Source organism: Salmo salar, chromosome 06 (genome assembly GCF_965601325.2).
Source record: "Salmo salar chromosome 06, fSalSal1, whole genome shotgun sequence".
NCBI classification, from domain to species: Eukaryota; Metazoa; Chordata; class Actinopteri; order Salmoniformes; family Salmonidae; genus Salmo; species Salmo salar.
This window is the reverse complement of record NC_138296.1, coordinates 6800103-6872191: the sequence shown is the minus strand read 5'-3', so window position 1 is coordinate 6872191 and position 72089 is coordinate 6800103. Positions and strand designations below refer to the sequence as shown.

General features: G+C 50.4%; 1 protein-coding gene across 1 annotated transcript; it reads right to left on the bottom strand.

Annotated features, from left to right (window-relative positions):
* Positions 1 to 11970: 11970 nt before the first annotated feature.
* LOC106596073 (germ cell-specific gene 1-like protein) lies at positions 11971 to 61672 on the bottom strand. The gene is made up of 3 exons (XM_045719668.2): positions 61524 to 61672; positions 16081 to 16192; positions 11971 to 15196 (listed from the first exon to the last, which is right to left on the bottom strand). The coding sequence occupies exons 1-3, from the start codon at positions 61633 to 61635 to the stop codon at positions 14839 to 14841; spliced, it is 582 nt and encodes a 193-aa protein (XP_045575624.1). The 5' UTR covers positions 61636 to 61672; the 3' UTR covers positions 11971 to 14838.
* Between the last annotated feature and the right edge of the window lie 10417 nt (positions 61673 to 72089).

Here is a 72089-nt window from a genome sequence, read left to right as displayed (position 1 = left end):
TAGGATAGTGTTATAAGCTGTGAGGATAGTGTTATAAGCTGTGAGGATAGTATTATAAGCTGTGAGGATAGTATTATAAGTTGTGAGTATAGTGTTATAAGCTGTGAGGATAGTATTATAAGCTGTGAGGATAGTGTTATAATCTGTGAGGATAGTATTATAAGCTGTGAGGATAGTGTTATAAGCTGTGAGGACAGTATTATAAGCTGTAGGGATAGTATTTAAAGCTGTGAGGATAGTATTTAAAGCTGTGAGGATAGTATTGTAAACTGTGAGGGTAGTGTTATAAGCTGTGGGGATAGTATTATAAGCTGTGAGGATAGTATTTAAAGCTGTAGGGATAGTATTATAAGCTGTGAGGATAGTATTACAAGCTGTGAGGGTAGTGTTATAAGCTGTAGGGATAGTATTATAAGCTGTGAGGATAGTATTTAAAGCTGTGAGGATAGTATTAAACTCTGTTAGGATAGTGTTATAAGCTGTGAGGATAGTGTTATAAGCTGTGAGGATAGTATTATAAGCTGTGAGGATAGTATTATAAGCTGTGAGGATAGTATTAAACGCTGTGAGGATAGTATTATAAGCTGTAGGGATAGTATTATAAGCAGTAGAGATTGTGTTATAAGCTGTGAGGATAGTATTATAAGCTGTGAGGATAGTATTAAACTCTGTGAGGATAGTATTATAAACTGTGAGGATAGTATTATAAGCTGTGAGGATAGTATTATAAGCTGTTGGGATAGTATTATAAGCTGTGAGGATAGTATTTAAAGCTGTAGGGATAGTATTATAAGCTGTGAGGATAGTATTATAAGCTGTGAGGATAGTATTATAAGCTGTGGGGATAGTATTATAAGCTGTGAGGATAGTATTATAAGCTGTAGGGATAGTATTACAAGCTGTGAGGATAGTATTATAAGCTGAAGGGATAGTATTATAAGCTGTGAGGATAGTATAAGCTGTGAGGATAGTATTTAAAGCTGTGAGGATAGTATTATAAGCTGTAGGGATAGTATTATAAGCTGTGAGGATAGTATTAAACTCTGTTAGGATAGTGTTATAAGCTGTGAGGATAGTGTTATAAGCTGTGAGGATAGTATTATAAGCTGTGAGGATAGTATTATAAGCTGTGAGGATAGTATTAAACGCTGTGAGGATAGTATTATAAGCTGTAGGGATAGTATTATAAGCAGTAGAGATTGTGTTATAAGCTGTGAGGATAGTATTATAAGCTGTGAGGATAGTATTAAACTCTGTGAGGATAGTATAAGCTGTGAGGATAGTATTTAAAGCTGTGAGGATAGTATTATAAGCTGTACGGATAGTATTATAAGCTGTGAGGATAGTATTAAACTCTGTTAGGATAGTGTTATAAGCTGTGAGGATAGTGTTATAAGCTGTGAGGATAGTATTATAAGCTGTGAGGATAGTATTATAAGTTGTGAGTATAGTGTTATAAGCTGTGAGGATAGTATTATAAGCTGTGAGGATAGTGTTATAATCTGTGGGGATAGTATTTAAAGCTGTGAGGATAGTATTATAAGCTGTGAGGGTAGTGTTATAAGCTGTAGGGATAGTATTATAAGCTGTGAGGATAGTATTTAAAGCTGTGAGGATAGTATTATAAGCTGTGAGGATAGTGTTATAAGCTGTGAGGACAGTATTATAAGCTGTAGGGATAGTATTTAAAGCTGTGAGGATAGTATTTAAAGCTGTGAGGATAGTATTGTAAACTGTGAGGGTAGTGTTATAAGCTGTGGGGATAGTATTATAAGCTGTGAGGATAGTATTTAAAGCTGTAGGGATAGTATTATAAGCTGTGAGGATAGTATTACAAGCTGTGAGGGTAGTGTTATAAGCTGTAGGGATAGTATTATAAGCTGTGAGGATAGTATTTAAAGCTGTGAGGATAGTATTATAAGCTGTGAGGATAGTGTTATAAACTGTGAGGATAGTATTATAAGCTGTGAGGATAGTATTATAAGCTGTGAGGATAGTATTATAAGCTGTGAGGATAGTATTATAAGCTGTTGGGATAGTATTATAAGCTGTGAGGTTAGTATTTAAAGCTGTAGGGATAGTATTATAAGCTGTGAGGATAGTATTATAAGCTGTGAGGATAGTATTATAAGCTGTGGGGATAGTATTATAAGCTGTGAGGATAGTATTATAAGCTGTAGGGATAGTATTACAAGCTGTGAGGATAGTATTATAAGCTGTAGGGATAGTATTATAAGCTGTGAGGATAGTATAAGCTGTGAGGATAGTATTTAAAGCTGTGAGGATAGTATTATAAGCTGTAGGGATAGTATTATAAGCTGTGAGGATAGTATTAAACTCTGTTAGGATAGTGTTATAAGCTGTGAGGATAGTGTTATAAGCTGTGAGGATAGTATTATAAGCTGTGAGGATAGTATTATAAGCTGTGAGGATAGTATTAAACGCTGTGAGGATAGTATTATAAGCTGTAGGGATAGTATTATAAGCAGTAGAGATTGTGTTATAAGCTGTGAGGATAGTATTATAAGCTGTGAGGATAGTATTAAACTCTGTGAGGATAGTATTATAAACTGTGAGGATAGTATTATAAGCTGTGAGGATAGTATTATAAGCTGTGAGGATAGTATTATAAGCTGTGGGGATAGTATTATAAGCTGTGAGGATAGTATTATAAGCTGTAGGGATAGTATTACAAGCTGTGAGGATAGTATTATAAGCTGTAGGGATAGTATTATAAGCTGTGAGGATAGTATAAGCTGTGAGGATAGTATTTAAAGCTGTGAGGATAGTATTATAAGCTGTAGGGATAGTATTATAAGCTGTGAGGATAGTATTAAACTCTGTTAGGATAGTGTTATAAGCTGTGAGGATAGTGTTATAAGCTGTGAGGATAGTATTATAAGCTGTGAGGATAGTATTATAAGCTGTGAGGATAGTATTAAACGCTGTGAGGATAGTATTATAAGCTGTAGGGATAGTATTATAAGCAGTAGAGATTGTGTTATAAGCTGTGAGGATAGTATTATAAGCTGTGAGGATAGTATTAAACTCTGTGAGGATAGTATTATAAACTGTGAGGATAGTATTATAAGCTGTGAGGATAGTATTATAAGCTGTTGGGATAGTATTATAAGCTGTGAGGATAGTATTTAAAGCTGTAGGGATAGTATTATAAGCTGTGAGGATAGTATTATAAGCTGTGAGGATAGTATTATAAGCTGTGGGGATAGTATTATAAGCTGTGAGGATAGTATTATAAGCTGTAGGGATAGTATTACAAGCTGTGAGGATAGTATTATAAGCTGAAGGGATAGTATTATAAGCTGTGAGGATAGTATAAGCTGTGAGGATAGTATTTAAAGCTGTGAGGATAGTATTATAAGCTGTAGGGATAGTATTATAAGCTGTGAGGATAGTATTAAACTCTGTTAGGATAGTGTTATAAGCTGTGAGGATAGTGTTATAAGCTGTGAGGATAGTATTATAAGCTGTGAGGATAGTATTATAAGCTGTGAGGATAGTATTAAACGCTGTGAGGATAGTATTATAAGCTGTAGGGATAGTATTATAAGCAGTAGAGATTGTGTTATAAGCTGTGAGGATAGTATTATAAGCTGTGAGGATAGTATTAAACTCTGTGAGGATAGTATTATAAACTGTGAGGATAGTATTTAAAGCTGTGAGGATAGTATTATAAGCTGTGAGGATAGTATTTAAAGCTGTAGGGATAGTATTATAAGCTGTGAGGATAGTATTAAACGCTGTGAGGGTAGTGTTATAAGCTGTGAGGATAGTATTATAAGCTGTGAGGATAGTATTTAAAGCTGTGAGGATAGTGTTATAAGCTGTGAGGATAGTGTTATAAGCTGTGAGGATAGTATTTAAAGCTGTGAGGATAGTGTTATAAGCTGTGAGGACAGTATTATAAGCTGTGAGGATAGTTTTTAAAGCTGGGAGTATAGTATTTAAAGCTGTGAGGATAGTGTTATAAGTTGTGAGTATAGTGTTATAAGCTGTAGGGATAGTATTATAAGCTGTGAGGATAGTATTTAAAGCTGTGAGGATAGTATTATAAGCTGTGAGGATAGTGTTATAAGCTGTGAGGACAGTATTATAAGCTGTAGGGATAGTATTTAAAGCTGTGAGGATAGTATTTAAAGCTGTGAGGATAGTATTGTAAGCTGTGAGGGTAGTGTTATAAGCTGTGGGGATAGTATTATAAGCTGTGAGGATAGTATTTAAAGCTGTAGGGATATTATTATAAGCTGTGAGGATAGTATTACAAGCTGTGAGGGTAGTGTTATAAGCTGTAGGGATAGTATTATAAGCTGTGAGGATAGTATTTAAAGCTGTGAGGATAGTATTATAAGCTGTGAGGATAGTGTTATAAACTGTGAGGATAGTATTATAAGCTGTGGGGATAGTATTTAAAGCTGTAGGGATAGTATTATAAACTGTGAGGATAGTATTATAAGCTGTGAGGATAGTGTTATAAGCTGTGAGGATAGTATTATAAGCTGTGAGGATAGTATTTAAAGCTGTAGGGATAGTATTATAAGCTGTAGGGATAGTATTATAAGCTGTAGGGATAGTATTATAAACTGTAGGGATAGTATTATAAGCTGTGAGGATAGTATTATAAGCTGTGGGGAAAGTATTTAAAGCTGTAGGGATAGTATTATAAGCTGTGAGGATAGTATTATAAGCTGTAGGGATAGTATAATAAGCAGTGAGGATAGTATTATAAGCTGGAGGGATAGTATTATAAGCTGTGAGGATAGTATAAGCTGTAAGGATAGTATTAATTGCTGTGAGGATAGTATTAAATGCTGTGAGGATAGTGTTATAAGCTGTGAGGATAGTATTATAAGCTGTGGGGATAGTATTTAAAGCTGTAGGGATAGTATTATAAGCTGTGAGGATAGTATTATAAGCTGTGAGGATAGTATTATAAGCTGTGAGGATAGTATTATAGCTGTGAGGATAGTATTATAAGCTGTTGGGATAGTATTATAAGCTGTGAGGATAGTATTTAAAGCTGTAGGGATAGTATTATAAGCTGTGAGGATAGTATTATAAGCTGTGAGGATAGTATTATAAGCTGTGGGGATAGTATTATAAGCTGTGAGGATAGTATTATAAGCTGTAGGGATAGTATTACAAGCTGTGAGGATAGTATTATAAGCTGTGAGGATAGTATTATAAGCTGTGGGGATAGTATTTAAAGCTGTAGGGATAGTATTATAAACTGTGAGGATAGTATTATAAGCTGTGAGGATAGTGTTATAAGCTGTGAGGATAGTATTATAAGCTGTGAGGATAGTATTTAAAGCTGTAGGGATAGTATTATAAGCTGTAGGGATAGTATTATAAGCTGTAGGGATAGTATTATAAACTGTAGGGATAGTATTATAAGCTGTGAGGATAGTATTATAAGCTGTGGGGATAGTATTTAAAGCTGTAGGGATAGTATTATAAGCTGTGCGGATAGTATTATAAGCTGTAGGGATAGTATTATAAGCTGTGAGGATAGTATTTACAGCTGTAGGGATAGTATTATAAGCTGTGAGGATAGTATTATAAGCTGTGGGGATAGTATTTAAAGCTGTAGGGATAGTATTATAAGCTGTGAGGATAGTATAAGCTGTAAGGATAGTATTAATTGCTGTGAGGATAGTATTAAATGCTGTGAGGATAGTGTTATAAGCTGTGAGGATAGTATTATAAGCTGTGGGGATAGTATTTAAAGCTGTAGAGATAGTATTATAAGCTGTGAGGATAGTATTATAAGCTGTAGGGATAGTATTATAAGCTGTGAGGATAGTATAAGCTGTGAGGATAGTATTTAAAGCTGTGAGGATAGTATTATAAGCTGTAGGGATAGTATTATAAGCTGTGAGGATAGTATTAAACTCTGTGAGGATAGTGTTATAAGCTGTGAGGATAGTGTTATAAGCTGTGAGGATAGTATTATAAGCTGTGAGGATAGTATTATAAGCTGTGAGGATAGTATTAAACGCTGTGAGGATAGTATTATAAGCTGTAGGGATAGTATTATAAGCAGTAGAGATTGTGTTATAAGCTGTGAGGATAGTATTATAAGCTATGAGGATAGTATTAAACTCTGTGAGGATAGTATTATAAACTGTGAGGATAGTATTTAAAGCTGTGAGTATAGTATTATAAGCTGTGAGGATAGTATTTAAAGCTGTGAGGATAGTATTATAAGCTGCACGGATAACGTGAGCAGTGGTGTAAAGTAGTTAAGTGAAAATACTGTAATGTACTACTTAAGGAGTGTTTGGGGGTATCTGTACTAACTATTAATACTTTTATGTTTACTTCACTACATTCCTAAAGAAAAGTATTGTGCTTTTCCTCTATATATTTTCCATGACACCCAAAAATACTCGTTACATTTTGAATGCTTAGCAGGACAGCAAAATTGTCTAATTCACGCACTTATCAAGAGAACATCCCTGGTCATCCCTACTGCCTCTGATCTGGTGGACTCACTAAACACACATGCTTCATTTGTAAATTATGTCTGAGAGTTGGAGTGTGCCCCTGGCTATTCGTAAATAAATAAAAACTAGAAAATGTGGCCGTCTGCTTTGCTTAATATAAAGAATTTGAAATGATTTATACTTGTAGTTTTTCACTGTGTGACTTTCACTTTTACTAGTCATTTTCTATTAAGGTTTCTTTACTTTTACTCAAGTATGACAATTGGGTACTTTTTCCACCACTGAACGTGAGCCAGACTGAATCCATTTCTATGGTAAAAACGGTGAGGCTAGCGTTAGCCTGTTAGCCTTCGGATCAATCAGCTGTAATTGAAATGGCAGTATACTCCGAGGGGGATTCAGTGGTCTGTGCGTTCCGTAACCCCGACACATCGGTTTATGACAGTAAACACTCACGGAATTAAGTGGCTTGGAACCACATAAATTCTCTGTTTCTATAATATAATGTAAATTAAAATCCCTAAGAGAGAAAGTAGTGTGTGTGTGTGTGTGTGTGTGTGTGTGTGTGTGTGTGTGTGTGTGTGTGTGTGTGTGTGTGTGTGTGTGTGTGTGTGTGTGTGTGTGTGTGTGTGTTTTAAACTGTTACACACACACATAGCGTGTACTGCAGGGTTAGCTAAAGACAGGAAAGGAAATGTAGTCAAGGAGTTAGTAATGAGCATCAGGTAAAGGAGACAGAGAGGAGAATTAGTCAAGGAGTTGGTAATAACTGAATACTATAACAGGTTTAATATAACAGGTTTAGTATAACAGGTTTAATATAACAGGTTTAATATATAACAGGTTTAATATAACAGGTTTAATATAACAGGTTTAGTATAACAGGTTTAATATAACAGGTTTAGTATAACAGGTTTTACCTGTTGGGGCTAGGGGGCAGTATTTGCACGGCCGGATAAAAAACGTACCCGATTTAATCTGGTTACTACTCTTGCCCAGTAACTATAATATGCATATAATTGTTTGATTTGGATAGAAAACACCCTAAAGTTTCTAAAACTGTTTGAATGGTGTCTGTGAGTATAACAGAACTCATTTGGCAGGCCAAAACCTGAGAAGATTCCAAACAGGAAGCGCTCTCTCTGACCATTTCATGGCCTTATTGATCATCTCTAACAAAAACAGGGGATCTCTGGCATGACGTGACATTTTGTAATGCTCCCATAGGCTCTCAGAAGGCGCCAGAAAGCTGAATCGTGGCTTTGTAGCCCATGGCTGAAAAACATTAGCACATTTTGATAGTGGTCGATCTGAGGACAATGGGACGGGGCGCGCGTGCCCGAGTCGACTCCATGTTTACTTTCTCTCTCTTTGAACGAAAACCACCACTCCCGGTCGGAATATTATCGCTTTTTTACGAGAAAAATGGCATAAAAATTGATTTTAAACAGCGGTTGACATGCTTCGAAGTACGGTAATGTAATATTTAGAAATGTTTTGTCACGAAATGCGTCGTGCACGTGACCCTTATTTACACTTCGGATAGTGTCTTGAACGCACGAACAAAACGCCGCTATTTGGATATAACTATGGATTATTTGGGACCAAACCAACATTTGTTATTGAAGTAGAAGTCCTGGGAGTGCATTCTGACGAAGAACACCAAAGGTAATCAAACTTTTCTAATAGTAAATCGGAGTTTGGTGAGTACCACACTTGGTTGGTGTCAAAATAGCTAGCCTGTGATGGCTGGGCTATCTACTTAGAATATTGCAAAATGTGCTTTCACCGAAAAGCTATTTTAAAATAGGACATAGCGAGTGCATAAAGGAGTTCTGTATCTATAATTCTTAAAATAATTGTTATGTTTTTTGTGAACGTTTATCGTGAGTAATTTAGTAAATTCACCGGAAGTGTTCGGTGGGAATGCTAGTCACATGCTAGTCACATGCTAATGTAAAAAGCTGTTTTTTGATATAAATATGAACTTGATTGAACAAAACATGCATGTATTGTATAACATAATGTCCTAAGATTGTCATCTGATGAAGATCATCAAAGGTTAGTGCTGCATTTAGCTGTGGTTTGGGTTTATGTGACATTATATGCTAGCTTGAAAAATGGGTGTCTGATTATTTCTGGCTGGGTACTCTGCTGACATAATCTAATGTTTTGCTTTCGTTGTAAAGCCTTTTTGAAATCGGACAGTGTGGTTAGATTAACGAGAGTCTTGTCTTTAAAATGCTGTAAAATAGTCATATGTTTGAGAAATTGAAGTAATAGCATTTCTAAGGTATTTGAATAATGCGCCACGGGATTCCACTAGCCCATAGAGGTTTTAATATAACAGGTTTAATATAACAGGTTTAGTATAACAGGTTTAATATAACAGGTTTAATATAACAGGTTTAATATAACAGGTTTAGTATAACAGGTTTAATATAACAGGTTTAATATAACAGGTTTAATATAACAGGTTTAATATAACAGGTTTAATATAACAGGTTTAGTATAACAGGTTTAATATAACAGGTTTAGTATAACAGGTTTAATATAACAGGTTTAATATAACAGGTTCAGTATAACAGGTTTAATATAACAGGTTCAGTATAACAGGTTTAATATAACAGGTTCAGTATAACAGGTTTAATATAACAGGTGTAGTATAACAGGTTTAATATAACAGGTTTAGTATAACAGGTTTAATATAACAGGTTCAGTATAACAGGTTTAATATAACAGGTTTAATATAACAGGTTCAGTATAACAGGTTTAATATAACAGGTTCAGTATAACAGGTTTAATATAACAGGTTCAGTATAACAGGTTTAATATAACAGGTTCAGTATAACAGGTTTAATATAACAGGTGTAGTTTAACAGACCTGTTGTCTAAAGGTTTACTGTAACAGACAGTACCAGTCAAAAGTTTTGATGCACCTACTCATTCAACGGTTTTTCTTTATTTTTACTATTTTCTACATTGTAGAATAATAGTGAAGATGTCAAATCTATAAAATAACAAATATGCAATCATGCAAGAACCTAAAAAGACCAGCCTATTCCACCCCTAGTTTACAGACCAGACCAGCCAATTCCACCCCCCTAGTTTACAGACCAGACCAGCCAATTCCACCCCCCTAGTTTACAGACCAGACAAGCCAATTCCACCCCCCTAGTTTACAGACCAGACAAGCCAATTCCACCCCCTAGTTTACAGACCAGACAGTTTGACGAAACAGCTTTAAATAAATGTTAAGATCCAGGTCATGTGACATGATTGTGTGTGTCACACAAGGCCCAGATGAGACTTTAACGGTAGACTCAGCTGGATTGAAGTTGCAACGAGCAGCGCCGTCCGCAGATGTTGAGATGCCTGCGATGCAAGACTTTGCTTTCACACCGTCACACAGAGTATCTACCATGAGCACGGGGTGCACTTCAGGCTGCTACAACAGGCTAGCTACAGGACCAAAACACTGGAGAAGTTTCAACGGTCTTTGTTGTTGTGGAAATGTATCCGATATTGTGTTTACTTTGTTTGTGCAACGTCATCTGGCTGAGTCTACCTTTTATTGTCACGTCTGCTCCCGCTCCCGCTCTCTGGCGCTCGAGGTCGCCGGGCTCCTCATCATTACTCACACCTGTCACCATCGTTACGCACACTAAGCGAGGCTCCATCGGACTCACCTGGACTCCATCACGTCATTGATTGCCTCCCCTATATCTGTCACTTCCTCAGTTTCATTCCCGTGTCTGCATTGATGTTGTTTTGTTTTTCTTGTCCAGACGCTGTTCTTGTTTAGTTTCATGTCTATTTATAATTAAATCTTCACCCTGTACTTGCTTCCCGTCTCCCAGCGACTGCCCTTACGGAACCGTTACATTTATAGGCAGAGAAGACTGTGCTGTACTGTAGTGGTTCTCAAACCTCTCCTCGGAGACCCCCAGACCTTACGTCATGTCGTAAGTAGCTCTGAACTACCTCACCTGCTTCACCTAGTCAAGGGCTTGATGATTAGTTGATGATTAGTTGATGATTAGTTGATGATTAATTGATGATTAGTTGATGATTAGTTGATGATTAGTTGAAGTGAAAGTAAAGGAGAGCATTATTACTGTTTTCACCAGGATATTTCTTTATGAATATATCAATACAATAAATGAACGTATGAAATTCAACAAGCTGCATATGAAGGCATATTCAAGTGAGACAGAACATATTAAACACATCCTCTTTAAGTCCTCAACACCAAAACATTAGTATTTAATAAGCATACATGTTGTTACTGTGCTAGAGCAGTTGTATTGCACATTATATTGTCTAATATTGTACAGTGTATTGTATTGTACTGTATTGTCAAGTATTGTATTGTATTCAATGTACTGTATTGTATTGTACTGTATTATACTGTATGTATTGTATAGTACTGTATGGTTTAGTACTGTATTGTACTGTGTTGTATTGTACTGTATAGTATTGTACTGTACTGTATAGTAGTGTATTGTACTGTATTGTATTGTACTGTATTGTATAGTATTGTATAGTACTGTATTGCACTGTATAGTATTATATTGTACTGTATTGTACTGTACTGTACTGTACTGTACTGTATTGTATAGTATTGTACTGTACTGTATAATATTGTACTGTATAGTATTGTACAGTGCTGTGTTGTATTGTATAGTACTGTATTGTACCGCATTGTATAGTACTGTATTGTATTGTACTGTATTTTATAGTACTGTATTGTATATTACTGTATTGTATTGTACTGTAATGTGTACTACTGTAATGTGTAGTATTGTAACACATATATTATGGTCATGAAGCAGTGTTAAAGTGTTCAGACAATCAAACATCTGATCAAAACAATGAACCTTACTGTATTATACTGTATTGTATTGTACTGTAATGTGTAGTATTGTAACACATATATTATGACCATGAGACAGTGTTAAAGTGTTCTTATCAAACAATCAAACATCTGATCAAAACAATCAACCTTACTCTGTATTATAAATATATTACATCTTATATCTCCAATTATAAACTGGGTGGTTTGAGCACTGAATGCTGATTGGCTGACAGCCGTGGTATACCACGGGTATGACAAAACATGTATTTTTACTGCTCTAATTACGTTGGTAACCAGTTTATAATAGCAATAAGACACCTCAGGGGTTTGTGGTATATGGCCAAGGGTTGTATATAAGAACAGCCCTTAGCCGTGGTCTATTGGCCATATACCACACCTCCTCGTGCCTTTTAATGCTTAAATATCCTTTTCTTTTTGTTGCACATTCAACATCACAATGTAAGAGTATGTTTCAATAATATCCATAATAACTTAATGAATACAGAGCTATAATATCCCTGCACCCAACTGACTGAAAATATTACAACTCTTATACGGAAATATATATTTCATATATTTAGTAATAGTATTTAATATATACTTTCATAAATATATAATTTAATCTCCTATACCTTCCCTCCCCCAAAAAACACTCCTTTCTGTCACAGTTCACAAGGTCAAATATATTCATATAATCTTTTAAAAAAAAAATTTTTTTACTAAACCTTTGAATATATATTTTGTTGTGTGGCTGGTATGTCTATAATGTTCTGATCATCTGGTCAGGTTTCTTACGACTCTTCATTAATTATTTTTACCTCAGTCCTTCCATATACTTCTTCAAGGGTCCTAAAATGCAATGAGGCCTTTTTTGAAGTCTTTACAGTGCTTCGGGTGAGGTTTGGGTTACGTCCCAAATCGCACCCTATTCCCTTTATAGTGCACTATGGCACATAGAGCTCTGGTTAAAATGAGTACACTACATATGGGATATATTGCCATGTGGAACGCATCCTCTGTGATGAGGAGGAGCTGTCTGGTTTCCTCTTAGCACCCTCTCCATCGCCACATTGCTCCTTCTTTCCACATCAACATTGGATTGAATCTCTAATGTAGGGCACTACTTTTGAAGGGTGCTACTTTTGACCAGAGCCTGAACTACATTAGGAATAGACTGTCATTTGAGACTTAAATCACTGTTCCCCCTGCCACCCTGTCTACATAACTCTATCTACCTCATCACCCTGTCTACATAACTCTATCTACCTCATCACTGTTCCCCCTGGCACCCTGCCTACATAACTCTATCTACCTCATCACCCTGTCTACATAACTCTATCTACCTCATCACCCTGTCTACATAACTCTATCTACCTCATCACTGTTCCCCCTGCCACCCTGTCTACATAACTCTATCTACCTCATCACTGTTCCCCCTGCCACCCTGTCTACATAACTCGATCTACCTCATCACTGTTCCCCCTGGCACCCTGTCTACATAACTCTATCTACCTCATCACCCTGTCTACATAACTCTATCTACCTCATCACTGTCTGTGTCACATGACACCCTATTCCACATATACAGTGGCTTGCAAAAGTATTCACCCCCTTTGGCATTTTTCCTATTTTGTTGCCTTACAACCTGGAATCAAAATAGATTTTTGGGGGTTTGTATCATTTGATTTACACAACATGCCTACCACTTTAAAGATGCAAAATATTTTTTGTTGTGAAACAAACAAGACAGAAGACAAAAAAACTGAAAACTTTAGCGTGCATAATTATTCACCCCCCCCCAAAAAAAATCAATACTTTGTAGAGCCACCTTTCTCAGCAATTACAGCTGCAAATATCTTGGGGGTATGTCTCTATAAGCTTGGCACATCTAGCCACTGGGATTTTTGCCCATTCTTCAAGGCAAAACTGCTCCAGCTCCTTCAAGTTGGTTGGGTTCCGCTGGTGTACAGCAATCTTTAGGTCATACCACAGATTCTCAATTGGAATGAGGTATGGGCTTTGACTAGGCCCATAAACCACTTAAGTGTTGCTTTAGCAGTATGCTTAGGGTCATTGTCCTGCTGGAAGGTGAACCTCCGTCCCAGTCTCAAATCTCTGGAAGACTGAAACAGGTTTCCCTCAAGGATTTCCCTGTATTTAGCGCCATCCATCATTTCCTAAATTCTGACCAGTTTCCCAAGCTCTGCCAATGAAAAACATTCCCCACAGCATAATGCTGCCACCACCATGCTTCACTGTGGGGATGATATTCTAGGGGTGATGAGAGGTGTTGGGTTTGCGCCAGACAGTGTTTTCCTTGATGGCCAAAAAGCTACATTTTAGTCTCATCTGACCAGAGTACCTTCTTCCATATGTTTGGGGAGTCTCTCACATGTCTTTTGGCGAACACCAAATGTATTTGCTTATTTTTTTCTTTAAGCAATGGCTTTTTTCTGACCACTCTTCCATAAAGCCCATCTCTGTGGAGTGTGCGGCTTAAAGTGGTCCTATGGACAGATATTCCAATCTCCGCTGTGGAGCTTTGCAGGTCCTTCAGGGTTATCTTTGGCCTCTTTGTTGCCTCTCTGATTAATGCCCTCCTTGCCAGGTCCGTGAGTTTTGGTGGGCGGCCCTCTCTTGACAGGTTTGTTGTGGTGCCATATTCTTTCCATTTTTTAAATAATGGATTTAATGGTGCTCCGTGGGATGTTTAAAGTTTCAGATATCCATAAGTTTCGGATATTTTTATAACCCAACCCTGATCTGTACTTCTCCACAACTTTGTCCATGACCTGTTTGGAGAGCTCCTTGGTCTTCATGGTGCTGCTTGCTTGGTGGTGCCCCTTGCTTAATGGTGTTGCAGACTCTGGGGCCTTTCAGAAGAGGTATATATATATATATACTGAGATCATGTAACACTTAGATTGCACACAGATGGACTTTATTTAACTAATTATGTGACTTCTGAAGGTAATTGGTTGCACCAGATCTTATTTAGGGGCTTCATAGCAAAGGGGTGAATACATATGCACATACCACTTTTCCGTTTTTTCGTTTTTAGGAAAGTAATTGCTTTTCATTTCACTTCACTTCACCAATTTGGACTATCTTGTGTATGTCCATTACATGAAATCCAAATAAAAATCCATTTAAATTACAGGTTGTAATTCAACAAAATAGGAAAAACACCAAGGGGGATGAATACTTTTGCAAGGCACTGTGTACAGTATAGTGCACTACTTGTTCAGACCAAAGCATGACACTATATACACCTCTCCTAACCTGAACCATTGGTGCCGAAAATACAAAACTGATCCGAGATCAGCATCGTCTTCATCAACTTCTCAACACTAGGGTTGTAAATCCCCAGGTTTTCCTCCTGGTTGTAAATCCCCAGGTTTTCCTCCTGGTTCTAGGATTCCCAATTTTCTGCTTATTATTCCCACCTGAGTCCCAGAAAGTTACTAGAATTTTGCAACCCTCCACTCCCCAACCCTCTCCCCCCTCTCTCTCTCAGCACTGTTCCTCCCCCAGGGACTCTGAGTTCTCTCCCAGGTCGATGGAACCTGAGGACCCCCCCATCTTCCCTCTCCCTGGTACTCCAACCAGCCCAGACCCCACCAGGCCTCCAGGCCCCCCAGGCAGCCTTCCTCCCCCGTGCCCAGGGTAGACCTCCATGGAGCTGGATATGGACTGGAGGGAGCGGTCTCTGAAGTAATGGAAGGCCTCCTGGTCGAGGTAGTTCTGCTCCTCCCTGAGACCCTGCTCGAACAGTTTGCGCTTGTGCCGGAACTCGATGACCGTCTTGGTGTAGGAGTTGAGGGTGGTGACGGAAGCTGCCATGCAGCAGGTGAAGGAGCCCCATGCCAGGCTGAGGGAGAGAGAGGGAGGGAGAGAGGGAGAGGGAGAGAGAGAGAGAGAGAGATAGAGAGAGAGAGACTGATTCAGCCAATGGACATACCTCTTCTTCCTCTTGAGTGTGTGTTTGAGAGCGTGAGTGTGTGTCTGCGTGTGCGTGTCCCAGACAACAGCTGTTTTCTCTAGCTCCCACAAAAGATGTAGAAGATAGAAAGTCAAGGACAATCTAAGGTACACCCAAATGGCACCCTATGCGCATAAGGCAGAGTCTGGCCAAAAGTAGTGCACTATGTGCCATTTGGGAAATAGGGTGCCATTTGGGATGAAGCGCCTAGAGAAAACAGCCATATGTGTTGGTGTTTGTAAATACGACTGGGTTGATATGGACACAACGGTCGGTCGTCAGCTGGTTTCTAGATGGAGATGTTGCTTGTGTTCCGAGATGGAGATGGACAGTATAGAATGACATGGAATGAATAGAACATCTAGAATGTTCAGTGCATTCTGGAATCACTGGTTTATATACTACACCATTTCTGCTGCTTTTTGACTGTGAGACCAGTGCTTCACTGGAGAAATGTACAGTAAGTAACCAACCATATTCAGACAACGATATTGCTTCAGAATGAGTACTGACCAGAGGGACAGTCATTACTCATACCAAACAGACAGACAGACAGACAGACAGACAGACAGACAGACAGACAGACAGACAGACAGACAGACAGACAGACAGACAGACAGACAGACAGACAGACAGACAGACAGACAGACAGACAGACAGACAGACAGACAGACAGACAGACAGACAGACAGACAGACAGACAGTATGAGTACTGACCAGAGGAACAGTCATCACTCATACCAAACACACAGACAGACAGTATGAGTACTGACCAGAAGGACCATCCATAGTCCCAGGAGTGGGGTCTCCAGTCTTCAGGACCCAGACTAACTGTGATCTGGAAAACCTGGGTGTACATCATATGGGCCACCATGCCTAGCAGACCTGAGGAGACGCAGATACAGAGAAACACACACACACACACACACACACACACACACACACACACACACACACACACACACACACACACACACACACACACACACACACACACACACACACACACACACACACACACACACACGTTTAACCTCTACAGGATCGGTGGTTCCCCCTTGCGGGCCGGTTGAGCTAACGTGATTAACAGGAGGTTGTAAGTAACGAGAACATTTCCCAGGACATAGACATATCTGATATTGGCAGAAAGCTTAAATTCTTGTTCATCTAACTGCGCTGTCCAATTGACAGTAGCTATTACAGTGAAAGGATACCATGCTATTGTTTGAGGAGATTGTTCAGTTATGAACTTCAAAATGTATCAATAAACCAATTAGGCACGTATGAGCATATATTACATTAGATATGGTAATGACTCATAAACACACTGTCATCTCTATGAGCATATATTACATTAGATATGGTAATTACTGATAAACACATTGTCATCTCTATGAGCATATATTACATTAGATATGGTAATGACTCATAAACACATTGTCATCTCTATGAGCATATATTACATTAGATATGGTAATGACTCATAAACACACTGTCACCTCTATGAGCATATATTACATTAGATATGGTAATGACTCATAAACACATTGTCATCTCTATGAGCATATATTACATTAGATATGGTAATGACTCATAAACACATTGTCATCTCTATGAGCATATATGACATTAGATATGGTAATGACTCATAAACACACTGTACACATGAAATAACATTTATATGGATATAAAGTGTATGTGTAAATGGATTACAACACCGACATGCAGCTGTTGTTTTTACGCGTATAATCCTATTCCCTTTGTAGTCTCTATGGGTTCTGGTCAAAAGTAGTGCACTATGTAGGGAATAGGGTGCCATTTGCCTGCGAGAGCAACACTGTCCTCCGGCTACAGCAGCTGGGCTGAAACAGCTACGACCCGCTCTGGGCGGAACACACAAACACACACACACACACACACACACACACACCTTCAGACACACAGTCAAACACACACACACACACCTTCAGACACACACACACACACACACACACACACACACACACAGTCACACACACACACACACACACACACACACACACACACACACACACACACACACACACACACACACACACACACACACACACACACACACACACACACACACACACACACACACACACACACCATTCATGTGGTATGAATGTCAGCCAGTGGGGGCAGTCATTACTCACTGGTGTCTATGGTGCTGACCTGCTCTAACCTGCTCTGAAGAGAGGAGGAGGACGGGAGAGAGATACAGAAAGAGAGAGAGAGAGAAAGAAAGAGGAGAGAGAGATATACCACCAGAGAGAGAGAAGACAGAGGACAGAGAGGTCAGGCGCAGATGAGCTCCTGCATTTTTCAGCATGTTCTAGGAAAAATATAGATTTGGAGTTAGATAAACTTTGATTTTTTGGCAGGGACATGTACAGGATTCTACCCTCCACAGCCTAACCTTCGCTCCAGATCAAAACTCCAAACCTACACCCTGATGTTGGACGGAATTACGGAATCACCTGGAATGCCCAAGCCATACACCAAATGCTCTGGCAAACAAACTGAAAACACCATCCAACCTGGAATTGAGTGAGTAATGTTTAGTCTGAAGCCATATTTTATGTTCAAAAGCCAAGAAGAAAAATACATTACAATGATATATTTTACTTTTTGAGGACTGAATGCTGAGTTGGACTACTAAGCCTGCTAGGACAAGGAGATACAACTTTAATTAGCACTGACGTGTCAAGTCAGAGGTGTCAGAGCCCTTTAGACCAACAATGGCAGGAGAATCAAACAGGCTAACCAAACGCAGAGGGCTTTGAAGTTTACATTTACATTTACATTTACGTCATTTAGCAGACGCTCTTATCCAGAGCGACTTACAGTAGTGAATGCATACATTTCATACAATTTCATACATTTCATACATTTTTTATCTGTGCTGGCCCCCCGTGGGAATCGAACCCACAACCCTGGTGTTGCAAACACCATGCTCTACCAACTGAGCTACAGGGAAGTTGCCTCCTGCTGTTCAGAGGTAATTAAAATACTGTACCCTCTGTATATATGTTAAGGCTTGGTAATTGTGGAGGAGGAATGAGGCGCAGGAACCAGCGAACACAGGGTAGTGGTGTTTTTAATATACACTCACCAAAAAAAAACAAATGTTCCCACACACAGGGGAGAAAATACATGCGGCGTACAACAACGTCGACATGAACACAAGCCGTCACACAAGAAACAATCATTAATCCCGCACGAACAGGAGCGGGCCAGCTAAACTAAATAGCCCCTCTAATGGCTAATTGACCACAGGTGTCACAAAATAAAAAAAGGGAAAAGCAAAAGGGAATCGGTGGCAGCTAATAGGCCGGTGACGACGACCGCCGAGCGCCACCCGAGCAGGAGGGGGCGCCACCGTCGGTGGGAATCGTGACAGTACCCCCCTCCTGACGCGCGGCTCCCGCAGCGCGCCGACACCGGCCTCGAGGTCGACCCGGAGGGCGAGGGGCAGGGCGATCCGGACGGAGGTGGTGGAACTCCCTCAACATAGATGGGTCCAGGACGTCCGCCGCCGGCACCCAGCACCTCTCCTCCGGGCCGTACCCCTCCCAGTCCACGAGGTACTGTAGGCCCCTCGCCCGGCGTCTCGAGTCCAGAATGGCCCTTACGCTGTACGCCGGGGACCCCCCGATGTCCAGAGGGGGCGGAGGGACCTCCGGCACCTCATCTTCGTGAAGGGGACCAGCTACCACCGGCCTGAGGAGAGACACATGAAACGAGGGGTTAATACGGTAATAGGAAGGGAGTTGCAACCGATAACACACCTCGTTTATCCTCCTCAGGACTTTGAAGGGCCCCACACACTGCGGCCCCAGCTTCCGGCAGGGCACGCGGAGGGGCAGGTTCCGGGTCGAGAGCCAGACCCTGTCTCCCGGTGCGAACACGGGCGCCTCACTGCGGTGGCGGTCAGCACTCCTCTTCTGCCGCGCACTGGCCTCCTTTAGTGAGTCCTGGACGGCTCTCCAGGTCTCCTTGGAGTGCTGGACCCAGTCCTCCACCGCAGGAGCCTCGGTCTGACTCCGGTGCCATGGTGCCAGGACCGGCTGGTAACCTAACACACACTGAAAGGGTGATATGTTAGTAGAGGAGTGGCGAAGTGAGTTCTGGGCTAACTCAGCCCAGGGAATATACCTCGCCCACTCCCCTGGCCGGTCCTGGCAATACGACCTCAGGAACCTGCCCACCTCCTGGTTCACCCTCTCCGCCTGCCCATTGCTCTCGGGGTGATAACCGGAGGTCAAACTGACCGAGACCCCCAGCCGCTCCATAAACGCTCTCCAGACCCTGGATGTGAACTGGGAACCTCGATCAGAGACAATGTCCTCCGGCACCCCGTAGTGCCGGAAGACGTGGGTAAATAGGGCCTCCGCAGTCTGCAGGGCCGTAGGGAGACCGGGCAATGGGAGGAGACGGCAGGACTTAGAGAACCGATCCACAACCACCAGAATCGCCGTGTTCCCCTGAGAGGGGGGAAGATCTGTCAGGAAGTCAATGGACAGGTGCGACCATGGTCGTTGTGGAACGGGGAGGGGCTGTAACTTCCCTCTTGGTAGATGCCTAGGAGCCTTACTCTGGGCACACACCGAACAGGAAGAGACATAGGCCCTCACGTCCTTAGCTAAGGTGGGCCACCAGTACTTCCCCCTTAGACTCCCCACTGTCCTCGCCTCACCAGGATGACCCGCAGTAGGTAGCGTGTGCGCCCACCGAATCAAACGATCACGAACACCGAGCGGCACATACATGCGCCCCACGGGCACCTGCGCAGGCGCAGGTTCCAACACCAATGCCCGCTCGATGTCCGCGTCCACCTCCCACACCACTGGTGCCACCAGCCTAGACGCTGGAATGATGGGAGTTGGATCGATGGGCCGGTCCTCCGTGTCATAGAGACGGGACAGCGCGTCGGCCTTAGTATTTAGGGAACCCGGTCTATAGGAGATGGTAAACCTAAACCGGGCGAAGAACATGGCCCACCTCGCCTGACGTGGATTCAGTCTCCTCGCTGCCCGGATGTACTCCAGGTTTCGGTGGTCGGTCCAGATGAGAAAGGGGTGTTTAGCCCCCTCAAGCCAGTGCCGCCACACCCTCAAAGCTTTAACCACTGCTAGCAACTCCCTGTCCCCCACATCGTAGTTACGCTCCGCCGAACTGAGCTTCTTCGAAAAGAAAGCGCAGGGGCGGAGTTTCAATGGCGCACCCGAGCGCTGTGATAGCACGGCACCCACCCCAGCCTCGGATGCGTCCACCTCCACTACGAACGCTAAAGACGGGTCCGGGTGCGCCAACACGGGTGCGTCGGTGAACAGCGTCTTCAATTTCTTGAAGGCTCCGTCCGCCTCCGTCGACCATCGCAAACGCACCGGCCCCCCCTTCAGCAGTGAGGTAATGGGAGCCGCTACCTGGCCAAAACCCCGGATAAACCTCCGGTAGTAATTGGCAAAGCCTAAAAACCGCTGCACCTCCTTCACCGTGGTTGGAGTCGGCCAATTACGCACGGCCTTAACGCGGTCACACTCCATCACCACCCCCGTGGTGGAAATGCGATAACCCAGAAAGGAGACGGCTCGTTTGGAAAACTCACACTTCTCAGCCTTAACGTATAGGTCATGCTTCAGCAGTCTACCAAGCACCTTGCGCACCAGGGACACATGCGCGGAGCGGGTGGCGGAATATATCAGAATGTCATCGATATATACAATCACGCCCTGCCCGTGCAGGTCCCTGAGAATCTCGTCAACAAAGGATTGAAAGACGGCTGGAGCATTTTTCAACCCATACGGCATGACGAGGTACTCATAATGGCCCGATGTGGTACTAAAGGCGGTTTTCCACTCGTCTCCCTTCTTGATACGCACCAGGTTATACGCGCTCCTGAGATCCAGTTTTGTGAAGAACTGCGCTCCGTGAAATGATTCCACCGCCGTAGCGATGAGAGGTAGTGGGTAACTAAACCCCACCGTAATAGCGTTTAGACCTCGGTAATCAATGCACGGACGCAGACCTCCCTCCTTTTTCTTCACAAAAAAGAAACTCGAGGAAGCGGGTGAGATGGAGGGCCGAATGTACCCCTGTCCCAGGGATTCCGTGACATATGTCTCCATAGCCGCCGTCTCCTCCTGTGACAAGGGGTACACGTGACTCCTGGGAAGCGCAGCGTTAACCTGGAGATCTATCGCACAATCCCCCTGTCGATGAGGTGGTAATTTAGTCGCCCTCTTTTTACGAAAAGCGATCGCCAAATCGGCGTATTCGGGGGGAATGCGCACGGTGGACACCTGGTCTGGACTCTCCACCGACGTGGCACCTATGGAAACTCCTAGGCACCTACCTGAACACTCCTCTGACCACCCCTGGAGAACCCCCTGTTTCCACGAAATACGGGGATTGTGACCAGCCAGCCAGGGGACCCCCAGCACCACCGGAAACGCAGGCGAGTCAATAAGGAAAAAACGAATGCGTTCCTTATGATTCCCCAGCGTTACCATGTCCAGTGGCACCGTAGACTCCCTGACTAGCCCTGACCCTAATGGTCGGCTATCTAGGGAGTGCACGGGGAAAGGAGAATCTATCGGCACCCGCGGAATGCCCAGCTTAATGGCAAGTCCACGGTCCATAAAATTCCCAGCTGCGCCTGAATCGACTAGCGCCCTATGCTGGGAAGAGGGAAAAAATTTAGTAAACAAAACAGGTAAAAACACATGACCAACAGGGGGTTCTGGGTGAATCTGGTGCTGACTCACCTGAGGTAACCGAGAAGTGTTCTGCCTACCATCTCGACTCCCAGACTGGCTCCTCCGGCACCGGTCGGCCGTGTGTCCTCTCCGACCACAGCTGGTGCAGGAGGAGCCACCTCCTCCGGTGCCCCTTGGCACGGCCCCCCCTACCTCCATAGGGGTAGGGGCGGGGGTGCACGGGGGTGGAACGGGCAGGACCCTCTCCGAACGCCCGCGGGCAGCCAGCAAGTTGTCCAGTCGTATGGACATATCTATCAGTTCGTCCAGGGACAGAGCTGTGTCCCGACAGGCCAGCTCCCTGCGGACGTCCGCCCGGAGACTGCAGCGGTAGTGGTCTATGAGGGCCCTGTCGTTCCACCCCGCCCCAGCAGCCAAGGTCCTGAAGTCCAGCGCGAAGTCCTGGGCACTCCTCGTCTCCTGCCTGAGGTGGAACAGCCGTTCACCCGCCGCTCTTCCTTCCGGAGGGTGGTCGAACACGGCCCGAAAGCGGCGGGTGAACTCCGGGTAGTGGTCCCTCGCCGAGTCTGGACCGTTCCAGACCGCATTAGCCCACTCCAGAGCTCTGCCCGTCAGGCAGGAAATGAGGGCACTCACGCTCTCCTCCCCCGTGGGAGCAGGTCTAACGGTGGCCAGGTACAGCTCAAGCTGGAGCAAAAACCCCTGGCACCCAGCCGCCGCCCCATCGTACTCCCTCGGGAGCGCCAGACGAAGCGCGCCAGAGCCAGACGTCATGGGAGGCGAAGATGGCTGTATCGGGGCAGGTGGAGGTGGAGAGAGGATACCACTTCTCTCCCATCTGTCCATCCTCTCCATCATCTGGTCCATTGCCGATCCGATGCAATGGAGGACTGTCGTGTGGTGGAGTACGCGTTCCTCCATCGAGGGCAGAGGAGTGGCCGCTGCTCCCGCTGATTCCATGCCTTCTATCGAGGTGCGGGATTCTGTTAAGGCTTGGTAATTGTGGAGGAGGAATGAGGCGCAGGAACCAGCGAACACAGGGTAGTGGTGTTTTTAATATACACTCACCAAAAAAAAACAAATGTTCCCACACACAGGGGAGAAAATACATGCGGCGTACAACAACGTCGACATGAACACAAGCCGTCACACAAGAAACAATCATTAATCCCGCACGAACAGGAGCGGGCCAGCTAAACTAAATAGCCCCTCTAATGGCTAATTGACCACAGGTGTCACAAAATAAAAAAAGGGAAAAGCAAAAGGGAATCGGTGGCAGCTAATAGGCCGGTGACGACGACCGCCGAGCGCCACCCGAGCAGGAGGGGGCGCCACCGTCGGTGGGAATCGTGACAATATAAAAAATGATAAGGCAAGAAAAGAGTACAAAATGAAGCTCCTTATGGAAAATCAAGAGACACTTCTTGTTGACTGTTATAAAAATGGGAACATAAGCAACTTTATCTTCCACACAGACCATCCCCTGGCACAGTGCTATATTAACCAGACCCTCCCCTGGCATGGCACAGTGTTATATTAACCAGACCATCCCCTGGCACAGTGCTATATTAACCAGACCATCCCCTGGCATGACACAGTGTTATATTAACCAGACCATCCCCTGGCACAGTGCTATATTAACCAGACCATCCCCTGGCATGGCACAGTGCTATATTAACCAGACCATCCCCTGGCATGACACAGTGTTATATTAACCAGACCATCCCCTGGCACAGTGCTATATTAACCAGACCATCCCCTGGCATGGCACAGTGCTATATTAACCAGACCATCCCCTGGCATGGCACAGTGTTATATTAACCAGACCATCCCCTGGCATGGTACAGTGCTATATTAACCAGACCATCCCCTGGCATGACACAGTGCTATATTAACCAGACCATCCCCTGGCATGGCACAGTGCTATATTAACCAGACCATCCCCTGGCATGGTACAGTGCTATATTAACCAGACCATCCCCTGGCATGGCACAGTGCTATATTAACCAGACCATCCCCTGGCATGGCACAGTGCTATATTAACCAGACCATCCCCTGGCATGGCACAGTGTTATATTAACCAGACCATCCCCTGGCATGGCACAGTGCTATATTAACCAGACCATCCCCTGGCATGGCACAGTGCTATATTAACCAGACCATCCCCTGGCATGGCACAGTGCTATATTAACCAGACCATCCCCTGGCATGACACAGTGCTATATTAACCAGACCATCCCCTGGTATGACACAGTGCTATATTAACCAGACCATCCCCTGGCATGGCACAGTGCTATATTAACCAGACCACTCCCTGGCACAGTGCTATATTAACCAGACCATCCCCTGGCATGGCACAGTGCTATATTAACCAGACCATCCCCTGGCATGGCACAGTGTTATATTAACCAGACCATCCCCTGGCATGGCACAGTGTTATATTAACCAGACCATCCCCTGGCATGGCACAGTGCTATATTAACCAGACCACTCCCTGGCACAGTGCTATATTAACCAGACCATCCCCTGGCATGGTACAGTGCTATATTAACCAGACCATCCCCTGGCATGGCACAGTGCTATATTAACCAGACCATCCCCTGGCATGGCACAGTGTTATATTAACCAGACCATCTCCTGGCATGGCACAGTGCTATATTAACCAGACCATCCCCTGACACAGTGTTATATTAACCAGACCATCCCCTGGCAAAGCACAGTGCTATATTAACCAGACCATCCCCTGGCATGGCACAGTGCTATATTAACCAGACCATCCCCTGGCACAGTGCTATATTAACCAGACCATCCCCTGGCATGGCACAGTGCTATATTAACCAGACCATCCCCTGGCATGGTACAGTGCTATATTAACCAGACCATCCCCTGGCATGGCACAGTGTTATAGTAACACACTACCCCTCTGTCAAGAGGGGGGGTGTTAATGAGGGCTGGAAACTCAGGATATTAGACATGAGGACTCTGAGTCAGCTAATATCAATCTCTATAAGTCTGGAACAGTATTGGTACAGGGCAACCCCAAACACTTTCAGCTGGACTTTCACCTAATCAAAGAATTAGCTCTGCAGGAGAAGCTCTCCCTTGAGAAAGATACCCCGAGCAGGTCAGACCAGACCTCTTCATTATATAACCCCACAGACGAGCAACTCCAAGCGGAAAGTCAACCTCCCAGCACAAAGTACTACTCCCTCATTGAAATGAAGGATACATTTACCCAGCTGGAGGTAAGGCAGGTGGAGCTGGAACAGCAGGTGATTACACTCCAGTCAGCACAGACCCAGACAACAGTCCAGCACAACAACACCCCTTTAACCAGACCTGGAGAGCTGGAGGTGGAGAGAGACATATCTGCACTCTGGACTGTAGTGAGACAACTTCAACAATATAAAAAGCAAGAGCAGGAGAAGAACAGAGCACTAGAGGAGAGGATCAGACTACTGGAGGAGAGGATCAGACTACTGGAGGAGAGGATCAGACTACTGGAGGAGAGGATCAGACTGCTGGAGGAGAGGGTGAGGGGGATGGAGGAGAGGATCAGACTACTGGAGGAGAATCAGACTACTGGAGGACAGGTTGAGGGGGATGGAGGAGAGGATCAGACTGCTGGAGGAGAGGGTGAGGGGGATGGAAGAGAGGATCAGACTGCTGGAAGAGAGGTTGAGGGGGATGGAGGCGAGGATCAGAATGCTGGAGGAGAGGGTGAGGGGGATGGAGGAGAGGATCAGACTGCTGTAGGAGAGGGTGAGGGGGATGGAGGGAGAGGATCAGACTGCTGGAGGAGAGGGTGAGGGGGATGGAGGGGGAGGATCAGACTGCTGGAGGAGAGGGTGAGGGGGATGGAGGAGAGGATCAGACTGCTGGAGGAGAGGGTGAGGGGGGTGGAGGGAGAGGATCAGACTACTGGAGGAGAGGGTGAGGGGGATGGAGGAGAGGATCAGACTGCTGGAGGAGAGGGTGAGGGGGATGGAGGGAGAGGATATGACTGCTGGAGGAGAGGGTGAGGGGGATGGAGGGAGAGGGTCAGACTACTGGAGGAGAGGGTGAGGGGGATGGAGGAGAGGATCAGACTGCTGGAGGAGAGGGTGAGGGGGATGGAGGAGAGGATTAGACTACTGGAGGAGAGGTTGAGGGGGATGGAGGGAGAGGATCAGACTGCTGGAGGAGAGGGTGAGGGGGATGGAGGGAGAGGGTCAGACTACTGGAGGAGAGGGTGAGGGGATGGAGGAGAGGATCAGACTGCTGGAGGAGAGGGTGAGGGGGATGGAGGGAGAGGGTCAGACTACTGGAGGAGAGGGTGAGGGGGATGGAGGGGGAGGATCAGACTGCTGGAGGAGAGGGTGAGGGGGATGGAGGGGAGGATCAGACTGCTGGAGGAGAGGGTGAGGGGGATGGAGGAGAGGATCAGACTGCTGGAGGAGAGGGTGAGGGGGATGGAGGGAGAGGATATGACTGCTGGAGGAGAGGGTGAGGGGGATGGAGGGAGAGGGTCAGACTACTGGAGGAGAGGGTGAGGGGGATGGAGGAGAGGATCAGACTGCTGGAGGAGAGGGTGAGGGGGATGGAGGAGAGGATTAGACTACTGGAGGAGAGGTTGAGGGGGATGGAGGGAGAGGATCAGACTGCTGGAGGAGAGGGTGAGGGGGATGGAGGGAGAGGGTCAGACTACTGGAGGAGAGGGTGAGGGGATGGAGGAGAGGATCAGACTGCTGGAGGAGAGGGTGAGGGGGATGAAGGGAGAGGTTCAGACTGCTGGAGGAGAGGGTGAGGGGGATGGAGGAGAGGATCAGACTGCTGGAGGAGAGGGTGAGGGGGATGGAGGGAGAGGATCAGACTGCTGGAGGAGAGGGTGAGGGGGATGGAGGAGAGGATCAGACTACTGGAGGAGATGGTGAGGGGGATGGAGGAGAGGATCAGACTGCTGGAGGAGAGGTTGAGGGGGATGGTGGAGAGGATCAGACTGCTAAAGGAGAGGGTGAGGGGGATGGAGGAGAGGATCAGACTGCTGGAGGAGAGGGTGAGGGGGGTGGAGGGAGAGGATCAGACTGCTGGAGGAGAGGGTGAGGGGGATGGAGGGGGAGGATCAGACTGCTGGAGGAGAGGGTGAGGGGGATGGAGGAGAGGATCAGACTGCTGGAGGAGAGGGTGAGGGGGGTGGAGGGAGAGGATCAGACTACTGGAGGAGAGGGTGAGGGGGATGGAGGAGAGGATCAGACTGCTGGAGGAGAGGGTGAGGGGGATGGAGGGAGAGGATATGACTGCTGGAGGAGAGGGTGAGGGGGATGGAGGGAGAGGGTCAGACTACTGGAGGAGAGGGTGAGGGGGATGGAGGAGAGGATCAGACTGCTGGAGGAGAGGGTGAGGGGGATGGAGGAGAGGATTAGACTACTGGAGGAGAGGTTGAGGGGGATGGAGGGAGAGGATCAGACTGCTGGAGGAGAGGGTGAGGGGGATGGAGGGAGAGGGTCAGACTACTGGAGGAGAGGGTGAGGGGATGGAGGAGAGGATCAGACTGCTGGAGGAGAGGTTGAGGGGATGGAGGAGAGGGTCAGACTACTGGAGGAGAGGGTGAGGGGGATGGAGGGGGAGGATCAGACTGCTGGAGGAGAGGGTGAGGGGGATGGAGGGGAGGATCAGACTGCTGGAGGAGAGGGTGAGGGGGATGGAGGAGAGGATCAGACTGCTGGAGGAGAGGGTGAGGGGGATGGAGGGAGAGGATATGACTGCTGGAGGAGAGGGTGAGGGGGATGGAGGGAGAGGGTCAGACTACTGGAGGAGAGGGTGAGGGGGATGGAGGAGAGGATCAGACTGCTGGAGGAGAGGGTGAGGGGGATGGAGGAGAGGATTAGACTACTGGAGGAGAGGTTGAGGGGGATGGAGGGAGAGGATCAGACTGCTGGAGGAGAGGGTGAGGGGGATGGAGGGAGAGGGTCAGACTACTGGAGGAGAGGGTGAGGGGATGGAGGAGAGGATCAGACTGCTGGAGGAGAGGGTGAGGGGGATGGAGGGAGAGGTTCAGACTGCTGGAGGAGAGGGTGAGGGGGATGGAGGAGAGGATCAGACTGCTGGAGGAGAGGGTGAGGGGGATGGAGGGAGAGGATCAGACTGCTGGAGGAGAGGGTGAGGGGGATGGAGGAGAGGATCAGACTACTGGAGGAGATGGTGAGGGGGATGGAGGAGAGGATCAGACTGCTGGAGGAGAGGTTGAGGGGGATGGTGGAGAGGATCAGACTGCTAAAGGAGAGGGTGAGGGGGATGGAGGAGAGGATCAGACTGCTGGAGGAGAGGGTGAGGGGGGTGGAGGGAGAGGATCAGACTGCTGGAGGAGAGGGTGAGGGGGATGGAGGAGAGGATCAGACTACTGGAGGAGAGGGTGAGGGGGATTGAGGAGAGGATTAGACTGCTGGAGGAGCGGGTGAGGGGGATGGAGGAGAGGATCAGACTGCTGGAGGAGAGGGTGAGGGGGATGGAGGAGAGGATCAGACTGCTGGAGGAGAGGGTGAGGGGGATGGAGGGAGAGGATGAGACTGCTGGAGGAGAGGGTGAGGGGGATGGAGGGAGAGGGTCAGACTACTGGAGGAGAGGGTGAGGGGGATGGAGGAGAGGATCAGACTGCTGGAGGAGAGGGTGAGGGGGATGGAGGAGAGGATTAGACTACTGGAGGAGAGGTTGAGGGGGATGGAGGGAGAGGATCAGACTGCTGGAGGAGGGGTGAGGGGGATGGAGGGAGAGGGTCAGACTACTGGAGGAGAGGGTGAGGGGATGGAGGAGAGGATCAGACTGCTGGAGGAGAGGGTGAGGGGGATGGAGGGAGAGGTTCAGACTGCTGGAGGAGAGGGTGAGGGGGATGGAGGAGAGGATCAGAATGCTGGAGGAGAGGGTGAGGGGGATGGAGGGAGAGGATCAGACTGCTGGAGGAGAGGGTGAGGGGGATGGAGGAGAGGATCAGACTACTGGAGGAGATGGTGAGGGGGATGGAGGAGAGGATCAGACTGCTGGAGGAGAGGTTGAGGGGGATGGTGGAGAGGATCAGACTGCTGGAGGAGAGGGTGAGGGGGATGGAGGAGAGGATCAGACTGCTGGAGGAGAGGGTGAGGGGGATGGAGGGAGAGGATCAGACTGCTGGAGGAGAGGGTGAGGGGGATGGAGGGAGGGAGAGGGTCAGACTACTGGAGGAGAGGGTGAGGGGGATGGAGGAGAGGATCAGACTACTGGAGGAGAGGGTGAGGAGGATGGAGGGAGCGGATCAGACTGCTAGACGAGAGGGTGAGGGGGATGGTGGAGAGGCTCAGACTGCTGGAGGAGAGGGTGAGGGGGATGGAGGAGAGGGTCAGAGTGCTGGAGGAGAGGTTGAGGGGGATGGAGGAGAGGATCAGACTACTGGAGGAGAGGGTGAGGGGGATGGAGGGAGAGGATCAGACTGCTGGAGGAGAGGATCAGACTGCTGGAGGAGAGGGTGAGGGGGATGGAGGAGAGAATCAGACTGCTGGAGGAGAGGGTGAGGGGGATGGTGGAGAGGCTCAGACTGCTGGAGGAGAGGGTGAGGGGGATGGAGGAGAGGATCAGACTGCTGGAGGAGAGGTTGAGGGGGATGGAGGGAGAGGATCAGACTGCTGGAGGAGAGGGTGAGGGGGATGGAGGAGAGGATCAGACTGCTGGAGGAGAGGATCAGACTGCTGGAGGAGAGGGTGAGGGGGAGGGAGGAGAGGATCAGACTGCTGGAGGAGAGGATCAGATTGCTGGAGGAGAGGGTGAGGGGGATGGAGGGAGAGGATCAGACTACTGGAGGAGAGGGTGAGGGGGATGGAGGGAGAGGATCAGACTGCTGGAGGAGAGGGTGAGGGGGATGGAGGGAGAGGATCAGACTACTGGAGGAGAGGGTGAGGGGGATGGAGGGAGAGGATCAGACTGCTGGAGGAGAGGGTGAGGGGGATGGAGGAGAGGATCAGACTGCTGGAGGAGAGGGTGAGGGGGATGGAGGGAGAGGATCAGACTGCTGGAGGAGAGTGTGAGGGGGCTGGAGGGAGAGGGTCAGACTGCTGGAGGAGAGGTTGAGGGGGATGGAGGGAGAGGATCAGACTGCTGGAGGAGCGGGTGAGGGGGATGGAGGAGAGGATCAGACTGCTGGAGGAGAGGATCAGACTGCTGGATGAGGGGGTGAGGGGGATGGAGGAGAGGATCAGACTGCTGGAGGAGAGGATAAGACTGCTGGAGGAGAGGGTGAGGGGGATGGAGGGAGAGGATCAGACTACTGGAGGAGAGGGTGAGGGGATGGAGGGAGAGGATCAGACTGCAGGAGGAGAGGGTGAGGGGGATGGAGGAGAGGATCAGACTGCTGGAGGAGAGGGTGAGGGGGATGGAGGGAGAGGATCAGACTACTGGAGGAGAGGGTGAGGGGGATTGAGGAGAGGATCAGACTGCTGGAGGAGTGGGTGAGGGGGATGGAGGAGAGGATCAGACTGCTGGAGGAGAGGGTGAGGGGGATGGAGGGAGAGGATCAGACTGCAGGAGGAGAGGGTGAGGGGGATGGAGGGAGAGGGTCAGACTACTGGAGGAGAGGGTGAGGGGGATGGAGGAGAGGATCAGACTACTGGAGGAGAGGGTGAGGGGGATGGAGGGAGAGGATCAGACTGCTAGAGGAGAGGGTGAGGGGGATGGTGGAGAGAATCAGACTGCTGGAGGAGAGTGTGAGGGGGCTGGAGGGAGAGGGTCAGACTGCTGGAGGAGAGGTTGAGGGGGATGGAGGGAGAGGATCAGACTGCTGGAGGAGCGGGTGAGGGGGATGGAGGAGAGGATCAGACTGCTGGAGGAGAGGATCAGACTGCTGGAGGAGAGGGTGAGGGGGATGGAGGAGAGGATCAGACTGCTGGAGGAGAGGATAAGACTGCTGGAGGAGAGGGTGAGGGGGATGGAGGGAGAGGATCAGACTACTGGAGGAGAGGGTGAGGGGATGGAGGGAGAGGATCAGACTGCGGGAGGAGAGGGTGAGGGGGATGGAGGAGAGGATCAGACTGCTGGAGGAGACGGTGAGGGGGATGGAGGGAGAGGATCAGACTGCTGGAGGAGAGGGTGAGGGGGATGGAGGGAGAGGGTCAGACTACTGGATGAGAGGGTGAGGGGGATGGAGGAGAGGATCAGACTACTGGAGGAGAGGGTGAGGGGGATTGAGGAGAGGATCAGACTGCTGGAGGAGCGGGTGAGGGGGATGGAGGAGAGGATCAGACTGCTGGAGGAGAGGGTGAGGGGGATGGAGGGAGAGGATCAGACTGCAGGAGGAGAGGGTGAGGGGGATGGAGGGAGAGGGTCAGACTACTGGAGGAGAGGGTGAGGGGGATGGAGGAGAGGATCAGACTACTGGAGGAGAGGGTGAGGGGGATGGAGGGAGAGGATATGACTGCTAGAGGAGAGGGTGAGGGGGATGGTGGAGAGAATCAGACTGCTGGAGGAGAGGGTGAGGGGGATGGAGGAGAGGATCAGAGTGCTGGAGGAGAGGTTGAGGGGGATGGAGGAGAGGATCAGACTACTGGCGGAGAGGGTGAGGGGGATGGAGGGAGAGGATCAGACTGCTGGAGGAGAGGGTGAGGGGGATGGTGGAGAGGCTCAGACTGCTGGAGGAGAGGGTGAGGGGGATGGAGGAGAGGATCAGACTGCTGGAGGAGAGGATCAGACTGCTGGAGGAGAGGGTGAGGGGGATGGAGGAGAGGATCAGACTGCTGGAGGAGAGGATCAGACTGCTGGAGGAGAGGGTGAGGGGGATGGAGGGAGAGGATCAGACTGCTGGAGGAGAGGGTGAGGGGGATGGAGGGAGAGGATCAGACTGCTGGAGGAGAGGTTGAGGGGGATGGAGGGAGAGGATCAGACTGCTGGAGGAGAGGGTGAGGGGGATGGAGGAGAGGATCAGACTGCTGGAGGAGAGGGTCAGACTGCTGGAGGAGAGGGTGAGGGGGATGGAGGGAGAGGATCAGACTACTGGAGGAGAGGGTGAGGGGGATGGAGGGAGAGGATCAGACTGCTGGAGGAGAGGGTGAGGGGGATGGACGAGTGGATCAGACTGCTGAAGGAGAGGGTGAGGGGGATGGAGGAGAGGATCAGACTGCTGGAGGAGAGGGTGAGGGGGATGGAGGGAGAGGATCAGACTGCAGGAGGAGAGGGTGAGGGGGATGGAGGGAGAGGGTCAGACTGCTGGAGGAGAGGGTGAGGGGGATTGAGGAGAGGATCAGACTGCTGGAGGAGCGGGTGAGGGGGATGGAGGAGAGGATCAGACTGCTGGAGGAGAGGGTGAGGGGGATGGAGGGAGAGGATCAGACTGCAGGAGGAGAGGGTGAGGGGGATGGAGGGAGAGGGTCAGACTACTGGAGGAGCGGGTGAGGGGGATGGAGGGAGATGATCAGACTGCTGGAGGAGAGGGTGAGGGGGATGGAGGAGAGGATCAGACTGCTGGAGTAGAGGATCAGACTGCTGGAGGAGAGGGTGAGGGGGATGGAGGAGAGAATCAGACTGCTGGAGGAGAGGGTGAGGGGGATGGTGGAGAGGCTCAGACTGCTGGAGGAGAGGGTGAGGGGGATGGAGGAGAGGATCAGACTGCTGGAGGAGAGGTTGAAGGGGATGGAGGGAGAGGATCAGACTGCTGGAGGAGAGGGTGAGGGGGATGGAGGAGAGGATCAGACTGCTGGAGGAGAGGATCAGACTGCTGGAGGAGAGGGTGAGGGGGAGGGAGGAGAGGATCAGACTGCTGGAGGAGAGGATCAGATTGCTGGAGGAGAGGGTGAGGGGGATGGAGGGAGAGGATCAGACTACTGGAGGAGAGGGTGAGGGGGATGGAGGGAGAGGATCAGACTGCTGGAGGAGAGGGTGAGGGGGATGGAGGGAGAGGATCAGACTACTGGAGGAGAGGGTGAGGGGGCTGGAGGGAGAGGATCAGACTGCTGGAGGAGAGGGTGAGGGGGATGGAGGAGAGGATCAGACTGCTGGATGAGAGGGTGAGGGGGATGGAGGGAGAGGATCAGACTGCTGGAGGAGAGTGTGAGGGGGCTGGAGGGAGAGGGTCAGACTGCTGGAGGAGAGGTTGAGGGGGATGGAGGGAGAGGATCAGACTGCTGGAGGAGCGGGTGAGGGGGATGGAGGAGAGGATCAGACTGCTGGAGGAGAGGATCAGACTGCTGGAGGAGGGGGTGAGGGGGATGGAGGAGAGGATCAGACTGCTGGAGGAGAGGATAAGACTGCTGGAGGAGAGGGTGAGGGGGATGGAGGGAGAGGATCAGACTACTGGAGGAGAGGGTGAGGGGATGGAGGGAGAGGATCAGACTGCGGGAGGAGAGGGTGAGGGGGATGGAGGAGAGGATCAGACTGCTGGAGGAGAGGGTGAGGGGGATGGAGGGAGAGGATCAGACTGCTGGAGGAGAGGGTGAGGGGGATGGAGGGAGAGGGTCAGACTACTGGAGGAGAGGGTGAGGGGGATGGAGGAGAGGATCAGACTACTGGAGGAGAGGGTGAGGGGGATTGAGGAGAGGATCAGACTGCTGGAGGAGCGGGTGAGGGGGATGGAGGAGAGGATCAGACTGCTGGAGGAGAGGGTGAGGGGGATGGAGGGAGAGGATCAGACTGCAGGAGGAGAGGGTGAGGGGGATGGAGGGAGAGGGTCAGACTACTGGAGGAGAGGGTGAGGGGGATGAGGAGAGGGTCAGACTACTGGAGGAGAGGGTGAGGGGGATGGAGGGAGAGGATCAGACTGCTAGAGGAGAGGGTGAGGGGGATGGTGGAGAGAATCAGACTGCTGGAGGAGATGTGTGAGGGGGCTGGAGGGAGAGGGTCAGACTGCTGGAGGAGAGGTTGAGGGGGATGGAGGGAGAGGATCAGACTGCTGGAGGAGCGGGTGAGGGGGATGGAGGAGAGGATCAGACTGCTGGAGGAGAGGATCAGACTGCTGGAGGAGAGGGTGAGGGGGATGGAGGAGAGGATCAGACTGCTGGAGGAGAGGATAAGACTGCTGGAGGAGAGGGTGAGGGGGATGGAGGGAGAGGATCAGACTACTGGAGGAGAGGGTGAGGGGATGGAGGGAGAGGATCAGACTACTGGAGGAGAGGGTGAGGGGGATTGAGGAGAGGATCAGACTGCTGGAGGAGCGGGTGAGGGGGATGGAGGAGAGGATCAGACTGCTGGAGGAGAGGGTGAGGGGGATGGAGGGAGAGGATCAGACTGCAGGAGGAGAGGGTGAGGGGGATGGAGGGAGAGGGTCAGACTACTGGAGGAGAGGGTGAGGGGGATGAGGAGAGGATCAGACTACTGGAGGAGAGGGTGAGGGGGATGGAGGGAGAGGATCAGACTGCTAGAGGAGAGGGTGAGGGGGATGGTGGAGAGAATCAGACTGCTGGAGGAGATGTGTGAGGGGGCTGGAGGGAGAGGGTCAGACTGCTGGAGGAGAGGTTGAGGGGGATGGAGGGAGAGGGTCAGACTGCTGGAGGAGCGGGTGAGGGGGATGGAGGAGAGGATCAGACTGCTGGAGGAGAGGATCAGACTGCTGGAGGAGAGGGTGAGGGGGATGGAGGAGAGGATCAGACTGCTGGAGGAGAGGATAAGACTGCTGGAGGAGAGGGTGAGGGGGATGGAGGGAGAGGATCAGACTACTGGAGGAGAGGGTGAGGGGATGGAGGGAGAGGATCAGACTGCGGGAGGAGAGGGTGAGGGGGATGGAGGAGAGGATCAGACTGCTGGAGGAGAGGGTGAGGGGGATGGAGGGAGAGGATCAGACTGCTGGAGGAGAGGGTGAGGGGGATGGAGGGAGAGGGTCAGACTACTGGAGGAGAGGGTGAGGGGGATGGAGGAGAGGATCAGACTACTGGAGGAGAGGGTGAGGGGGATTGAGGAGAGGATCAGACTGCTGGAGGAGCGGGTGAGGGGGATGGAGGAGAGGATCAGACTGCTGGAGGAGAGGGTGAGGGGGATGGAGGGAGAGGATCAGACTGCAGGAGGAGAGGGTGAGGGGGATGGAGGGAGAGGGTCAGACTACTGGAGGAGAGGGTGAGGGGGATGGAGGAGAGGATCAGACTACTGGAGGAGAGGGTGAGGGGGATGGAGGGAGAGGGTCAGACTGCTAGAGGAGAGGGTGAGGGGGATGGTGGAGAGAATCAGACTGCTGGAGGAGAGGGTGAGGGGGATGGAGGAGAGGATCAGAGTGCTGGAGGAGAGGTTGAGGGGGATGGAGGAGAGGATCAGACTACTGGCGGAGAGGGTGAGGGGGATGGAGGGAGAGGATCAGACTGCTGGAGGAGAGGGTGAGGGGGATGGTGGAGAGGCTCAGACTGCTGGAGGAGAGGGTGAGGGGGATGGAGGAGAGGATCAGACTGCTGGAGGAGAGGATCAGACTGCTGGAGGAGAGGGTGAGGGGGATGGAGGAGAGGATCAGACTGCTGGAGGAGAGGATCAGACTGCTGGAGGAGAGGGTGAGGGGGATGGAGGGAGAGGATCAGACTGCTGGAGGAGAGGGTGAGGGGGATGGAGGGAGAGGATCAGACTGCTGGAGGAGAGGGTGAGGGGGATGGAGGGAGAGGATCAGACTGCTGGAGGAGAGGGTGAGGGGGATGGACGAGTGGATCAGACTGCTGAAGGAGAGGGTGAGGGGGATGGAGGAGAGGATCAGACTGCTGGAGGAGAGGGTGAGGGGGATGGAGGGAGAGGATTAGACTGCAGGAGGAGAGGGTGAGGGGGATGGAGGGAGAGGGTCAGACTGCTGGAGGAGAGGGTGAGGGGGATTGAGGAGAGGATCAGACTGCTGGAGGAGCGGGTGAGGGGGATGGAGGAGAGGATCAGACTGCTGGAGGAGAGGGTGAGGGGGATGGAGGGAGAGGATCAGACTGCAGGAGGAGAGGGTGAGGGGGATGGAGGGAGAGGGTCAGACTACTGGAGGAGCGGGTGAGGGGGATGGAGGGAGATGATCAGACTGCTGGAGGAGAGGGTGAGGGGGATGGAGGAGAGGATCAGACTGCTGGAGGAGAGGATCAGACTGCTGGAGGAGAGGGTGAGGGGGATGGAGGAGAGAATCAGACTGCTGGAGGAGAGGGTGAGGGGGATGGTGGAGAGGCTCAGACTGCTGGAGGAGAGGGTGAGGGGGATGGAGGAGAGGATCAGACTGCTGGAGGAGAGGTTGAGGGGGATGGAGGGAGAGGATCAGACTGCTGGAGGAGAGGGTGAGGGGGATGGAGGAGAGGATCAGACTGCTGGAGGAGAGGATCAGACTGCTGGAGGAGAGGGTGAGGGGGAGGGAGGAGAGGATCAGACTGCTGGATGAGAGAATCAGATTGCTGGAGGAGAGGGTGAGGGGGATGGAGGGAGAGGATCAGACTACTGGAGGAGAGGGTGAGGGGGATGGAGGGAGAGGATCAGACTGCTGGAGGAGAGGGTGAGGGGGATGGAGGGAGAGGATCAGACTACTGGAGGAGAGGGTGAGGGGGCTGGAGGGAGAGGATCAGACTGCTGGAGGAGAGGGTGAGGGGGATGGAGGAGAGGATCAGACTGCTGGATGAGAGGGTGAGGGGGATGGAGGGAGAGGATCAGACTGCTGGAGGAGAGTGTGAGGGGGCTGGAGGGAGAGGGTCAGACTGCTGGAGGAGAGGTTGAGGGGGATGGAGGGAGAGGATCAGACTGCTGGAGGAGCGGGTGAGGGGGATGGAGGAGAGGATCAGACTGCTGGAGGAGAGGATCAGACTGCTGGAGGAGGGGGTGAGGGGGATGGAGGAGAGGATCAGACTGCTGGAGGAGAGGATAAGACTGCTGGAGGAGAGGGTGAGGGGGATGGAGGGAGAGGATCAGACTACTGGAGGAGAGGGTGAGGGGATGGAGGGAGAGGATCAGACTGCGGGAGGAGAGGGTGAGGGGGATGGAGGAGAGGATCAGACTGCTGGAGGAGAGGGTGAGGGGGATGGAGGGAGAGGATCAGACTGCTGGAGGAGAGGGTGAGGGGGATGGAGGGAGAGGGTCAGACTACTGGAGGAGAGGGTGAGGGGGATGGAGGAGAGGATCAGACTACTGGAGGAGAGGGTGAGGGGGATTGAGGAGAGGATCAGACTGCTGGAGGAGCGGGTGAGGGGGATGGAGGAGAGGATCAGACTGCTGGAGGAGAGGGTGAGGGGGATGGAGGGAGAGGATCAGACTGCAGGAGGAGAGGGTGAGGGGGATGGAGGGAGAGGGTCAGACTACTGGAGGAGAGGGTGAGGGGGATGAGGAGAGGATCAGACTACTGGAGGAGAGGGTGAGGGGGATGGAGGGAGAGGATCAGACTGCTAGAGGAGAGGGTGAGGGGGATGGTGGAGAGAATCAGACTGCTGGAGGAGATGTGTGAGGGGGCTGGAGGGAGAGGGTCAGACTGCTGGAGGAGAGGTTGAGGGGGATGGAGGGAGAGGATCAGACTGCTGGAGGAGCGGGTGAGGGGGATGGAGGAGAGGATCAGACTGCTGGAGGAGAGGATCAGACTGCTGGAGGAGAGGGTGAGGGGGATGGAGGAGAGGATCAGACTGCTGGAGGAGAGGGTGAGGGGGATGGTGGAGAGAATCAGACTGCTGGAGGAGAGGGTGAGGGGGATGGAGGAGAGGATCAGAGTGCTGGAGGAGAGGTTGAGGGGGATGGAGGAGAGGATCAGACTACTGGCGGAGAGGGTGAGGGGGATGGAGGGAGAGGATCAGACTGCTGGAGGAGGGGTGAGGGGGATGGTGGAGAGAATCAGACTGCTGGAGGAGAGGGTGAGGGGGATGGAGGAGAGGATCAGACTGCTGGAGGAGAGGATCAGACTGCTGGAGGAGAGGGTGAGGGGGATGGAGGAGAGGATCAGACTGCTGGAGGAGAGGATCAGACTGCTGGAGGAGAGGGTGAGGGGGATGGAGGGAGAGGATCAGACTGCTGGAGGAGAGGGTGAGGGGGATGGAGGGAGAGGATCAGACTGCTGGAGGAGAGGGTGAGGGGGATGGAGGGAGAGGATCAGACTGCTGGAGGAGAGGGTGAGGGGGATGGAGGAGAGGATCAGACTGCTGGAGGAGAGGGTCAGACTGCTGGAGGAGAGGGTGAGGGGGATGGAGGGAGAGGATCAGACTACTGGAGGAGAGGCTGAGGGGGATGGAGGGAGAGGATCAGACTGCTGGAGGAGAGGGTGAGGGGGATGGACGAGTGGATCAGACTGCTGGAGGAGAGGGTGAGGGGGATGGAGGAGAGGATCAGACTGCTGGAGGAGAGGGTGAGGGGGATGGAGGGAGAGGATCAGACTGCAGGAGGAGAGGGTGAGGGGGATGGAGGGAGAGGGTCAGACTGCTGGAGGAGAGGGTGAGGGGGATTGAGGAGAGGATCAGACTGCTGGAGGAGCGGGTGAGGGGGATGGAGGAGAGGATCAGACTGCTGGAGGAGAGGGTGAGGGGGATGGAGGGAGAGGATCAGACTGCAGGAGGAGAGGGTGAGGGGGATGGAGGGAGAGGGTCAGACTACTGGAGGAGCGGGTGAGGGGGATGGAGGGAGATGATCAGACTGCTGGAGGAGAGGGTGAGGGGGATGGAGGAGAGGATCAGACTGCTGGATGAGAGGGTGAGGGGGATGGAGGGAGAGGATCAGACTGCTGGAGGAGAGTGTGAGGGGGCTGGAGGGAGAGGGTCAGACTGCTGGAGGAGAGGTTGAGGGGGATGGAGGGAGAGGATCAGACTGCTGGAGGAGCGGGTGAGGGGGATGGAGGAGAGGATCAGACTGCTGGAGGAGAGGATCAGACTGCTGGAGGAGGGGGTGAGGGGGATGGAGGAGAGGATCAGACTGCTGGAGGAGAGGATAAGACTGCTGGAGGAGAGGGTGAGGGGGATGGAGGGAGAGGATCAGACTACTGGAGGAGAGGGTGAGGGGATGGAGGGAGAGGATCAGACTGCGGGAGGAGAGGGTGAGGGGGATGGAGGAGAGGATCAGACTGCTGGAGGAGAGGGTGAGGGGGATGGAGGGAGAGGATCAGACTGCTGGAGGAGAGGGTGAGGGGGATGGAGGGAGAGGGTCAGACTACTGGAGGAGAGGGTGAGGGGGATGGAGGAGAGGCACAGACTACTGGAGGAGAGGGTGAGGGGGATTGAGGAGAGGATCAGACTGCTGGAGGAGCGGGTGAGGGGGATGGAGGAGAGGATCAGACTGCTGGAGGAGAGGGTGAGGGGGATGGAGGGAGAGGATCAGACTGCAGGAGGAGAGGGTGAGGGGGATGGAGGGAGAGGGTCAGACTACTGGAGGAGAGGGTGAGGGGGATGAGGAGAGGATCAGACTACTGGAGGAGAGGGTGAGGGGGATGGAGGGAGAGGATCAGACTGCTAGAGGAGAGGGTGAGGGGGATGGTGGAGAGAATCAGACTGCTGGAGGAAATGTGTGAGGGGGCTGGAGGGAGAGGGTCAGACTGCTGGAGGAGAGGTTGAGGGGGATGGAGGGAGAGGATCAGACTGCTGGAGGAGCGGGTGAGGGGGATGGAGGAGAGGATCAGACTGCTGGAGGAGAGGATCAGACTGCTGGAGGAGAGGGTGAGGGGGATGGAGGAGAGGATCAGACTGCTGGAGGAGGGGATAAGACTGCTGGAGGAGAGGGTGAGGGGGATGGAGGGAGAGGATCAGACTACTGGAGGAGAGGGTGAGGGGATGGAGGGAGAGGATCAGACTGCGGGAGGAGAGGGTGAGGGGGATGGAGGAGAGGATCAGACTGCTGGAGGAGAGGGTGAGGGGGATGGAGGGAGAGGATCAGACTGCTGGAGGAGAGGGTGAGGGGGATGGAGGGAGAGGGTCAGACTACTGGAGGAGAGGGTGAGGGGGATGGAGGAGAGGATCAGACTACTGGAGGAGAGGGTGAGGGGGATTGAGGAGAGGATCAGACTGCTGGAGGAGAGGGTGAGGGGGATGGAGGGAGAGGGTCAGACTACTGGAGGAGAGGGTGAGGGGGATGAGGAGAGGATCAGACTACTGGAGGAGAGGGTGAGGGGGATGGAGGGAGAGGATCAGACTGCTAGAGGAGAGGGTGAGGGGGATGGTGGAGAGAATCAGACTGCTGGAGGAGATGTGTGAGGGGGCTGGAGGGAGAGGGTCAGACTGCTGGAGGAGAGGTTGAGGGGGATGGAGGGAGAGGATCAGACTGCTGGAGGAGCGGGTGAGGGGGATGGAGGAGAGGATCAGACTGCTGGAGGAGAGGATCAGACTGCTGGAGGAGAGGGTGAGGGGGATGGAGGAGAGGATCAGACTGCTGGAGGAGGGGATAAGACTGCTGGAGGAGAGGGTGAGGGGGATGGAGGGAGAGGATCAGACTACTGGAGGAGAGGGTGAGGGGATGAAGGGAGAGGATCAGACTGCGGGAGGAGAGGGTGAGGGGGATGGAGGAGAGGATCAGACTGCTGGAGGAGAGGGTGAGGGGGATGGAGGGAGAGGATCAGACTGCTGGAGGAGAGGGTGAGGGGGATGGAGGGAGAGGGTCAGACTACTGGAGGAGAGGGTGAGGGGGATGGAGGAGAGGATCAGACTACTGGAGGAGAGGGTGAGGGGGATTGAGGAGAGGATCAGACTGCTGGAGGAGCGGGTGAGGGGGATGGAGGAGAGGATCAGACTGCTGGAGGAGAGGGTGAGGGGGATGGAGGGAGAGGATCAGACTGCAGGAGGAGAGGGTGAGGGGGATGGAGGGAGAGGGTCAGACTACTGGAGGAGAGGGTGAGGGGGATGGAGGAGAGGATCAGACTACTGGAGGAGAGGGTGAGGGGGATGGAGGGAGAGGGTCAGACTGCTAGAGGAGAGGGTGAGGGGGATGGTGGAGAGAATCAGACTGCTGGAGGAGAGGGTGAGGGGGATGGAGGAGAGGATCAGAGTGCTGGAGGAGAGGTTGAGGGGGATGGAGGAGAGGATCAGACTACTGGCGGAGAGGGTGAGGGGGATGGAGGGAGAGGATCAGACTGCTGGAGGAGAGGGTGAGGGGGATGGTGGAGAGGCTCAGACTGCTGGAGGAGAGGGTGAGGGGGATGGAGGAGAGGATCAGACTGCTGGAGGAGAGGATCAGACTGCTGGAGGAGAGGGTGAGGGGGATGGAGGAGAGGATCAGACTGCTGGAGGAGAGGATCAGACTGCTGGAGGAGAGGGTGAGGGGGATGGAGGGAGAGGATCAGACTGCTGGAGGAGAGGGTGAGGGGGATGGAGGGAGAGGATCAGACTGCTGGAGGAGAGGTTGAGGGGGATGGAGGGAGAGGATCAGACTGCTGGAGGAGAGGGTGAGGGGGATGGAGGAGAGGATCAGACTGCTGGAGGAGAGGGTCAGACTGCTGGAGGAGAGGGTGAGGGGGATGGAGGGAGAGGATCAGACTACTGGAGGAGAGGGTGAGGGGGATGGAGGGAGAGGATCAGACTGCTGGAGGAGAGGGTGAGGGGGATGGACGAGTGGATCAGACTGCTGAAGGAGAGGGTGAGGGGGATGGAGGAGAGGATCAGACTGCTGGAGGAGAGGGTGAGGGGGATGGAGGGAGAGGATCAGACTGCAGGAGGAGAGGGTGAGGGGGATGGAGGGAGAGGGTCAGACTGCTGGAGGAGAGGGTGAGGGGGATTGAGGAGAGGATCAGACTGCTGGAGGAGCGGGTGAGGGGGATGGAGGAGAGGATCAGACTGCTGGAGGAGAGGGTGAGGGGGATGGAGGGAGAGGATCAGACTGCAGGAGGAGAGGGTGAGGGGGATGGAGGGAGAGGGTCAGACTACTGGAGGAGCGGGTGAGGGGGATGGAGGGAGATGATCAGACTGCTGGAGGAGAGGGTGAGGGGGATGGAGGAGAGGATCAGACTGCTGGAGGAGAGGATCAGACTGCTGGAGGAGAGGGTGAGGGGGATGGAGAAGAGAATCAGACTGCTGGAGGACAGGGTGAGGGGGATGGTGGAGAGGCTCAGACTGCTGGAGGAGAGGGTGAGGGGGATGGAGGAGAGGATCAGACTGCTGGAGGAGAGGTTGAGGGGGATGGAGGGAGAGGATCAGACTGCTGGAGGAGAGGGTGAGGGGGATGGAGGAGAGGATCAGACTGCTGGAGGAGAGGATCAGACTGCTGGAGGAGAGGGTGAGGGGGAGGGAGGAGAGGATCAGACTGCTGGAGGAGAGGATCAGATTGCTGGAGGAGAGGGTGAGGGGGATGGAGGGAGAGGATCAGACTACTGGAGGAGAGGGTGAGGGGGATGGAGGGAGAGGATCAGACTGCTGGAGGAGAGGGTGAGGGGGATGGAGGGAGAGGATCAGACTGCTGGAGGAGAGGGTGAGGGGGATGGAGGGAGAGGATCAGACTGCTGGAGGAGAGGGTGAGGGGGATGGAGGGAGAGGATCAGACTGCTGGAGGAGAGGGTGAGGGGGATGGAGGGAGAGGATCAGACTGCTGGAGGAGAGGGTGAGGGGGATGGAGGGAGAGGGTCAGACTGCTGGAGGAGAGGGTGAGGGGGATGGAGGGAGAGGATCAGACTGCTGGAGGAGCGGGTGAGGGGGATGGAGGAGAGGATCAGACTGCTGGAGGAGAGGATCAGACTGCTGGAGGAGGGGGTGAGGGGGATGGAGGAGAGGATCAGACTGCTGGAGGAGAGGATAAGACTGCTGGAGGAGAGGGTGAGGGGGATGGAGGGAGAGGATCAGACTACTGGAGGAGAGGGTGAGGGGATGGAGGGAGAGGATCAGACTGCGGGAGGAGAGGGTGAGGGGGATGGAGGAGAGGATCAGACTGCTGGAGGAGAGGGTGAGGGGGATGGAGGGAGAGGATCAGACTGCTGGAGGAGAGGGTGAGGGGGATGGAGGGAGAGGGTCAGACTACTGGAGGAGAGGGTGAGGGGGATGGAGGAGAGGATCAGACTACTGGAGGAGAGGGTGAGGGGGATTGAGGAGAGGATCAGACTGCTGGAGGAGCGGGTGAGGGGGATGGAGGAGAGGATCAGACTGCTGGAGGAGAGGGTGAGGGGGATGGAGGGAGAGGATCAGACTGCAGGAGGAGAGGGTGAGGGGGATGGAGGGAGAGGGTCAGACTACTGGAGGAGAGGGTGAGGGGGATGAGGAGAGGATCAGACTACTGGAGGAGAGGGTGAGGGGGATGGAGGGAGAGGATCAGACTGCTAGAGGAGAGGGTGAGGGGGATGGTGGAGAGAATCAGACTGCTGGAGGAGATGTGTGAGGGGGCTGGAGGGAGAGGGTCAGACTGCTGGAGGAGAGGTTGAGGGGGATGGAGGGAGAGGATCAGACTGCTGGAGGAGCGGGTGAGGGGGATGGAGGAGAGGATCAGACTGCTGGAGGAGAGGATCAGACTGCTGGAGGAGAGGGTGAGGGGGATGGAGGAGAGGATCAGACTGCTGGAGGAGAGGGTGAGGGGGATGGTGGAGAGAATCAGACTGCTGGAGGAGAGGGTGAGGGGGATGGAGGAGAGGATCAGAGTGCTGGAGGAGAGGTTGAGGGGGATGGAGGAGAGGATCAGACTACTGGCGGAGAGGGTGAGGGGGATGGAGGGAGAGGATCAGACTGCTGGAGGAGAGGGTGAGGGGGATGGTGGAGAGAATCAGACTGCTGGAGGAGAGGGTGAGGGGGATGGAGGAGAGGATCAGACTGCTGGAGGAGAGGATCAGACTGCTGGAGGAGAGGGTGAGGGGGATGGAGGAGAGGATCAGACTGCTGGAGGAGAGGATCAGACTGCTGGAGGAGAGGGTGAGGGGGATGGAGGGAGAGGATCAGACTGCTGGAGGAGAGGGTGAGGGGGATGGAGGGAGAGGATCAGACTGCTGGAGGAGAGGGTGAGGGGGATGGAGGGAGAGGATCAGACTGCTGGAGGAGAGGGTGAGGGGGATGGAGGAGAGGATCAGACTGCTGGAGGAGAGGGTCAGACTGCTGGAGGAGAGGGTGAGGGGGATGGAGGGAGAGGATCAGACTACTGGAGGAGAGGCTGAGGGGGATGGAGGGAGAGGATCAGACTGCTGGAGGAGAGGGTGAGGGGGATGGACGAGTGGATCAGACTGCTGGAGGAGAGGGTGAGGGGGATGGAGGAGAGGATCAGACTGCTGGAGGAGAGGGTGAGGGGGATGGAGGGAGAGGATCAGACTGCAGGAGGAGAGGGTGAGGGGGATGGAGGGAGAGGGTCAGACTGCTGGAGGAGAGGGTGAGGGGGATTGAGGAGAGGATCAGACTGCTGGAGGAGCGGGTGAGGGGGATGGAGGAGAGGATCAGACTGCTGGAGGAGAGGGTGAGGGGGATGGAGGGAGAGGATCAGACTGCAGGAGGAGAGGGTGAGGGGGATGGAGGGAGAGGGTCAGACTACTGGAGGAGCGGGTGAGGGGGATGGAGGGAGATGATCAGACTGCTGGAGGAGAGGGTGAGGGGGATGGAGGAGAGGATCAGACTGCTGGAGGAGAGGGTGAGGGGGATGGAGGGAGTGAGAGGATCAGACTGCTGGAGGAGAGGGTGAGGGGGATGGAGGAGAGGATCAGACTACTGGAGGAGAGGGTGAGGGGGATGGAGGAGAGGATCAGACTGCTGGAGGAGAGGTTGAGGGGGATGGTGGATAGGCTCAGACTGCTGGAGGAGAGGGTGAGGGGGATGGAGGAGAGGATCAGACTGCTGGAGGAGAGGGTGAGGGGGGTGGAGGGAGAGGATCAGACTACTGGAGGAGAGGGTGAGGGGGATGGAGGAGAGGATCAGACTGCTGGAGGAGAGGATCAGACTGCTGGAGGAGAGGTTGAGGGGGATGGTGGAGAGGATCAGACTGCTGGAGGAGAGGGTGAGGGGGATGGAGGGAGAGGATCAGACTACTGGAGGAGAGGGTGAGGGGGATGGAGGAGAGGATCAGACTGCTGGAGGAGAGGGTGAGGGGGATGGAGGGAGAGGATCAGACTACTGGAGGAGAGGGTGAGGGGGATGGAGGAGAGGATCAGACTACTGGAGGAGAGGGTGAGGGGGATGGAGGAGAGGATCAGACTGCAGGAGGAGAGGATGAGGGGGATAGTGGAGAGGATCAGACTGCTGGAGGAGAGGGTGAGGGGGATGGAGGAGAGGATCAGACTACTGGAGGAGAGGGTGAGGGGGATGGAGGAGAGGATCAGACTGCTGGAGGAGAGGGTGAGGGGGATGGAGGAGAGGATCAGACTGCTGGAGGAGAGGGTGAGGGGGATTGAGGATAGGATCAGACTGCTGGAGGAGCGGGTGAGGGGGATGGAGGAGAGGATCAGACTGCTGGAGGAGAGGGTGAGGGGGATGGAGGGAGAGGGTCAGACTGCTGGAGGAGAGGGTGAGGGGGATGGAGGGAGAGGGTCAGACTACTGGAGGAGAGGTTGAGGCGGATGGAGGAGAGGATCAGACTGCTGGAGGAGAGGGTGAGGGGGATGGAGGAGAGGATCAGACTGCTGGAGGAGAGGATCAGACTGCTGGAGGAGAGGGTGAGGGGGATGGAGGAGAGGATCAGACTACTGGAGGAGAGGTTGAGGGGGATGGAGGGAGAGGATCAGACTACTGGAGGAGAGGGTGAGGGGGATGGAGGGAGAAGGTCAGACTGCTGGAGGAGAGGGTGAGGGGGATGGAGGAGAGGATCAGACTGCTGGAGGAGAGGGTGAGGGGGATGGAGGGAGAGGATCAGACTGCTGGAGGACAGGGTGAGGGGGATGGAGGGAGAGGATCAGACTGCTGGAGGAGAGGTTGAGGGGAATGGAGGGAGAGGATCAGACTGCTGGAGGAGAGGGTGAGGGGGATGGAGGAGAGGTTCAGACTGCTGGAGGAGAGGATCAGACTGCTGGAGGAGAGGGTGAGGGGGATGGAGGAGAGGTTCAGACTGCTGGAGGAGAGTATCAGACTGCTGGAGGAGAGGGTGAGGGGGATGGAGGAGAGGATCAGACTGCTGGAGGAGAGGGTGAGGGGGATGGAGGGAGAGGATCAGACTGCTGGAGGAGAGGGTGAGGGGGATGGAGGGAGAGGGTCAGACTACTGGAGGAGAGGGTGAGGGGGATGGAGGAGAGGATCAGACTACTGGTGGAGAGGGTGAGCGGATGGAGGGAGAGGATCAGACTGCTGGAGGAGAGGGTGAGGGGGATGGAGGAGAGGATCAGACTGCTGGAGGAGAGGGTGAGGGGGATGCAGGGAGGGAGAGGATCAGACTGCTGGAGGAGAGGGTGAGGGGGATGGAGGAGAGGATCAGACTGCTGGAGGAGAGGGTGAGGGGGATGCAGGGAGGGAGAGGATCAGACTGCTGGAGGAGAGGGTGAGGGGGATTGAGGAGAGGATCAGACTGCTGGAAGAGCGGGTGAGGGGGATGGAGGAGAGGATCAGACTGCTGGAGGAGAGGGTGAGGGGGATGGAGGGAGAGGATCAGACTGCAGGAGGAGAGGGTGAGGGGGATGGTGGAGAGGCTCAGACTGCTGGAGGAGAGGGTGAGGGGGATGGAGGGAGAGGATCAGACTGCTGGAGGAGAGGGTGAGGGGGATGGAGGAGAGGATCAGACTGCTGGAGGAGAGGGTGAGGGGGATGGTGGAGAGGATCAGACTGCTGGAGGAGAGGGTGAGGGGGATGGAGGAGAGGATCAGACTGCTGGAGGAGAGGGTGAGGGGGTGGAGGGAGAGGATCAGACTACTGGAGGAGAGGGTGAGGGGGATGGAGGAGAGGATCAGACTGCTGGAGGATAGGGTGAGGGGGATGGAGGAGAGGATCAGACTGCTGGAGGAGAGGGTGAGGGGGATGGAGGGAGAGGCTCAGACTGCTGGAGGAGAGGGTGAGGGGGATGGAGGGAGAGGATCAGACTGCTGGAGGAGAGGGTGAGGGGGATGGAGGAGAGGATCAGACTACTGGAGGAGAGGGTGAGGGGGATTGAGGAGAGGATCAGACTGCTGGAGGAGCGGGTGAGGGGGATGGAGGAGAGGATCAGACTGCTGGAGGAGAGGGTGAGGGGGATGGAGGGAGAGGATCAGACTGCTGGAGGAGAGAGTGAGGGGGATGGAGGGAGAGGGTCAGACTACTGGAGGAGAGGGTGAGGGGGATGGAGGAGAGGATCAGACTGCTGGAGGAGAGGGTGAGGGGGATGGAGGGAGAGGCTCAGACTGCTGGAGGAGAGGGTGAGGGGGATGGAGGAGAGGATCAGACTACTGGAGGAGAGGGTGAGGGGGATGGAGGAGAGGATCAGACTGCTGGAGGAGAGGGTGAGGGGGATGGAGGAGAGGATCAGACTACTGGAGGAGAGGGTGAGGGGGATGGAGGGAGAGGATCATACTGCTGGAGGAGAGGGTGAGGGGGATGGTGGAGAAGCTCAGACTACTGGAGGAGAGGGTGAGGGGGATGGAGGAGAGGATCAGACTGCTAGAGGAGAGGGTGAGGGGGATGGAGGAGAGGATCAGAGTGCTGGAGGAGAGGGTGAGGGGGATGGAGGAGAGGATCAGACTACTGGAGGAGAGGGTGAGGGGGATGGAGGAGAGGATCAGACTGCTGGAGGAGAGGTTGAGGGGGATGGTGGAGAGGATCAGACTGCTGGAGGAGAGGGTGAGGGGGATGGAGGAGAGGATCAGACTGCTGGAGGAGAGGGTGAGGGGGGTGGAGGGAGAGGATCAGACTACTGGAGGAGAGGGTGAGGGGGATGGAGGAGAGGATCAGACTGCTGGAGGAGAGGGTGAGGGGGATGGAGGAGAGGATCAGACTGCTGGAGGAGAGGGTGAGGGGGATGGAGGGAGAGGCTCAGACTGCTGGAGGAGAGGGTGAGGGGGATGGAGGGAGAGGATCAGACTACTGGAGGAGAGGGTGAGGGGGATGGAGGAGAGGATCAGACTACTGGAGGAGAGGGTGAGGGGGATTGAGGAGAGGATCAGACTGCTGGAGGAGCGGGTGAGGGGGATGGAGGAGAGGATCAGACTGCTGGAGGAGAGGGTGAGGGGGATGGAGGGAGAGGATCAGACTGCTGGAGGAGAGGGTGAGGGGGATGGAGGGAGAGGGTCAGACTACTGGAGGAGAGGGTGAGGGGGATGGAGGAGAGGATCAGACTGCTGGAGGAGAGGGTGAGGGGGATGGAGGGAGAGGCTCAGACTGCTGGAGGAGAGGGTGAGGGGGATGGAGGAGAGGATCAGACTACTGGAGGAGAGGGTGAGGGGGATGGAGGAGAGGATCAGACTGCTGGAGGAGAGGGTGAGGGGGATGGAGGAGAGGATCAGACTACTGGAGGAGAGGGTGAGGGGGATGGAGGGAGAGGATCATACTGCTGGAGGAGAGGGTGAGGGGGATGGTGGAGAAGCTCAGACTACTGGAGGAGAGGGTGAGGGGGATGGAGGAGAGGATCAGACTGCTAGAGGAGAGGGTGAGGGGGATGGAGGAGAGGATCAGAGTGCTGGAGGAGAGGGTGAGGGGGATGGAGGAGAGGATCAGACTACTGGAGGAGAGGGTGAGGGGGATGGAGGGAGAGGATCAGACTGCTGGAGGAGAGGTTGAGGGGGATGGAGGGAGAGGGTCAGACTGCTGGAGGAGAGGGTGAGGGGGATGGAGGAGAGGATCAGACTGCTGGAGGAGAGGGTGAGGGGGATGGAGGAGTGGATCAGACTACTGGAGGAGAGGGTGATGGGGGATGGAGGAGAGGATCAGACTGCTGGAGGAGAGGGTGAGGGGGATGGAGGGAGAGGATCAGACTGCTGGAGGAGAGGGTGAGGGGGATGGTGGAGAGGCTCAGACTGCTGGAGGAGAGGGTGAGGGGGATGGAGGAGAGGATCAGACTGCTGGAGGAGTGGGTGAGGGGGATGGAGGAGAGGATCAGAGTGCTGGAGGAGAGGGTGAGGGGGATGGAGGAGAGGATCAGACTACTGGAGGAGAGGGTGAGGGGGATGGAGGGAGAGGATCAGACTGCTGGAGGAGAGGGTGAGGGTGAGGGGGATGGTGGAGAGGCTCAGACTGCTGGAGGAGAGGGTGAGGGGGATGGAGGAGAGGTTCAGACTGCTGGAGGAGAGGATCAGACTGCTGGAGGAGAGGGTGAGGTGGATGGAGGAGAGGATCAGACTGCTGGAGGAGAGGGTGAGGGGGATGGAGGAGAGGATCGGACTGCTGGAGGAGAGGGTGAGGGGGATGGAGGGAGAGGATCAGACTGCTGGAGGAGAGGGTGAGGGGGATGGTGGAGAGGATCAGACTGCTGGAGGAGAGGGTGAGGGGGATGGAGGGAGAGGATCAGACTGCTAGAGGAGAGGGTGAGGGGGATGGAGGAGAGGATCAGAGTGCTGGAGGAGAGGGTGAGGGGGATGGAGGAGAGGATCAGACTACTGGAGGAGAGGGTGAGGGGGATGGAGGGAGAGGATCAGACTGCTGGAGGAGAGGTTGAGGGGGATGGAGGGAGAGGGTCAGACTGCTGGAGGAGAGGGTGAGGGGGATGGAGGAGAGGATCAGACTGCTGGAGGAGAGGGTGAGGGGGATGGAGGAGTGGATCAGACTACTGGAGGAGAGGGTGATGGGGATGGAGGAGAGGATCAGACTGCTGGAGGAGAGGGTGAGGGGGATGGAGGGAGAGGATCAGACTGCTGGAGGAGAGGGTGAGGGGGATGGTGGAGAGGCTCAGACTGCTGGAGGAGAGGGTGAGGGGGATGGAGGAGAGGATCAGACTGCTGGAGGAGTGGGTGAGGGGGATGGAGGAGAGGATCAGAGTGCTGGAGGAGAGGGTGAGGGGGATGGAGGAGAGGATCAGACTACTGGAGGAGAGGGTGAGGGGGATGGAGGGAGAGGATCAGACTGCTGGAGGAGAGGGTGAGGGTGAGGGGGATGGTGGAGAGGCTCAGACTGCTGGAGGAGAGGGTGAGGGGGATGGAGGAGAGGTTCAGACTGCTGGAGGAGAGGATCAGACTGCTGGAGGAGAGGGTGAGGTGGATGGAGGAGAGGATCAGACTGCTGGAGGAGAGGGTGAGGGGGATGGAGGAGAGGATCGGACTGCTGGAGGAGAGGGTGAGGGGGATGGAGGGAGAGGATCAGACTGCTGGAGGAGAGGGTGAGGGGGATGGTGGAGAGGATCAGACTGCTGGAGGAGAGGGTGAGGGGGATGGAGGGAGAGGATCAGACTGCTGGAGGAGAGGTTGAGGGGGATGGTGGAGAGGATCAGACTGCTAAAGGAGAGGGTGAGGGGGATGGAGGAGAGGATCAGACTGCTGGAGGAGAGGGTGAGGGGGATGATAGAGAGGTTCAGACTGCTGGAGGAGAGGGTGAGGGGGATGGAGGGAGAGGATCAGACTGCTGGAGGAGAGGGTGAGGGGGACGGTGGAGAGGATCAGACTGCTGGAGGAGAGGGTGAGGGGGATGGTAGAGAGGATCAGACCGCTGGAGGAGAGGGTGAGGGGGATGGAGGAGAGAATCAGACTGCTGGAGGAGAGGGTGAGGGGGATGGTGGAGAGGATCAGACTGCTGGAGGAGAGGGTGAGGGGGATGGTGGAGAGGATCAGACTGCTGGAGGAGAGGGTGAGGGGGATGGTGGAGAGGATCAGACTGCTGGAGGACAGGTTGAGGGGGATGGTAGAGAGGATCAGACTGCTGGAGGAGAGGGTGAGGGGCATGGAGGAGAGGATCAGACTGCTGGAGGAAAGGGGGAGGGGGATGGTAGAGAGGATCAGATCTGCTGGAGGAGAGGATCAGACTGCTGGAGGAGAGGGTGAGGGGGATGGAGGAGTGGATCAGACTACTGGAGGAGAGGGTGATGGGGATGGAGGAGAGGATCAGACTGCTGGAGGAGAGGGTGAGGGGGATGGAGGGAGAGGATCAGACTGCTGGAGTAGAGGGTGAGGGGGATGGTGGAGAGGCTCAGACTGCTGGAGGAGAGGGTGAGGGGGATGGAGGAGAGGATCAGACTGCTGGAGGAGTGGGTGAGGGGGATGGAGGAGAGGATCAGAGTGCTGGAGGAGAGGGTGAGGGGGATGGAGGAGAGGATCAGACTGCTGGAGGAGAGGGTGAGGGGGATGGAGGGAGAGGATCAGACTGCTGGAGGAGAGGTTGAGGGGGATGGAGGAGAGGATCAGACTGCTGGAGGAGAGGGTGAGGGGGATGGAGGGAGAGGATCAGACTGCTGGAGGAGAGGGTGAGGGGGATGGAGGAGAGGATCAGACTGCTGTAGGAGAGGGTGAGGGGGATGGTGGAGAGGCTCAGACTACTGGAGGAGAGGGTGAGGGGGGTGGCGTGTGACAGAGAACCACCTACTAGAGAGGTGGCCACCCCCACAGAGAAGCCAGCAGAACAGCCCACCTCAGCTCCCGACAAAAGTCTCGACATCACAGCAGAACAGTCCACACCAGACCCTGACCATAGTGTTAACACCACAGCAGAACAGTCCACACCAGACCCTGACCATAGTGTTGACACCACAGCAGAACAGTCCACACCAGACCCTGACCATAACGTCGGCACCACAGCAGAACAGTCCACACCAGACCCTGATCATAGTGTTGACACCACAGCAGAACAGCCCACACCAGACCCTGACCATAGTGTTAACACCACAGCAGAACAGTCCACACCAGACCCTGACCATAGTGTTGACACCACAGCAGAACAGTCCACACCAGACCCTGACCATAACGTCGACACCACAGCAGAACAGTCCACACCAGACCCAGACCATAACGTCGACACCACAGCAGAACAGTCCCCCCCAGACCCAGACCATAACGTCGACACCACAGCAGAACAGTCCACACCAGACCCAGACCATAACGTCGACACCACAGCAGAACAGTCCCCCCCAGACCCAGACTATAACGTCGACACCACAGCAGAACAGTCCCCCCCAGACCATAACGTCGACACCACAGCAGAACAGTCTACCCCAGACCATAACGTCGACACCACAGCAGAACAGTCCCCCCCAGACCCAGACCATAACGTCGACACCACAGCAGAACAGTCCCCCCCAGACCCAGACCATAACGTCGACACCACAGCAGAACAGTCCCCCCCAGACCCAGACCATAACGTCGACACCCCAGCAGAACAGTCCACCCCAGACCATAACTTCGACACCACAGCAGAACAGTCCCCCCCAGACCCAGACCATAACGTCGACACCACAGCAGAACAGTCCCCCCCAGACCCAGACCATAACGTCGACACCACAGCAGAACAGTCCCCCCCAGACCATAACGTCGACACCACAGCAGAACAGTCTACCCCAGACCATAACGTCGACACCACAGCAGAACAGTCCCCCCCAGACCCAGACCATAACGTCGACACCACAGCAGAACAGTCCCCCCCAGACCCAGACCATAACGTCGACACCACAGCAGAACAGTCCCCCCCAGACCCAGACCATAACGTCGACACCACAGCAGAACAGTCCACACCAGACCCTGACCATAGTGTTAACACCACAGCAGAACAGTCCACACCAGACCCTGACCATAGTGTTGACACCACAGCAGAACAGTCCACACCAGACCCTGACCATAACGTCGGCACCACAGCAGAACAGTCCACACCAGACCCTGATCATAGTGTTGACACCACAGCAGAACAGCCCACACCAGACCCTGACCATAGTGTTAACACCACAGCAGAACAGTCCACACCAGACCCTGACCATAGTGTTGACACCACAGCAGAACAGTCCACACCAGACCCTGACCATAACGTCGACACCACAGCAGAACAGTCCACACCAGACCCAGACCATAACGTCGACACCACAGCAGAACAGTCCCCCCCAGACCCAGACCATAACGTCGACACCACAGCAGAACAGTCCACACCAGACCCAGACCATAACGTCGACACCACAGCAGAACAGTCCCCCCCAGACCCAGACTATAACGTCGACACCACAGCAGAACAGTCCCCCCCAGACCATAACGTCGACACCACAGCAGAACAGTCTACCCCAGACCATAACGTCGACACCACAGCAGAACAGTCCCCCCCAGACCCAGACCATAACGTCGACACCACAGCAGAACAGTCCCCCCCAGACCCAGACCATAACGTCGACACCACAGCAGAACAGTCCCCCCCAGACCCAGACCATAACGTCGACACCCCAGCAGAACAGTCCACCCCAGACCATAACTTCGACACCACAGCAGAACAGTCCCCCCCAGACCCAGACCATAACGTCGACACCACAGCAGAACAGTCCCCCCCAGACCCAGACCATAACGTCGACACCACAGCAGAACAGTCCCCCCCAGACCATAACGTCGACACCACAGCAGAACAGTCTACCCCAGACCATAACGTCGACACCACAGCAGAACAGTCCCCCCCAGACCCAGACCATAACGTCGACACCACAGCAGAACAGTCCCCCCCAGACCCAGACCATAACGTCGACACCACAGCAGAACAGTCCCCCCCAGACCCAGACCATAACGTCGACACCACAGCAGAACAGTCCACACCAGACCCTGACCATAGCGTCGACACCACAGCAGAACAGCCCACACCAGACCATAGCATCGACACCACAGCTGAACAGACAAATTAAGAACCCCAAGCCCAGGGGATCTCACCCCCTCTGAGCACCCCCCCCCCCCCCCCCCGTCAGCCACCCTGACATCCCTCCTGACAACCCCCCCCACACCCACTGAGGACATACACAAGACACAGATTGTATTCCATATGGACTCAAACAGGAAATATATACAAGTGTCCAAACTCTGGTGACCAACTAGGTTCACCTAGCCACATAATAATACACAGACACAAACAACCTGAGAACACAGCAGGAAAGGGTGGCCACAGCACTAAAGGGAGTGATAGAAAAAGTTTCTTCTACTTTCCTCAACGCACAAGTGGTTATCTCCACCCTGAAACCACGAAAAGACTTCCACCACGCTACCACACAGCAGGTAAATGCAAATATTTCCTGTGACTGTGCCTCAAAACTAAATGTTTACCTGGCCCACCACTCCACCCTGGACTTGAACAGCCTTTATGACCAGGTCCACCTATATAAGGCAGCAGTGCCCACCTTCGCCCGGACCCTAAAGGACATTGCTCTCAAACACAGCCCCAACACTTCACACAGGAGCAACAGATCAATAGACACCCCGCCCAGACCAGCGAGACAGTCTCCCAGACCTGCAGGACCCCCCCGGACCTACACATAGAGGACCAACGCCGAGAGGACCTACATCCAGACCACAACACCACCAGCCATATACACACCCCCACCCCAACCAATCATCACCCCCCCAAGTCAACCATGCCCACACCCCATTTAGGCCCCCTCAGATCAGACCTATGCCCCTCCTGCCCACCCCATGCCCCCCACTCCCGTAAAGAGGGCCTCAACATGGAAGTCACACATACACCCAGGCTGTGAGCAGGCAAACAGGCCCAACCCCCACTCTTACACTAGCCCAAGCCAATGGAATGTACCAGATGCACAGCAGGCTCCGCTCGCACTTACTGACCTGAGGCCAAACCACACGACCAACAACATTGGACACTTCATGGAACACAAAGCCTTCACTATCTCATCCTGGAATATCCAAGGCCTGAGGTCATCTGCCTTTGTCCTAAAGAGAAGGAACCTGGACTTCATCAAAGAAATTAGAAATACAGACATTGTCATCCTACAAGAAACCTGGTATAGAGGAGACAGACCCACTGGTTGCCCTCTAGGTTACAGAGAGTTGGGAGTCCCATCCACCAAACTACCAGATGTGAAACAGGGAAGTGACTCAGGGGGTATGCCAATTTGGTATAGAGCAGACCTATCTCACTAACTTACTCTATTAAATTAATCAAAACAGGAATATTTTACATTTGGCTAGAAATTCAAAAGGAAATGATCTTAACAGAGAAAAATGTCCTCCTGTGTGCTACCTATATATCCCCACTAGAATCCCCATACTTTAAGGAAGACAGCTTCTCCATCCTGGAGGGGGAAATCAATTTCCAGGCCCAGGGACATGTACTAGTCTGTAGTGACCTAAATGCCAGAACCGGACAAGAACCTGACACCCTCAGCACACAGGGGGACAAACACCTGCCTGGAGGTGACAGCATTCCCTCCCCCATATGCCCCCCAAAGCACAACTATAACAACATAACCAACAAAAACGGGTCACAACTCCTGCAGCTCTGTCGCACGCTGGGTAGGTACATAGTCAATGGTCCAGTAGGCTTCAAGGGGACTCCTATGGTAGGTACACCTATAGCTCATCTCTTGGCAGTAGTACTGTAGACTACTTTATCACTGACCTCAACCCAGAGTCTCTTAGAGCGTTCACAGTCAGCCCACTGACACCCCAATCAGATCACAGCAAAATCACAGTCTATTTGAACAGAGCAATACTTAATCAGGAGGCATCAAAGCCAAAGGAACTGAGTAATATTAAGAAATGCTATAGATGGAAGGAAAGTAGTGTAGAAACCTAACAAAAAACAATTAGGGAACAACAAATTCAATCCCTTTTAGACAACTTCTTGGACAAAACGTTCCACTGTAATAGTGAAGGTGTAAACTTGCCAGTAGAAAATCTTAACAGTATATTTGACCTCTCAACTTCCCTAACAAATCTAAAATGTTCAAATAGAAAACCGAAGAAAATGAACAACAATGATACATGGTTTGATGAAGAATGCAAAAACCTAAGAAAGAAATTGAGAATCCTGTCCAACCAAAAACATAGAGACCCAGAAAACCTGAGTCTAGACATTCACTATGGTGTATCACTAAAACAATACAGAAATACACTACGGAAAAAGAAGGAACAGCACGTCAGAAATCAGCTCAATGTAAATGAAGAATCCGTAGACTCGAACCACTTCTGGGAAAATTGGAAAACACTAAACAAACAACAACACAAAGAATTATCTATCCAAAATGGAGATGTATATATATATGGGTAAACCACTTCTCCAATCTTTTTAGTTCTATAACAAAGAACAAACAGCAAAAACATATACATGATCAAATACAAATCTTAGAATCAACTATTAAAGACGACCAGAACACACTGAATTCTCCAATTATATTGAATGAACTACAGGACAAAATACAAACCCTCCAACCCAAAAAGGCCTGTGGTGTTGATGGTATCTTCAATGAAATGATCAACTATACAGACAACAAATTCCAATTGGCTAAACTAAAACTCTTCAACATCATCCTTAGCTCTGGCATCTTCCCCAATATTTGGAACCAAGGTCTGATCACCCCAATCCACAAAAGTGGAGACAAATTTGACCCCAAAAACTACTGTGGGATATTTGTCGACAGCAACATTGTAAAAATCCTCCGCATTATCATTAACAGCGGACTCACACATTTTCTTACTGAAAACAATGTACTGAGAAAATGTCAAATTGGCTTTACCAAATTATCATACGACAGACCACGTATTCACCCTAATTGACAAACAAACAAACCAAAACAAAGGCAAAGTCTTCTTATGCTTTGTTGATTTCAAAAAAGACTTCGACTCAATTTTGCATGAGGGTCTGCTGTACAAATTGATGGAAAGGGGTGTTGGGGAAAAACATACAACATTACAAAATCCATGTACACAAACAACAAGTATGCGGTTAAAATTGGCAAAAAACACACATTTCTTCCCACAGGGCCGTGGGGTGAGACAGGGAGTCATGTGTCTACTGTTTGCTGATGGTGCTTCTTTTCCCAACCAAGAAGCAGATCTTCTGTACAGCAGACCTGGGCCCTGACAGTAAATCTCAGTACGACCAAAATAATGGTGTTCCAAAAAAGGTCCAGTCGCCAGGAACACAAATACAAATTCCATCTAGACACCGTTGCCCTAGAGCACACAGAAAACTATACATAACTCGGCCTAAACATCAGCGCCACAGGTAACTTCCACAAAGCTGTGAACGATTTGAGAGACAAGGCAAGAAGGGCATTCTATACCATCAAAAGGAACATAAAATTCGACAAACCATTAGGATCTGGCTAAAACTACTTGAACCAGTTATAGAACCCATTGCCCTTTATGGTTGTGAGGTCTGGGTCTGCTCACCAACCAAGAATTCGCAAAATGGGACAAAACACCAAATTGAGACCCTGCATGCAGAATTCTGCAAAAATATCCCCCATGAACAACGCAGAATACCAAATAATGCATGCAGAGCAGAATTAGGCCGATACCCGCTAATTATCAAAATCCAGAAAAGAGCCGTTAAATTCTACAACCACCTAAAAGGAAGCGATTCCCAAACCGTCCATAACAAAGCCATCACCTACAGAGAGATGAACCTGGAGAAGAGTCAAGCTGGTCCTGGGGCTCAGTTCACAAACACAAACACAAACAGACCCCACAGAGCCCCAGCACAGCAACACAATTACACCCAACCAAATCATGAGAAAACAAAAATAATAATTACTTGACAAATTGGAAAGAATTAACAAAAAAACAGAGCAAACTAGAATGCTATTTGGCCCTAAACAGAGAGTACACAGTGGCAGAATACCTGACCACTGTGACTGACCCAAACTTAAGGAAAGCTTTGACTATGTACAGACTCAGTGAGCATAGCCTTGCTACTGAGAAAGGCCGCCGTAGGCAGACCTGGCTCTCAAGAGAGGACAGGCTATGTGCATACTGCCCACAAAATGAGGTGGAAACTGAGCTGCACTTCCTAACCTCCTGCCCAATGTATGACCATATCAGAGACACATATTTCCCTCAGATTACACAGATCCACAAAGAATTCCAAAACAAACCCAATTTTGATAAACTCCCATATCTACTGGGTGAAATACCACAGTGTGTCATCACAGCAGCAAGATGTATGACCTGTTGCCACAAGAAAAGGTCAACCAGTGAAGAACAAACACCATTGTAAATACAACCCATATTTGTCACGCCCTGGCCATAGAGAGGGTTTTGTTCTCTATTTTGGTTAGGCCAGGGTGTGACTAGGGTGGGCATTCTATGTCCTTTTCTCTATGTTTTGTATTTCTTTGTTTTGGCCGGGTATGGTTCTCATCAGGGACAGCTGTATATCGTTGTCTCTGATTGGGAGCCATACTTAGGCAGCCTGTTTTCCTTTGGGTTTTGTGGGTGGTTACTTTCTGTTTAGTTGATGTTCCTGACAGAACTGTTTGGCTGTTGTTCGTTTTCTTGTTTTGTTTAAAGTGTTCTATTAAAATTATTATGATGAGCACTCAACACGCTCCTCCTTGGTCTACTCCTTTCGACAGCCGTTACAGAACCACCCACCAAAAGAAGACCAAGCAGCGTGGATTGGAGTACCGGGGAGAAGGATGGACATGGAAGTCGGAACGTCGATTCTGGGAGGACAAGTTAAGGCAGCTACAGGAGCCTGAGAGGCAGCCCCCCAAAAATATTTTGGGGGGGCACACAGGGAGTTGGGGTAAGTCAGGCAATAGACCTGAGCCAACTCCCCGTGCTTACCGTGGGGAGCGGTTGACGTGGAGAGCACCGCGCTATGCGGAAGTGCACACGGTCTCGCCCATTCGCACACACAGTCCAGTACATCTCCTAGGTCCAGCCTACCCTGTGCCTGTTCTATGCACAGCAGCCCTCACTCTCCAGCACAGCCCAGTTCGCCCTGTGCCAGCGCTTCGCCCGTGCCGGGCTACAGTGACAACTCAGCCAGGACGGGTTGTGCAGGCCGTGCGCTCCAGACCTCCAGTGCGTCTCCAGGACCCGGTCTATCCGGTGCCTTTGCCCAGAGCCAGGCCTCCTGCAAGTCTCCCCAGCCTGGTGAGTCCTGTGCCTGCGCCCAGAGCCAGGCCTCCTGCATGTCTCTCCAGCCTGGTGAATCCTGTGCCTGCTTCCAGAGCCAGGCCTCCTGCATGTCTCCCCAGTCTGGTGAGTCCGGTGCCTGCTCCCAGAGCCAGGCCCCCTTGCATGTCTCCCCAGTCTGGTGAGTCCGGTGCCTGCTCCCAGTGCCAGAGTCTCCCGCCTGTCCTGAGCTGCCAGAGTCACCCGCCTGTCCGGGGCCTGCAGCGAGGGTCCCCACTCCAGAGGCGCCACCTAAGTGGGCCAAGCCGAAGGTGGAGCGGGGTCCACGTCCCACACCAGAGCCGCCGCCGTAAGGAAGGCCCACCCGGACCCTCCCCTTTAGAGTCAGGTTTTGCGGCCGGAGTCCGCACCTTTTGGGGGGGTACTGTCATGCCCTGGCCATAGAGAGGGTTTTGTTCTCTATTTTGGTTAGGCCAGGGTGTGACTAGGGTGGGCATTCTATGTCCTTTTCTCTATGTTTTGTATTTCTTTGTTTTGGCCGGGTATGGTTCTCATCAGGGACAGCTGTATATCGTTGTCTCTGATTGGGAGCCATACTTAGGCAGCCTGTTTTCCTTTGGGTTTTGTGGGTGGTTACTTTCTGTTTAGTTGATGTTCCTGACAGAACTGTTTGGCTGTCGTTCGTTTTCTTGTTTTGTTTAAAGTGTTCTATTAAAATTATTATGATGAGCACTCAACATGCTCCGCCTTGGTCTACTCCTTTCGACAGCCGTTACAATATTTATGCTTATTTATTTTCCCTTTTGTTCTTTAACCATTTGTACATCGTTACAACACTGTATATATATATATACATAATGACATTTGTAATGTCTTTATTTTTTGGGAACTTCTGTGAGTGTAATGTTTACTGTTCATTTTATTGTTTATTTCACTTGTGTATATTATCTACTTCACTTGCTTTGGCAATGTTAACATATGTTTCACATGCCAATAAAGCCCCTTGAATTGAATTTATATACAGAAAGAGAGGGAGACACAGAAAGAGAGATACAGGAGAGAGACAGACAGAAACACAGAAAGAGAGAGAGAGAGACAGAGACAGAAACACAGAAAGAGAGAGAGAGAGTGAGATAGATAGATAGATAGATAGCACTCCCAATGTATGTGTCCAAAAGATCCTGATGGAGGAACTACTTTAGGAGAGTCTTCCTGGATCTCTAGTGTTTGTTTCAAGTTTTAGAATTTATTTGTCAAGTTCACAGGATACACCAGGTGGAAACAGTGAAATGCTTACCTGCACTTTCCCAACAATGCAGTATTGAATTCAATCATTTCAAGTCAATAATATAGACAGAAAAACACGAGAAATACAAGAAATACTTCATATCAAATGTTATTGATTTGCGGGTGTTGCGAAATGCTTGTGTTTCTAGCTCCGACAGTGCAGTAATATCTAACAATTTCACAACGTATACCCAATACACATCTAAGTAAAGGAATGGAATTAAGAATATTTACATATATTTACGAGCAATGTTAGAGCGGCATAGACTAAGATACAGTAGAATAGAATACAGTATATACATATGAGATGAGTAATGTAAAATATGTAAATATTATTAAAGTGGCCAGTGACTTCAAGTCTATGTATATAGGCAGCAGCCTCTCTATGTTAGTGATGGCTGTTTAACAGTCTGATGGCCTTGAGATAGAAGCAGTTTCTCAATCTTTCGGTCCCCGCTTTGATGCACCTGTACTGAGGTGAACAGGCAGTGGCTCAGGTGGTTGTTGTCCTTAATGATACTTTTGGCATTCCTGTGACATCGGCTGTAGGTGTCACGGATGGCAGGTAGTTTGCCCACGGTGATGTGTTGGGCAGACCACACCACCCTCTGAAGATCCCTACGGTTGCGGGCGGTGCAGTTGCCGTACCAGGCGGTGATACAGCCCGATAGGATGCTCAATTGTGCATCTGTAGAAGTTTGTGAGGGTTTTATGGGCCAAGACAAATTTCTTCAGCCTCCTGAGGTTGAAGAGGTGCTGTTGCGCCTTCTTCACCACACTGTCTGTGTGGGTGGACCATTTCAGGTTGCCAGTGATGTGTTCGCCGAGGAACTTGAAGGTTTCCACCTTCTCCACTGTGGTTCTGTCAATGTGGATAGGGGGAGGGGGGGAGGTGCTCCCTCTGCTGTTTCCTGAAGTCCACGATCATCTTCTTTGTTTTGTTGACGTTGAGTGAGAGGTTATTTTCCTGGCATCACACTCCCAGAGCCCTCACCTCCTCCCTGTAGGCCGTCTCGTCATTGTGTAACGCCCTGGCCATAGAGAGGGGTTTTTAGTTCTCTATTTTGGTTAGGCCAGGGTGTTACATGGGTGGGCGTTCTATGTTTATTTTTCTATGTTGATTTGTTTCTTTGGTTGGCCGTGTGTGGCTCTCAATCAGGAACAGCTGTAGATCGTTGTTGCTGATTGAGAGTCATACATAGGCAGCCTGTTTTTCCTTTGGGGTTTGTGGGTGATTGTTTTCTGTTTAGTGTTATTCCTGACAGGACTGTTTGGCTGTCGTTTCTTTTCGTGTTTCGTTTGTAGTGTTCACTTTTATTGTAATTAAAAAAGATGAGCATTCATATTCCCACTGCGTCTTGGTCCACCTTTAACGACGGCCGTTACACATTGTTGGTAATCAGAAGTACTATATATTTAGTGTGTATCACATGTATGTGTTTGTAGTGTGTGTGTGTGTGTGTGTGTGTGTGTGTGTGTGTGTGTGTGTGTGTGTGTGTGTGTGTGTGTGTGTGTGTGTGCGTGCGTGTGTCCATGTGTGTGTGTGTGTCCGTGTTACCTGAGAGCACGGTGAAAACAGCAGCGAAGGCGTTGAGTTTAAGTCCATCGATGACGTTGCTGGAATGGAACAGCTCCAGACACATGAGACTGAACCCAACCACCAACAACATGATGTATAGTACCTCTGATACCACCGACAACCACAGGACTCCTGGAACACACACACGGACACACACACGGACACACACACACACACGGACACACACACACATGGACACACACACACGGACACACACACACACACAAATAATTCAACATTAAAAAAAGTGATCCTTTCTTGGCTAAATATATTCACGTCATCAAATAATTGATTAAAACACATTGTTTAGCTATGAAGGTCTATAGTAGACTCAACAGCACTCTGTCGGGTAGCACCATGGTGTAGCCAGAGGATAGCTAGCTTCTGTCCTCCTCTGGGTACATTGACTTCAATACAAAACCTATGTGGCTCATGCTCCTCACCCCCTTCCATAGACCTATGGTAATTATGACGACTTCCGGAGGACGCCCTCCAACCAATCAAAGCTAAAATGTTGTCCACCCAATCAGAGAATTAATCTAATACTATGCACGTTTTAGAAGCTTGGTGAGTTGTTGGATAGATGTTGATTTGAGATAGTGAGCTTTTTTGGGATATATTTTTATTCAAATTGTCACGACTCACCCACTACTCACCCACTACTCACCCACTACTGACTCACCCACTACTGACTCACCCACTACTGACTCACCCACTACTCACCCACTACTCACCCACTACTCACCCACTACTCACCCACTACTGACTCACCCACTACTGACTCACCCACTACTCACCCCACTGCTGCAGACGTTACACAAATTAGTTTCTTCAAACTGCAGGATACGGCGGAAGTAGATTACATATTGTATGTTTATATGTTTTCTTGGTTTTCAAACTTTATTTTTGTGTTGAGTTAATGCAATTTATTTCAATTTGCCTTGCTAACTTTAGTAGCCACTAGTTAGCTAGCTACCAGAGTGCAGTTTTCTCTGCCAGAGTCACTAACACTAACGACAATGTAGTTGATTTCACTGCCCACATCGGATTCAAGCTTCTGGGAAAAAGCTGTATTGAATGAAGGTCTGCGTATTCAAACTGAGCAACACAACGAGAAGGTAAGAAGAAACAGGGATGTTTTCAAGCAGATGATCTACACCACTGCATTTTTAGCAACGTCAAAGTTGGCGTTGTCGTGCCTTTGGCATCATTAAAAGCGAAGACTGTTATTTTATCAAATCAATTCTCTGTAATTATTATTATGTGATTAAACTAATCATGTAATTGTAATTAACTAGGAAGTTGGGGCACCAAGAAAAATCTTCAGATTACAAAGTTATAATTTTACTAATATAACTCTTCAGATATTTTAATATCTGATCAATTAGTCTTCTTATTAATTAATTATTATTTACCTCACGTCAGTCTCATTCCAAACATCATAAATTGTTGGTTATCTGCACGAACCCAGCCTTATGAATTACCCATACACCAATTGGTTTAATCATTTATTTACTAACTAACTAAATATTCACAAAAATGCATAAACAAACAACAGTAGATATTGGTTACTAACAAAGGATAGGGAAGATTCCCCAGTGGGATAAGCCGATATGATGGCTTGGTGGACAAAGGGAAGGGGGTGAGGACTGAGAAAGAAGCGGGAAAGACAAAAGGGATCCCTACACACAGTTGATAATTATATTAAATGAAATGCTAATCCTTTGCACATGAACGCCCACTCATTCGGGAATAATTGCAATCAATATATGTTTACACCCATGTGTTGTTGTGATCTCTGTTGGAATCGCCAGTAAGTCTGCTGGAGAGTTCATCCGAGTCTCTTTCTGTTTCCCTGAAGATCAAAGTATTTTGTGGTTAGAATGGATACTTCAGAGTACCATTCAGAAATGTTTTTCATAGAATAGATGTTTCGGGAGTTGACGATAATCGCATCCCAGGTTTACATAATTTTGAGCTGCAGACTAGTAATTAGTATCTAAGATTTGCTCTTATTCTGTAGGGATGGATAGAGTTTAACCATTTCCAGCCGTGTAGCCAATGCTCCACGTGGTATGGTTAGGAATTCAATAACTATTCACAATCACAGCTCACATTGTGGATTTGCATAGTCTTGGTACTCAAACCTGTGCCACATCAGTTTACACTGGGGTACGCGTGGTCTGAAGAGGATTTCCTCAGGAGGGGGTTTTATTCGTAACAATAGAAAAGGCACCAGATCATGTCTGTGCTCACGGGGACGGGCCAATGACTTAGTTAAACTTTACAGGGAATACAATTCTCTCACATTAAAGGTTTAACATCACATTACATCATTTCACAAATAGTTTCATCTTTACTCATTCATTTTATACATGAATTCGATGCAAACCTCATAATTGAGAAATGTACACATTCAGAGATATAGTTATGTGTGTCTTCCCCCTCTCTGAGGTCACCAAATGAAACACACTCGTCATACCCCTCCCTTAAGTGTCCACGGACCATTCCCACCTTCTCACAAGTGGACATTTTGCCACGTCATGACAGCGTTTAGGAGGCACGATTACTTGCTGAGCATATGGATGTTTCTACTGTCTTCTCTGGGATGTCGAAATCAATTCAGAATGATTGTCATGTGCCCTCTCATCCACCGGTGCATTTTCCTAGCTTTGGGATGAGAGTTGAATACATCTCTGATAGCATGGCGACAGACCAGGATACATTTTCCTAGCTTTGGGATGAGAGTTGAATACATCTCTGATAGCATGGGGACAGACCAGGATACATTTTCCTAGCTTTGGGATGAGAGTTGAATACATCTCTGATAGCATGGGGACAGACCAGGATACATTTTCCTAGCTTTGGGATGAGAGTTGATAGGCTGTACTGTGCTGCTTCTCCCCGACCTCATCACAGACAGTGAATCAGATATATGACGACATGACTCGTCAGTCAGTATTTTAATGACAGGAACACAAGACATACATCCCAAATGACACCCTTTATCTCTCTACATGGTGAACTACTTCTGACCAGGGTGTACCCTAATCCATTTAGACTTTAACCAATATGGGTCAAAAGTAGTGCACTATGTAGGGAACAGGGCTCTATAGGGCTCTGATCAAAGTAGTGCACTATATAGGGAACAGGGTGCCATTTGGGAGACATCCAAGGAGACGGGAATGAGAGGGCTCAGTCTGTCAATATACCCTAAGTAGCTGAGACACCTATAAAACATTTACTATCTCTGAATTCATTACATTAACAGGATAAACTGTGTGTGTGTGTGTGTGTGTGTGTGTGTGTGTGTGTGTGTGTGTGTGTGTGTGTGAGACAAAGCTTTTTAAAGTAACCAATCCAAGAGAATTAGTTCTGACGCACTCTTGTTCATGACGCACTCAGGTGGGGTCTAGTTGTCAGGAAACAGGTGGCCACGTTTTAAAAATCATCCCAAACAACAACAGTCATGGGAGGAGAAAACAATGACAGGGAAACATCAAAGTGAAGGAGACAGAACACACCAAACAGCTTGCTGATCCCAGACCAGATTTTATGTAAAACAGCTTGCTGATCCCAAACCAGATGTAAACGGTGAGAGTTCTTGATATTAAAAGAAGTAGTTGAGACCCTTTAACTCTACTAGGATGCCCCTCTGTACTAGGATGCCCCTCTGTACTAGGACGCCCATCTCTACCAGGACGCCCCTCTCTACCAGGACGCCCCTCTCTACCAGGACGCCCCTCTCTCCATAGTAAGGCTGTGTGTAACAGGGCTAAACAGGAAGACCTCTCTCTCTCTCTCGAATAGAGTAGACCTTACCGTAGTGATGAAAGCAGTATTAACCTGTTGGGACTAGGGGGCAGTATTTGCATGGCTGGATAAAAAACGTACCCGATTTAAACTGGTTACTACTCTTGCCCAGAAACGAGAATATGCATATAATTAGTAGATTTGGATAGAAAACACTCTAAAGTTTCTAAAACTGTTTGAATGGTGTCTGTGAGTATAACAGAACTCATATGGCAGGCCTAAACCTGAGAAGATTCCATACAGGAAGTGCCCTGTCTGACAATTTGTTGTCCTTCTGTTGCATCTCTATCGAAAATACAGCATCTGTGCTGTAACGTGACACTTTCTAAGGCTCCCATTGGCTCTCTAAAGCCGCCAAAAAGTGGAATGGGGTGTCTGCTGTCTCTGGGCGAAGAACAGCAGCAGAGTTTGTGAGTGGTCAGCCTGGGAACAGTGAGACTGAGATGCGCTTTCACAAGAATTCTCAATTTTTTCTTTCAGCCTTTAAATGAATACAACGTTGCCCGGTTGGAATATTATCGCTATTTTACGAGAAAAATAGCATAAAAATTGATTTTAAACAGCATTTGACATGCTTCTAAGTACGGTAATGGAATATTTTGAAATTTATTGTCACGAAATGCGCTCGCGTGTCACCCTTCGGATAGTGACCTGAACGCACAAACAAAACGGAGCTATTTGAATATAACTATGGATTATTTGGAACCAAAACAACATTTGTTGTTGAAGTAGAAGTCCTGGGAGTGCATTCTGACGAAGAACAGCAAAGGTAATCCAATTTTTCTAATAGTAATTCTGAGTTTAGTGAGTCCCAAACTTGGTGGGTGTCAAAATAGCTAGCCGTGATGGCCGAGCTATGTACTCAGAATATTGCAAAATGTGCTTTCGCCGAAAAGCTATTTTAAAATCTGACACCGCGATTGCATAAAGGAGTTCTGTATCTATAATTCTTAAAATAATTGTTATGTATTTTGTGAACGTTTATCATGAGTAATTTCATAAATTCACCGGAAGTTTTCGGTGGGTATGCTAGTTCTGAACATCACATGCTAATGTTGAAAGCTGGTTTTTGATATAAATATGAACTTGATTGAACAAAACATGCATGTATTGTATAACATAATGTCCTAGGAGTGTCATCTGATGAAGATCATCAAAGGTTAGTGCTGCATTTAGCTGTGGTTTTGGTTTTTGTGACATACATGCTTGCTTTGAAAATGGCTGTGTGATTATTTTTGGCAGGGTACTCTCCTGACATAATCTAATGTTTTGCTTTCGCTGTAAAGCCTTTTTGAAATCGGACAATGTGGTTAGATTAACGAGAGTCTTGTCTTTAAAATGGTGTAAAATAGTCATATGTTTGAGAAATTGAAGTTATAGCATTTTTGAGGTATTTGTATTTCGCGCCACGCGATTCCACTGGCTGTTGACTAGCGTGGGACGCAAGCGTCCCACCTAGCCCAGGGAAGTTAAACAGAGATGACCTTAGTGTAGGAATGAAAGCAGTATTAATCAGAGATATTACTCACTAATGTTCAGTCTATGGACAATAAAGTAGACAAGCTCAGGGCGAGGATCGCCTTCCAGAGAGACATCAGGGACTGTAACATACTCTGTTTCAAAGGATCATGGCTCCCTCCGGATACACTGTCCCTGTACATACAGCCAGCTGTGTTCTCAGAACATCGCGCAGACAGAGATAAACAACTCTCCGGGAAGAAGAAAGGTGGTAGTGTATGTTTCATGGTGTGATTGTCATAACGTACAGAAACTTAAGTCATTTTGTTTACCCAACCTAGAATATCTCCCAATCAAACACCAACCGTATTACCTCCCAAGAGAATTCTCTTCAGTTATAGTTACAGCTGTGTATATTCCCCCACAAGCTGATACCACAACGGCCCTCAAGGAACTACACTGGACTTTTTGCAAACTGGAAACCACATATCCTGAGCCTGCATTTATAGTAGCTGGGGACTTTAACAAAGCAAATTTGAGGAAAATGCTACCGAACTTCTATCAACACATTGACTGTAGTACTTGCGCTGGAAAAACACTTGACAACTGCTACTCCCTCTTCCAGGATGCCTACAAGGCCCTCCCCGACCCTCCCTTTGGCAAATCAGATCACAAGTCCATTTTGCTCCTCCCTTCCTATAGGCAGAAACTCAAACAGGAAGTACCCATGCTAAAGGTCTATTCAACACTGGTCTGACCAATCGGAATCCATGCTTCAAGATTGTTTTGATCACGCGGACTGGGATATGTTCTGGGTTGCCTCTGAGAAAAGCATGGACGTGTACACAGACACAGTGAGTGAGTTCATCAGGAAGTGCATAGGGGATGTTGTCCCATTGTGACTATTTAAACCTACCCAAACCAGAAACCGTGGATAGATGGCGGCAAAACTGAAAGCGTGAACTAACGCATTTAGCCACAGCAAGGTGACTGGGAACAGTCCAGTTATCTCCTTCATAAGACAATCAAACAGGCAAAATGCAATTCAACGGCTCAGACATGAGACGATTACAAAGGGAAAACCAGCCACTTCGCGGACACCGACGTCTTGCTCCCGGACAAACTGAACACCTTCTTCGCCTTCTTTAACAAACGGAACACCTTCTTTAAGGATAACAATGTGCTGTGGCCGATGTGAGTAAGACATTTAAGCGTGTTAACCCTCGCAAGGCTGCCGGCCCAGATGGTATACCTAGCCGCGTACTCAGAGCATGCGCAGACCAGCTGGATGGAGTGTTTACGGACATATTCAATCTCTCCCTATCCCAGTCTGCAGTCCTCACTTGCTTCAAGATGTCCACCATTGTTCCTGTACCCAAGAAAGAAAAGGTAACTGAACTAAATGACTATCGCCCTGTAGCACTAACTTCTGTCATCATGAAGTACTTTGAGAGGCTAGTCAAGGATCATATCACCTCTACCTTACCTGACATCCTAGACCCACTTCAACTCTCTCACCGCCCCAATAGGTCCACAGACGATGCAATCGCCATCATACTGCACACTGCCCTATCCCAAAAATGTTAGTCAATGCCACTCTGACATTTCTCGTCCTAATATTTATATATTCCTTAATTCCATTCTTTTACTTTAAGATGTGTATTGTTGTGAATTTTTAGATACTACTGCAGTGTTGGCGCTAGGAACACAAGTATTTCACTAAACCAGCAAAAACATCTGCTAAATATGTGTATGTGACCAATAACATTTGATATAGACACACATTGTTGAAACACCTCTGAGTCTCTAGTGCAGGGTCCCCAACTGGCGGCCAGCGGGCCAATCTGGCCCTTCAGTAATATTATCCCCCCTAAAATGAATTATTAATTTTCATAAGCTTCGTCTTCAGATGAGGAGTAAGAAATATTGGACCAATACGCAGCGTGGTAAGTGTCCATACTTATACTTTTATTTACTAAACGTGAACACTTAACAAAACAAACGACAGTCCTGTAAGGCTACCAGCAATACAAAGAAACAACAACCCACAAACGCAAGAGAAATAAACCCATATAAATATGGCCTCCAATTTGAAGCAAATGACAACCAGCTGCTTCTAATTGGAGGTCGTTCCCAAAACTAACATAGAAATAGAACAACTAGAAATACAAACATAGAACAATACCCCCCAAAAAACGACAACACAAAACAAACACACCCCTGCCATGTCCTGACCAAACTACAATAATAAATAACCCCTTTTACTGGTCAGGATGTGACAGTACCCCCCCCCCCCCCCCCTTCCCCCATCAAAGGTGCAGACCCCGGATGCACCTGAAACAAAAAAAACTAACACAATAACCCCAAAATAAAGGAAGGGAAGGGAGGGTGTCCACCGTCACCGACAGTTCCTGTGCAAACACACCCCCTTCCCCAATCCTCCCCCCTACGGAGGTGGCTCAGGTTCCGGCCCTAGTCCCCAACCTAACCTGTCCACCCCCACTGAAAGCTCAGGGCTGTAGCGCGTCGCTGGAGACCTCGGGCTGAGGCGCGTCTCTGGGAGCTCCGGACTGTAGGGCGACTCTGGCTGCTCCGGTTCCGGACTGAAGGGCGACTCTGGCTGCGCCGGTTCCGGACTGTAGGGGCGCACTACAGGCCTGGTACGTGGGGCTGGCTTTGGAGGCGCCAGACTGGTAACATGCACCTCAAGGCTAGTGTGAGGAGCAGGAACATGACATACTGGACTGGGCAGGCGCACTACAGTCCTGGTGCGTGGGGCTGGCTTAGGAGGCACCAGACTAGGGACACGCACCTCAAGGCTAGTGCGAGGAGCAGGAACTGGATACACCGGGTCTTGAACACGCATTAGAGGTCTGGAGCACACAACCCCTTCTGGCTGAGTGCTCAATATAGCTTGGCCATACTGAGGAGCTTCTACCGATCGCACCAGCCTTTGAATGCGTCTGGGCAATACAGTGCGCATTTCCGCATAGCTCGGTGCTTTCTTGATCCGTCGCTCACCGTAATAAGCACGGGGAGTTGGCTCAGGTCTCCATCCTGACTCTCGCACTTGCCTCTCGGCGCGTATAACGCCTCGTAATGGTGCTGCTCCGCCTTGGCTGCCTCCAGCTCCTCCTTAGGGCGCCGGTACTCCCCAGACTGGTGCCAAGGTCCTGCCCCATCCAGGATCTCCTCCCAGGTCCATGACTCCTTATAGCCCTCCTGCTGCTCTTTCCTCCGCTGCTTGGTCCTGGTTTGGTGGGTGGTTCTGTCATAAACTTCGTCTTCAGATGAGGAGTAAGAAATATCGGACCAATACGCAGCGTGGTAAGTGTCCATACTTATACTTTTATTTACTAAACGTGAACACTAAACAAAACAAGAACACAAACAACAGTCCTGTAAGGCTACCAGCTATACAAAGAAACAACCACCCACAAACGCAAGAGAAAATAAACCCATATAAATATGGCCTCCAATTAGAACCAACGAGAACCAGCTGCTTCTAATTGGAGGTCGTTCCCAAAACTAACATAGAAATAGAACAACTAGAAATACGAACATAGAAATACAAAACATAGAACAATACCCAAAACACCCCGACAACACAAAACAAACACACCCCTGTCATGTCCTGACCAAACTACAATAACAAATAACCCTTTTTACTGGTCAGGACGTGACATTAACATTTTGTTCATTTAAAAAAAATATATATATATATACTAATAAACTAATAAAGCAGGCAGCGGACCATTTTGTGGTGCTAAAACATAAAGCTGCAACTGCAGCACAACCAATAGGAGGTGAACAGCGCCTGGTGCTGAAAATATTGCTTACTTGTTATGCAAGTGTTGCCCAGCAACAGATGGAGAAAACCTACACCAATAGAGTAAGTCATTTCATCAATAATCTTCATTTCAATTTGACTTTACAAACAACAAGAGTGCTTAATTGAAGTCTATTTCTTCAGTGCGAAGGCCCATGTAAAATAACTTAACTGGCTGAGCTACGCTATGTGGCTGAACAGCATCTTTCACAAGACAACAACATGGCCTAATAGAAGAGGGATTTGTATTTATTTATTAGGCCGACTATTAGGCCAACTGGCCAAAAAGGTAGCATCCTACAAAGAACAATCATTTAAAGAAGAAAAAAATATATCTGTATCTGAATGTCTGTATTGGTATAGCCTGCTCCTGTACCGGCAGAACAAACAGAAAATACTGTCATCTTGACACCTAAATATTCCTGGATAAGCACTCATAATAATGTTAGTATTTACTAAATACAGTCATATAGGCCATTAAGTTATTTACTCAATGGGAAGAGTTGCATTTTCCCTCGGACACAATATTGTGGATGTCAGGTGAGATGAATGTGATGTTGATGCGCAGGCAGTCCTCGATTGACTTCTGTGAAAGCCGGTTCCTGTCGCGAGTCTTGATTGACTTCTGTGAAAGCCGGTTCCTGTCGTGAGTCTTGATTGACTTCTGTGAAAGACGGTTTCTGTCGTGAGTCTTGATTGACTTATGTGAAAGCCGGTTCCTGTCGTGAGTCTTGATTGACTTCTGTGAAAGCCGGTTCCTGTCGCGAGTCTTGATTGACTTCTGTGAAAGCCGGTTCCTGTCGTGAGTCTTGATTGACTTCTGTGAAAGACGGTTTCTGTCGTGAGTCTTGATTGACTTATGTGAAAGCCGGTTCCTGTCGTGACTCTTGATTGCGTTCAAAGTAGAAAATGAGGACTCGCAGGTGTAAGTCGATCCAAACATTGTCATCACATAAAATGCAAGTTTCTTTATTGTGTTGTATTCCTCTGAGCATGCCATCCAAAACGCACACAAGGACTCGGCACTCCTGGTTGCATCCCTGATTTGGCTCGATGTCTGGAATTCAATCATCTCAGTTTGAATTGCGGCCTCATCCAGTGAGGGTATAATTTTCTTAGCAAGGGAGGAGAATTCTCCACCTGGGCGGACTGTGAGATGGTCACGTACAAACGTCCTTGGCCAAGTCGTGCAGGCATGATGTAGTCTTCAAATCTGGTGGAGAAGTTGTCCCTCAGCTGCTTGATGAAATCTTCCATCAACTCTGTGACAATGCTGCGACCTGGTCCCTCTGCCTGTCTTTTCTTCAGTGTGCTGAAGTGCAGTAGTCTTCCAGATGACAAGTCCAAATCCAACAACTCAAGCTTCCTAGTAAAGGCCTCAAGTCCACAACTGTTTTCCCTCTTCCTTGTAACTGCAGATTTAACTCATTTAAGTGACAGAATAT

Bases quoted from the DNA above. Each gene is read 5' to 3' on its own strand.
- LOC106596073 (XM_045719668.2), bottom strand. From the start codon at position 61,635: ATGTTGTTGGTGGTTGGGTTCAGTCTCATGTGTCTGGAGCTGTTCCAT. The intron at 16,193-61,523 runs GTAACACGGACA...GCGTCTCCTCAG, and splicing joins TGTTTTCACCGTGCTCTCAG to GTCTGCTAGGCATGGTGGCC. The intron at 15,197-16,080 runs GTCAGTACTCAT...TCTCTCCCTCAG, and splicing joins GACTATGGATGGTCCTTCTG to CCTGGCATGGGGCTCCTTCA.